Below are 61,942 nucleotides of genomic sequence, written 5' to 3'. Positions count from 1 at the left end.
GATCGATGAAAGTCAGATTTTCGTATTGATATGCTAGTATGATCAAGTGTTCATTTATATCAACATAGTTCTCGTACATATGGGAAATAATAATTTCATGCTGGGCTTGATTTTGATAAGAATTATTTGACAATTCAAGATAAGTTTATAGCATTTGTTTATGTTACTGTTTTCTTTAGGTGACATGTTTATGGCCTAATTAACACCTGTGATGGTCATTAATCTGTTGATCACTTTATCATGGGTTAGTTAGTGTTATCACTACGATTTACACGGGTCAATATTTACTTTGCAATTTCCTTCAATTCAGACTATTTGTAATTTTCGTTTCTAAAGGCTTTAATTTTTAAATTATTTTTTTCTTTTTCAGAAACCTTAAATCCAGGAATTTAAAAACCACGAACATGTAAATATTGCTCAAACCACCAAAATTGATACCCACGAATTAAAGTACTTTCACAGTACATGCTGGACTTGGAAAATAGATTATAAGTACTGACATTATATTTTAATAGCGTGTTAAACTGTTCTTGTGTTTGTCTTTGTATATAAATAACTTTTACTGTTTAGTCCAATTTTTTGTAATTTACTTTTTGAGTGGCTCGGTACTTACATACCCCGCCGTTGTGGTATTGTTCCATGGTTACGTGTGTATTCTTGTCTTTCATTTTTGCTTACGTGCTTTGTCTATATGGCAATTGTTTTTTTCCCTTTTTTTGCATAATTGTGTGTGTTTAGCGATGAAGATTATAACACAATGTTTTACAATTTTTACATATTACGTCTGTGAGTTATGTTCACACATTGTTGTCATTGTAACGGAATGCATGTGACTGTCATGCCAGTGCGAGGTTCACCTAGCTATAAAACCAGGTGTAATCCATCATTTTATACATAAGGATATGCCAGTACATTGTAAAGAATATGATAGTTAATTTTGCATTCCCATAATGTTTTTAAACTTTAATTTTGCCATTCAATTATGGATTTTCCGTTTTGAATTTACTTAGAGTTAGGTACTTTGGTTATTTTACTTTTTTTACCTTAATCCTATCTCTATTTTTGACGTGTTGTTCAATAATTTTTTTTCGTGATTTTGCAAAAGTCTGCATACCACTTATAGAAAAGGAGTAATTCGTTCGACATTTCGCACTGTATCACTTTGTCTACAAAACCTGTTTTTCGTTTCAATCAACAAATCACAATCAATCAACAGTAATATGTGTACGCGGTTTTCATACCATAACATGTAGGCGGCAATCAACTTATATCACTATTGCAGAATGAACTTGTGTTACATACCATAATATGTAGGCGGTAATCAACTTATATCACTATTGCAGCATGAACCTGTGTTACATACCATAACATGTTGGCGGCAATCAACTTATATCACTATTGCAGCATGAACTTGTGTTACATACCATAATATGTAGGCGGCAATCAACTTATATCACTATTGCAGCATGAACTTGTGTTACACACCATAACATGTAGGCGGCAACCAACGTATATCTCTACTGCAGCATGAACTTGTGTTACACACCATAACATGTAGGCGGCAAGCAACGTATATCACTATTGCAGCATGAACTTGTGTTACACACAATAACATGTAGGCGGCAAGTAACTTATATCACTATTGCAGCATGAACCTGTGTAACATTTGTACGTACCAATACATGTAGGCGGCTGGCAACATCTATTACTATTGCGGCAACACGGACCTGTGTCTTTTTCATCTACAGCACACGTTTGTTTACATATTCCACCTCCAGCTTTGCATTGACGTGTATCTGATATGCAATTGATACAAATATAATTTCTATTTTTTTATAATCCTTGATTTAATTATAGAAAATATAGAAAAAAAATTGCTGTTATTCTTAATTGTACACTGGGTCTACATTCCTATAGAATGGTTAACTGTTAGTTATAACACAATGTGACCTTTAACTTATTATGTCTTTTAGTTTTGTTCAATATAATGGATGCATGTGTGACTGTTATCGAAGCAAATAAGCAATAAATCCAAGTTAAATCGATCATGTTTTACTGTTTCAAATCAGGAATATGACAGTTGATATCAATCGTTTGATGTTTTTGATCTTTTCTTTTTAACATTTCCTGAATAACTTTTTTTTAGAAATTTGATCCAGTCAATCTATATTTTTTATTATTTATTTATATGCTAGTTTTATAGCTGTTGTTATGCACAATAAGACCAAACAGAAATTAACTGAATTTAGAAAATACGAAAAGTATATATTATAAAATATACTCGTTTACTGACTATTTAAAATTTAAAAAATCAAGTAGGCCTGACAACTTGTTATCATAGGTTGTTAAAAAACAGATCAAACTAAACAAATTCGTATAAAATTAGATTGAAAAACTAAAACTAAAAATAAAATTGAGAATGGAAATGGGGAATGTGCCAAAGAGACAACAACCCGACCATAGAAAAAACAACAGCAGAAGGTCACCAACAGGTCTTCAATGTAGCGAGAAATTCCCGCACCCGGAGGCGTCCATCAGCTGGCCCCTAAACAAATATATACTAGTTCAGTGATGATGAAGGGATATACTTTTAACCGTTAATGGGTTAAAAAAGCATATAATACAAGCATTCCAGGGTTATATGTTTAATCATCAATGAGTTAAAAAAAAAACATAAAATAAAAGTATTCCAGGGTTTTACGGTTAACCGTTAATGAGTTAAAAGAGCATACATATAAATTTACTTGACTAAGAATGGTAACCCCTAAAAACTTCGCTTCGATGCTTATTAGCAAAACATCTTCAGGATGTAACGAACAATTTAGAAGGACAATTTTGTTGATATCTCATTTTTTGTTACGAAGGAGATGCATACACCTGATAAACAGTGAAAAGGGGGATAACTCTTACAAAGTAAAATTGTTCAGCTTAGCAGGGGGAAATTTAAAGACGTATATACCTTTATATTAATAAGTATTGTAATTTTCATTGCTATAAAAAATGTTATATCAGTATTACAAACTTTATCTTGAATTATGTTCAAACGTGAGGTCACTTTGTGCGTCGATCTCTTCGGCTTACTCGGCAGTGACAATTTCTAATGTGCTGGTTTAGGTAGTTTAATGTATTCATGCTTATTTTGTAGTTAGTCACCCCTTAAGTGTAATCATGTATATTTATTAAATACTATTAGTCATTTTTATAAATTAAGTGTTTGAGAAGTATGATTAATTATCAATGTTAATGTTACTCTTATCTAATGTAGACAACCTTACCCGTATTAGTCTCAACTTTTTTGGAACGTGTGGTCCGCAATGCTCTTGTACTTTGTACTTGTTTTGATTTTGATTTTTTTTATATGAACTTAAAAGTCTTTTGATGACGAAACGCGCGTCTGGCGTATCGAATTATTAACCTGGTACCTTTTGATAGCTAGTATTTGTGGTTTTATGGCTAGCCTTACCTCTCGCTTTTATGATAAATGTTAAACATAACATTTAACATGACATTGACATTACAAGAAAGGACTACGATCCAAATAAATTGGAGAACATATAGGACAGAGCAACACACGAATAATAGCTAACAAAAGGTACCAGGTTTATAATTTAATACTTATTCAAATAAAAAGATTCAATGGTAATATGGTTAACGGTTTAGTAATTTATAAATATACCAACAAATTAATTTGGTAAAAATAGATAACTCCAAAAAATGTCATTGAATCGCTACGATCCGATTAAAAAAAATAATCTGAGTATACAACCAACAATTAAGAAAAAAACATTATATATTTTTTGTTGTTACCTTGGCGTCATTTTTCTAAGTTAGGACTTAAGGGCCTCTGATAAAAAGATTCTAGGGATCAAACGGTTAACGGTTTATGAGTTAAAAAAATATACTGACATATTTATTAAGTAAAGGTAGATAACTACTATAAAATTAGCAAATTAGATAACTCTTAAACAGAAAATTGGTCATCTTACCAGAGTAAAAAAGTACCTACACTGTACGATATAATATATGTAATATTTAAGCGACATAGTGCGTAACAGTTATCACAAGGGCAAAATGAGTGTATACATCACATATTGGCAATGACTTATACTAAATCATCATACAAGCCAAACAGGAAATACTTCAAATATTTCAAAATATCAAAGGGTATAATAAAAACAAATCAAGGCAGTATACAAACAATATATCAATGTGACACGTGAATTGATGATAAAATATTTCAGAAAGTATTTAAGCAATTTACATGGATAGCATAAACTGCCAAATCTATCAGCAGAGTTAGTGTAAATCGATTTACTCTCTGTCTGAATATGCACTTTTTTTTAAAATGACAGTTGTTATACATTGGTTTGGTGTGTTTGAGCTTTTGATTTTGTCATATGAATAGGGAATTTGTGTCTTGAATTTCATCGGACTATAGTATTTTGGTGATTTAACTTTTTTCGACATATTTTTAAACAAACTATAACTAGATAAAAAAAAGTAAACGGGAGAAAACAGGAACAAAGAACAGACCTCTTCATATTACCTCATTTTCTTTTTTGAAATATAATGAAGAACGTCCGTAAAATTTACGACGGGATTATTTCAACTTCACAATTTAGAAATCCTGGTTTAATAGCTGCCGTTTGAGTAGCAATACTCTATCAAGTAAATCATAATTGGCCATTTGAATGACTTCAATTTTGAATTTGATAATATTTGTGAAAGGACCACTATAGACTCTGTTTGCAATAAACACGGACAAGTATTTGTAGAGTTTCTAACTGACAGTAAATTTTGCGTTTTGAATGGTCGTTTTGGTGAAAAATCAAATCAGTACACGTCAATTTCATCAAGAGGCAAATCTGTTGTCGATTATATATGCGTTCCACATGATATCATTGGCAGTTGTAAAGACTTTAAGATTGTACCGTGTGGTGACGTTGTTGGCGCCGAGGGAATTCAAAATCTCATAGACACTCGATGTAAAATTCCTGATCACGCATTTTTAGTTTTTGACTATCATTATAGATACAATTTAAATTCAGAATCGGATAACGGAAACAAAACGAATATAAATAACGATGTGAAGACAGATCAGAACCGAAAACATTTCAAACTGCGTAGTATTCCTGCGGATTTTATGTGTTCCGACATTATTAAACAAACGATAAATGAACTTATTAGAACAATCGATATTTGCAGAGAAGAACAAGGTGAAATAGATAGTATCTATGCAGCTTTTTGTGACACAGTTTTTCGAGAAATGGAAGATAAAGTACCGTTCACTGATTGTTCAAAACGAACACGGAGAAAATTTGATAAACCCTTCTGGAATGACGAACTTTCTCAATTATGAAAGAATATGCGAGACAAAGAAAAGGCGTTTCTTAAAACTAACGGACATGGTGCCCGACGAAAGGCTAGGACAGAATTCTCGACTTCTCAAAAAATATTTGATAATCGTTTACGTTTCTTAGAGAGAAAGTACAAATCGAATTTGGCGCTTGACATTGAAAAAGTCTCTACAGATAATCCACGAAAGTCCTGGGATGAGTTGAAAAAAATTGGGCCCGAAAAGGAAGAAAGATATACCTATGGAGTGTGATATAGGCGGTGGTAATAAGGTACACAATTAGATCAAAGAATTCCATTAAACTACCGTGGTATAAGTCTGCTTTCTGTAGTAGCTAAGTGTTATAGTTCGGTTTTAAACAACAGATTGCAAAACTTTTTAGAAGAAAATGATTCAATTGTTGACGAACAGAACGGATTTCGAAAAGATCGATCATGTTTGGACCATGTCTTTACATTAAACAGTATGATTCAAAATCGGAAGTCTATCTTTGTAACTTTCGTTGATTTGCAGAAAGCATTTGACTTCGTTGATCGCAACTTACTGCAGTACAAACTTAGATTGAATGGAATAGATGGTTACATATACAATGCTATATCCAGTTTATATGTTAACACTAAGTCTTGTGTGCGTGTAAACGGATTCCAAACGAACTGGTTCCCTTGTGTAAATGGTGTCCGACAGGGAGACAACCTTTCGCCGACGCTTTTTTCGATCTTTATAAATGACTTAGCTGTTGAGATTAAAGATTTGAACATGGGTATCCCGGTAGAAAATGAAAAAATCAGTATATTGTTGTACGCCGATGATATTGCTTTAGTGACTGAAAACGAACGCGATATGCAAGTTGTTCTTGATGTACTTAATAAATGGTGTGAGAAATGGAGATTAAACGTAAAAAGTGCAAAATCAAGTGTTATGCACTTCCGAAAAGGTCGAATTCCACGGACCAGTTCAACATTCAAAATTGGAAATGAACAACTACAAATAGTTGAGCAATACAAGTACCTGGGCGTTATTTTTAGCGAGAAACTTAAGTATACTGCTGCAGCGGATGCATTTGACAAAGCCGGTGGTAGAGCACTTGGTGCTGCTATTTCAAAAGTTCATTCATACAAAGAAATTGGATTTAAAACCTTTGAAACTGTGTTTAACTTCTGTATCAGCCCTGTTTTAGATTATTGCTCTGGTGTTTGGGGCTACAATACTTATCATGGCATTGATATGATACAAAACAGAGCAGTACGATATTTCTGTGGTTTACATCGGTTTGCACCCACAATAGCATTAAACAGTGAACTTGGCTGGTTACCACCAACGCAAAGACATTGGTTAAATATGGTACTCCTATGGAACCGTCTCATTCTTATAGACGACGAGAGACTCACGAAAAAAGTTTTCGAGTGGGAGTATAAGAATACTGGATTATGGTGCACACAAGTTATGGACATTTTTAATAAACTTGGTTTAAGTAACCTCTATGAAACAAAACAAATAGTGGACATACAAGAAGCTAAAGAAAAACTTTTATGTTATACTGAAAGTGAATGGAAATACAAATCTGCTTTATCACCGAAACTACGAACATTTGTGACCTTCAAAGAAAATTACGAACTAGAACAGTGTATTACATCAAATCTGTCTAAACAAGAACGATCGGCTCTTTCCCAATTAAGATGTGGGAATCTTCCTATACGCATTGAGACCGGAAGGTTCCGTAACGAAGCGCTACCAGACCGAATATGTGTACTGTGTGAAAAGCAAGAGGTCGAAGATGAAAAACATTTTATGTTAAACTGTCCATGTTATGAAAAACTTAGACAAAGGTTTCTACCTATGGCCGCATTAGACAATTTTAGTGACAACAGCGAAAAAACTTATCCATTTATTGAAATACTATCAAATTCAACTGCAAAATTTGTAAATTCAGCTTTCATTCATAGAAAAAAAAAACTTTACGTCTAATTCTGTATTTTTATTTTGTAAACTTTTACGTTTTCGGATATGATATTATATTGCAAAAGTGACATATAGGTCCAATGGGCCGGGTGTAAATATCAAATTGATATGTATATAATTGTATAAATGTATGTTCTGATACACATGTCACTATAATAAATAATTACTTACTTACTTACTTACATAATAGAAAATACAATCCCTGGAATATCGTCTCAATTAGGAGATATATATTACTCGATTTATTTCACTTGACTGGGCGGAGTTCAACCAGTTCGCTCATAATAAATCAGTCCATCAAAGGATAGGGGTTTTAGGATAAACTCATCAATGAAGTCCAGTCATTGTTTTGTAAATTCCTTTGACGACACTGATACATTGTAGGTGATTAGAAATCAGTAATAATCATAACGGCAATCATCCTTATCACATAAATCTTCAAATAGACTGTCCTTATGCAAATTAAAATGTAAGCTCCGCCCGATAAGTTAAAATAACATTGGTAATACTATGTATGAATGTTGCTACATAGAAACGGAAAGTTAAAAATTGGGAAGCGGAAATCATCTCTTTTTTCGTAAAGTTTTGTTTCAACCGACCCACTTTGGCAATTACTAGATGTAAATCAAGATATGAGACAAGCTTAGCTGTATCTGTAGTATTCTTTGACTCTAGTTCGATAGGATAAATTCGTTCAACATTGTCATCAAATTTTGTGTTATTCAGTCAGAGAACATCATCTTTATAGCGGAACGTAAAGTTAAAGGATATTGCTAACTTCTTATCTTTCTTCCTAAGAAATTCCTGTGTGAAGTCAGCCTCATGACAATAAAGAAAAAGTTGGCAAGAAGAGGGGCACAGTTGGATACTTTTGGTATTAGAAATATTGATACTGACTGATCTTAAAGATAAGGAGGTATATCCGACCGAACTAGTTTATGATGAGAAATATTGCCTAATTTGACGACATCGTGACCTTTGTTGGCAAAGGGAAGGTTTAGAAAATATATTTTCTCTTTTTCATCCTTTCCAATGCGAACTGGTTTGAAAAGTCTTTCACTTGCAATATCCGAAATGATAGCTATAAGTTCGTATTGGTTTGAATTAGGGGTTGTAACAGTGGTTTCCAAACATAAATCAAACAGATAATGAAGTTTTGCAAGGGGTAAGAAATAAAGTTTCATGTGATTGTGATGAATACCTAACGGCTTTTGTATAAATGGCAGCAAGTCAATAACAGAAACACCATGAAAAGTAGGTGATGTATAATGACGATGACCATGACCGCGTATACGTCGAGGAGTAGATAGAATACCTATACAATCAATTTTGTCATTGCAACCATATGGTATCGCAGTTTCCCATTGTCGAATCCAGTAGTCCTCTTTTTGCCTACGGAGAGGCGTTGCAAGTTGAGGGTTGTTACTCATTGCTATATTTTGTTCGATAATACGAACTGTCATAGAAAAATGGAATGATTAGGCTGATTAAAATGCTGGTACAGAATATCGTTTGCATTGAGGTTGATATCTGATCTATGGCCGCACATACATTTGTTTCGACTTCTTTTTGTTGCACCGACGTGAATGTACTAAGGTGAAATCAAGAATTAATCAAATTATTACTATAAGACGGGAGAGCATTAATTAAGGGGAAAAAAGAAGCTTACAATATTGATAGGTCATGGCGCCCCTTTTCGAGATATTGTTTGGATTTTTTCGACATATTGCAGGGAAAAAGCTGACTCGGACTTTAACCTATATTCGCATTTGTATTATTTGGGTCTTTAATTCATAGAGAGAAAATCAGGAATCTGCCTTAATTTCGGGAATGATCTTTTACGAACTATTAATTTTTACATGAAATGAAAAATGGGTGTTACCTTACCGTGTTTAGTAGGGAAAACACCAAGGAGACCATACACAAATTTATAATCCTCACATCTTTAAGTGTTGGATGATCAAAAACAGAATGATGTATATGTTTACGCCTATGTCAGTATTGTTAAACCAAAAGTGTCAATGGTTATTATCACAGTTCGTATTTTATGGTACTTGATTGTAAAGGACGATTGTACATTGATATATTTGAGCTATCTACTTTTCCCCATAAATAAAATCATTCAAAACTAATGCAATTGTAAAACCATGTCATCATATAATACAAATAAATGATACTATGTTGATAATGGAGGGAATACATAATAACATAGCAGAGTGAAACACTATAATTAGAAGAAACGATTACAAAATATGGAACAACATGGAGAACGACACTTTCAAAAATAGCATTGTAAGGCACACTCCTTATCTTAAACCCGATTGTACTATGATATACATGTAGCAGAAAAAAGAGAAGCTAAAGATACCAATAGAACATTCAAACTCATAGATCGAAAATAAACTGACAACGCCAGAGCTAAATAGAAAAAAAACGAGCAGTTCAATAAAAGTACACAAGACACCACATAGACAACTACAGACTAAGCAACACGAACCCTACCTAAGCTGAGGGGTGATATCACGTGCTCTGAAAGAGGAAGCAGATCCAGAACGGTGTTCAATCTTACTTTCCTTCTACCATTTGTCGTCAAAGACATGAACACAATGTAAACACTCGGCTGAACGTCTCATTTGGTGGTTATGTGTGTAAAGTTTTATTTGTATCCATCCATAAAAACAGTTTTTTGTAAATGATCAATTTGTTAATCGACGTAAAATACTGTATTGATTTTACAATGTATGTCAGTAGGCTTAAAACCACCTTGGAGATAACTGGCCACCATACAAAACAGTAAGCCTAACGTCACCTTGAAGATCACCTACAACCATCCATAACGGTAAACTGAAAGTCACCTTGGAGTTAACTGAGCACCATAAAAAGCGGTAAGCTTAAATACACCTTGGAGTTAACTGAGTACCATAAGAAACTGTAAGCTTAAAGACACCTTGGAGTTAATTGACCATCATACAAAACGGTAAGCATAAAGCCAGCTTATAGTTAACTGACCACTATACAAAACGGTAAGCTTAAATACACCTTGGAGTTAACTGGGTACCATAGAAACGGTAAGCTTAAAGACACCTTTGAGTTAACTGACCACCATACAAAACGGTAAGCTTAAAACCACCTTGGACTTAACTAACCCCCATACAAAACAGTTAGCTAAAAGACACCTTGGAGCTAACTGAGCACCATACAAAGGGGTAACTTTTAATACACCTTGGAGTTACTTGAGTACCATAAGAAACGGTAAGCTTAAAGCCACCTTGTAGTTAATTGAGCACCATACAAAACGGTAAGCGTAAAGCCACCTTGGAGTTAACTGCGACCTATACAAAACAGTTAGCTTAAAGCCACCTTGGAGTTAACTGAGCACCATATGAAACCGTAAGCGTAGAGCCACCTTGGAATTACACGAGCCCTATACAAAACAGCTAGTTTGAACTCACCTTGGAGTTAACTGAGCCCTATACAAAACAGTTAGTTTAAAGTCACTTTGGAGTTAACTTAGCACCATATGAAACAGTAAGTTTAGAGCCACCTTCGAGTTAACTGAGCCCTATACAAAACAGTTAGTTTAAAGCCACCTTGGAGTTAACTGAGCACCATATAAAACAGTAAACTCAAAGCCACATTTGAGCTAACTGAGCCCTATACAAAACAGTAAGTTTAAAGTCACATTGGAGTTAACTGACTCCCGAACAAAACGGTAAGTTCAAAGTCACCTTTGAGTTAACTAAACACCATACAAAACGGTATGTTTAATGTAGTCTCTTGGAGTTAACTGAGCATCATACAAATCGGTAAGTTTAATGTAGTCTCTTGGAGTTAACTGAGCCATATACAAAACAGTTAGTGTTAAAGCCACCTTGCATTGGAGTTAACTGAGCCCTACACCAAACAGTTAGTTTGAAGCCACCTTTGAGTTAACTGACCACCATACAAAACGGTAAGCTAAAGCCACCTTAGAGTTAACTGAGACCTATACAAAACATTTAGTTTAAAGCCACATTGGAGTTAACTGTCCACCAAACAAAACGGTAAGCTCAAAGTCACCTTGGAGTTAACTGACCACCATACAAAACGGTAAGCTTAAAGACACCTTGAAGTTAACTGACCACCATACAAAACGGTAGGATAAAGCCACCTTAGAGGTAACTGAGCCCTATACAAAACGATAAGCTTAAAGCCACCATGTAGTTAACTGAGCTCAATTCAAAACAGTTAGTTCAAAGCCACCTTGTAGTTAACTAAGCCCTATACAAAACAGTAAGTTTTATATAGTCTCTTCGGGTTAACTGAGCATAATAGTATTTCGAATAATTCATACATGTACTTTTGCAAACCGCACCATTTTATGTGAAGGGTTTGCGCCTGCAAACATGTTAAAACTCGCCACATTTCTAATCTGTCACCACGTCGGGAGCCTGTAGTAAGATAGAGTCAACAAAATTATTAAATCGACTTGCAAAGATTGGTTCAAATCTCATGAGTCAAAATTTTTCTAACCATCTTTTATGATTTATGAACTACTTCATATAGTATAAACTGTAACACTATGGTAATCGTTTATTGCCGTTTTTTCTGTATTGGTTTAAATAATTTGTTCTTGTGCATGTTGTGTTGTGCGTTTGCAAATTTGCTTCAGGTATGGTGAGGGAAAGGGTGTTGTTGGTGCATTCAAATATGTTTATAATCGCTACATCATATTATGTGTCTGTTCTAAGTCAGGAGCCTGTAGCCCAGTGTTTGTCATTGGTTTATATCTGTTATATTTATTTTCTTTGATTGTTTTGTTATAATTCAAGCCGTTAGTTTTCTCAATTCAATTGTGTTTGTTTTTCATGTTCGGACCTTTTAAATGCTAAACAACCTATCCAGTTCTACCAGTGATTTTTCTTTTTCTTTTTTATTGATCTTTTTGGTGTTCAAACTAGAGTGCATACATACATTTTTACAAGACATAAGTGATTGACATGATATTTATGGCATTGTCATACTATTAATATTTTTTGAATAAGACATAGTAAACATTTACAAGTAAATGATGTGAATACTCAGTATATGATACATTTAAAGGGTACTTTGAAATACATTAATTATATATAATCATATCAAGAATAAATTTAATTAGATAACTTCAATTAATTATGTGAGACTATTCGGTGTAACACTTTATATTGGAAAGCTTGTAGTTTGCTTTCTATAGTACATTTAAAAGCTCATGAATAAATATTGTTCCACTTTTCGTCACTAATTTCTATATTAAAACTTTCTTCCCACCTTTGTTGTGAAAAGGGAGAAACACTTCCCCGATCGATAAAAAGTGAATATAGATCTTTTGGAAATAATTTACTAATAGGCATTTTTTATTTTCATGCTCAAAAACGAACCCAAAGGAGTAACTGTAAGGTGACATGTGTTGTTGTAATAACAAATCTTTCCAGTCACGTGGTAAAGCAAGTTTAATAAAAGTAACATTCAGGTTATATTTTTTGTTAATAGCGTCATGATACAAAAATTCGCCTTTATCATCTACAATATCATCAATGAACCTGATGCATTTCATGTACCAAGATCTGTTAAAAATACTCGTTTTTCAACTTTGTTAACCGATTGAACCGAATAAATTCTTTTCTAACATGAAATGCATTAAAAAAATCAAAATAAAAAAACAAGTGGTATTATCAGCAAACTGTGAATTTTTATTTCAGTATCCCCAATTTTTATACCAGATATCTGATTGTTCTTACGAATACCTATTGCCAGCAGTTCAACGGCCAAAATAAATAAAAAAAGGAGGCAAAGGACACCCTTGTCTAACACCTCTCTCAATTTTGAATGGACTAGAACTAAATCCATTATTAACGACACGATTAAATATAAATGAGTATTAAGTTAAGACCCATTTCCGACACTTGCTACCAAAATTAAAACAAACCAATGCTTTTTGAATAAATTTCATTCTAGCGTATCAAACGCCCTTTCGAAATAGACAAGTAATTTAAATTGATGGGTGCATTTTACATAGACAAATACAATCGTATAATATAATCAATATGAGGATGTTAATGTGATGTATGGCTTTGTGTGCTTCTTCGTTACATTTGTTGTTTTTATAGTTATTAAGATGATAACACAATGTTGACTGCTGTCCACCTATTTTTGACATTTTTACCTATTTGTGTCTGTTTGTTTTGTTCACGCATCGGTGACTATATAATGGAATTTGATGCGACTGTCATTCAAGTGAGAGGTTTAGCTAGCTATAAAACCAGGTTCAATCCACCATTTTCTACATTTGAAAATGCCTGTACCAAGTCAGGAATATGACAGTTCTTGTCCATTCGTTTTTGATGCGTTTTGTTATTTTATTTTGTCATGTAATTATGGACTTTTCGAATTGATTTTCCATTGAGTTCAGTATTTTTGTGATTTTACTTTTTAAGTCCTGGATAATTTTTTAAAGTAGTAAACAAAAAAATATAAGCAATAAGTCGTAGATTTTCACCGAGGTATCTACCAGCACCATATCCCGTCTGGAAGAAATAATTTCATTCTTTCCGCAATAACTTTGGCTACTAATTTGTAATCAAAATTTAAGAGAGAAAGATGACGCCAGTTCGACAAGAGTGTTCTATCTTGATCTTTCTTTGGGATAAGAGTCAGAATACCCCGTCTGTGGTCTATTGAGAGGGTTCCGGTCTCGAAGGAATATTCATAGCTTTTTGAAATATATGTTTTATATCAATCCAGAAAAATTGTAAAACTCAGCGGTAAGCCCATCTGTACCAGGGTTTTTATTGTTTTTAAATGATTTTAAAACTTGAACGCATTCAGATTCTGAAATATCTTCATTGCATATTTCCTTTTCCAGATCTGTAAGCTTAAGAATGAAATTTAAATAAAAAAAGTTAGAAACACCTTAGTATTTATCAGGGTCTTTTTTATGAGTACAAATTTTCGTAGAAATGTCTCTCTTCGTTAAGATTTTTTTCTTGTGACAAAATTTCAATGTCGTTTACAACTAATTTGTTAATACATTTATTTTTATGATTGCGATTTTCTAATGATAAGAAATATTTTGAAGTCTTTCATTGCCTTCGCAGTGTGATCGTATAATAGCCCCACTTGTTTGATTGTTTACTATTTGCTCTAAATCTTCTTTAACAATATCTAATTCAATCAAAAGTGTATATATATCTTTATCTAAATATGTACGAGAGAGATTTTTCTGAATTTCGTCGTGTCGTTTTTTTTTAATTGGACTCTTTCCCGCAATTTTATGTTTTTATATTTGGAATATTTGACGGTTGCGCCCCTTATTTCACTTTTTATGGTATCCCATTTCAAATTTGTATTTCTAAATTGTGATATTTATTATCACATTCTGATAAAGTATTTTTGACCATATCCACATAATCTTTATCTGTCAATAAACCCGAGTTAAATTTCTAGAAACCGGGACCTCTCTCACTAAAGTTTTCGCCGGACAGTGTCAAGTTGATGAGACTATGATCAGATTTTATAGACGGGACAATGGATGTTTTTAAAACACTGCTTGACAACAAATTCGATTTCAACCAAAAATCTAAGCGACATTGTATAAGAGGAGTTCTTTGACGTCAAGTATATAATCTGGAATCAACATTGTGTGTCCTCCAAATATCACATAACTCAAACTCTTCTATAACATTTTATAATTAACTCGTATATTTGACAGGTGTGTTATATTTTGAACCACCCATTCTGTCTAAAGATGGATTTAATATCGTATTAAAATCTCCACCCAAAATAAGATTTATAAAATCTTGATTTTTTCAATTTATCCAACTTGTTCATTTTCAAAATTTTTGGTGGGCGCATAATAATTTACAAAAACAAAATCTTTGTTATCAATTTCAACAGTTAGAATGAAATACCTTCCGTTTTCATCTGCTATTCTAAAAGCATGTATAGTCTGTTGAGCTGTTATACAAAATAGTAATACCTTTCGTTGCCCCGTGCGAAAAATAAATATCTACACCTCATTCCCTTTTCCATATAGCTTATATGATTCAATACTGTGTGTTTCTTGCAAGAAAATGATGTCGCTTTGAAATTTTTTCTCAAGCAAAGAAACATGGATTTGCGCTTAAAATCATTTCCAAAGCCATTTACAATAAGAGAAGTTAAATTGATACAATAATTAGCCATTATCTAGTTTTAGCTTTACAGTGTTATTAATTTCATATGTAATACACTTAAGGTGGTATGGGTGTCTTCCTCCATCTTGGATTGTAAAAAACAGAGAATCAAAGGTCCAGATTTTCCATCAAGTTGGCAAAATTTGATGCAGGAATGCATATGTTTAATGTACATTTTCATTTAAAAGTACCAATTTATAAGAATATAACTTCTAAATATTGATATTTTTGCAAATGTTAATTATTTTTGGTTGTTTTTACTTTTTTTTAAATTGGCATTTTAAGGGGATGTAACTCTAAAAAAGTGCATTTTCTGAAGGATTCTGTATGGAATTTTCCTATTTTGTATTTTAGCCGGAAAACGTACGGCGACTCTATCTTTTCTTTTGATATTCTCAAAGCAGTGTCTGAAATCTATCTTTTCCTGAAGTATTTAACAATTCTATCATTTTGTTTAGTTTCTAATCACAAAATGGTGTTTTTTCCTGTATAATCCATACAAAATGTGTCATTTTGTCCCGCCTAGTAGCTTGAGAAAATGCGCGGTGACCTATTATTTTTATTATATTTTTCAACATGTATCAATAGATACAACGTTTTGGCAAAGAATGGAACATATTCTATCATTTTTATTTTAAACTCCCATATTACATTAACGTACTTGAACATTGTATAATTAGTTATCAAAGGTAACAGGATTAAAATTTAGTACGCCAGACGCGCGTTTCGTCTACACAATTACTCATCAGTGACGTTCATATCAAAATATTTATAAAGCCAAACAAGTACGAAGTTGAACAGCATTTAGGATCTAAAATTCAAAAAAGTGTAAAACAGGAATTTTATAAAAATGAACCCATTATTGATATTCATGTCAACATCGATATGTTGACTACTGGGCTGGTGATACCCTCGGAGACGAAATATTTGTTATTCTCGTGGGATTTTGTCTATTGCTTGGTCCGTTTCTGTGTGTGTTACATTGTAGTGTTGTGCCGTTGTTTTCCTCTTATATTTAATGTGTTTCCCTCAGTTTTAGTTTGTTACCCCGATTTTGTTTTTTGTCCATGGATTTATGAGTTTGAACATCGGTATACTACTGTTGCCTTTATTTATCTACCAGCAGCGGCATCGACCCAGTGGTGTAAATAGTTATCAAAGGTACCAGGTTTATAATTTAGTACGCCAGACGCACGTTTCGTCTACACAATACTCATCGGTGACGCTCATATCAAAATATTTATAAAGTCAAACAAGCACGAAGTTGAAAAGCATATTCTTAAGTGGAAAAATACAGAAAAACATATCAAAAAAACAATATAATACAAAAAGAGAGAATTCTCTCTGTTCGGTCTGCCTGACCGAAACCATATAATTAATGTTAATGTATCTAATATGCATTGTTCATTCTCAATAAAGCACCTGTAACTTTCATTCATTAATAACAATAATACACTATAGGCATACCAATTACGGTTTAAAGTACATGTAACTTTCATTCATACATAACAGCAATTCAATTTACAACCTTTACTATAGATGACCCAATTACGGTTTAAAGTAGACCCGTGCACAGGTATACAGACATTCTTGTCGTAAATTTTGTTTAGTTTTATTTGTCGACGTACAAATATGGGACACAGTTATGCAATGGGAAATCTGTATTTTTAATATAACTGTGATTTGTCTTTTGTGTGAAGGTATTTCATGATTTTAGGACCAACATTTGACGACAAAAAATTCGTCGCCGATTTGGTTTTGTCCATGTATCAACCTCAGATGTTTCCTTATTATATACATGATATATGCTTGTTATTGAAAGTTTAAAAAACCTTAAAGCAAACCTACCAGGATAAATTCGTGTTTCTCGTTAAACACTAGATATCTGTATTTATCAGTTAATGATTTATTAGTTTTATATTCTGATCGATTTGATTTTAATAGATATAATGTATTTCATCCCCGCAAAAACAACATAGCGTAAGAATGAAAAACGTTTCCAGTATTATAAATTATTTACCAGTGTTTTCCTCATAAAGATTTCAAGATGGAAAGTATTTTGTGTAAATAGAAAAAAGGGATATGTCACCGGCCTTCCAAAAAAGTTGTGAGTTATTTGGATGTTTTTTTCTCGTTCGTTTTTTAGAAGAGTTGTCTTTCATCAGATCATTGCATGTCATAGTGAAATTTTCGAAGCTGGTTCACTATTTGAAAAAAAATCGCAAATTAGACGTTTAAAACAAACGTTTAAATTTTCAAGAATAGCAACTATACACACCCACTTTATTGATCTCCCTAATGTATCATTATCAGATCTCATAATAGTGTTGCCGTAAAACACATTGCTTTCAGATACGCCTTCCGTCGGAACGAAAAAGTGTTCGAAATAAACGTTTACCTAACGCTTCAGACAGGAAAGTTTGTGTTTGAACTCTCCCTGTAATTACCAAAACCAGAAAATAAAAACAGTCGGGACACTTAGCGAACTCCATAATATTATAGAATTGGCTAAATACGACTGCTTTATGAAAATCCATTTGAGATTAGATAATATTTCCAGTAATATTTTGCGAGCCCATGATTTTGAATATTATCAAATTTCATAATTATGTATGAAAAAATATAAATTTAATGTGTCCGAAAAACATTATTTCGGGCACAGCTAACAGGTTCCGTAATTTATTAATCTTAAAATGCGATCTTAATAATCATCTATTGATTGTATTCATCCAGTAATTGTTTCCTGCCCCACCTCTTAATTATAAATGCTTACGTCTTAACCGTCTTTTATCTGGAACAGTGTTTTGTACAAGAAAGACAACTTGTGTCGTCTTATAAGCCATATTTTTGTAAAATGTGTTATCGTTCCTTAAACAATGAATAAATCGTCTTGTAGAAAAAAAATGTAGAAAATACGTGTATCATGTGACCTCGTTTACAATACATATAAAAAAGGAGATGTGGTACGATTGCCAATGAGACAACTATCCACAAAAGACCAAAATGACACAGACAATTATAGGTCACCGTACGGCCTTAAACAATGAGCAAAGCCCATACCGCATAGTCAGCTATAATAGGCCCCGATAAGACAAAGTAAACAATTCAAACGAGAAAACTAACGGCCTTATTTATGTAAAAAAAATTAACGAAAATTAAATATGTAACACATAAACAAACGAAAACCCCTGAATTACAGGCTCCTGACTTGAGACAGGCACATACATAAATAATGTTGCGGGGTTAAACATGTTAGCGGGATCCCAACCCTCCCCTAACCTGGCACAGTGGTATAACAGTACAATATAAGAACGAACTATCAAAATCAGTTAGCAAAGGCTTAACTCATCAGATGGATAAACATACAAGTGGGTACGCTTGTTTTATCAGGGGCAATTGTTATGTAAAGAAGTACTTATCCTTCAGAGTTGTTTTAAAATTATAAATGACTATATACACATTAGGTATAGAAACACATTACTTTCGCGTGCTTTTATGTTTTGATTTGACGAAATTTAATTAATGGTTAGATTCACAACCTCGATCAGCCAAGTCATTGCATGGCCTTGTTCTTTGAAATTCAGTTTATGTTGCAGACCGTTTCAATGCTACTTATGCGTGAGTGTATATCGGGTAAGGTGGGTAATCGATCGATTTAGAAAAAGAAAAAAAGAAAAAAAAACAAACTATTCCGTTAGTTTTAATAACTTAAATGAATCCATATATACGAAAAATATAGAAACGTATAATGAAACACTTGCATTGATTACAGTTTGACGAAGATTGTGTACAAATATTCAATACAGCACCAAAAGTTGCGTAAAGCAAACATAAAAGTATTGGAGATATGGTTAGCAGATCAAAGTAAAACACTTTAACATCAAATTGACAGTTGGACACCTGATGATGGCAGATCTGTGAAAATAACTAGATCTATTGAAGACGAATTAAAATATAAATATATCAATATCAATATATATGAATAATTTTCAAATTTGATTATATTCAAATAATGCATCTTAAAATGACCATCCCAAGCTTAACTGCCGACACACTAATGGTGGCGGGTCCTATCATGGAATATGGGATGCGTAGTTGCATGTGTGTTTTATTGTAAGAAAAAGTAAAATCTAAAATGACACCGGCTAACTTATAGATAATTAAGATATAAGATAATGTGGTATGAGTGCCAATAAGACAACTAGCCATGCAAGTCACAATTTGTAAAAAGTAAACCATTGAAGGTCAAAGTATGGCCCTTTTCACATTTATTTGATTTGAGCGTCACTGATGAGTCTTTTGTAGACAAAACGCGCGTCTGGCGTATATATAAAATTTTGATTCTGATATCTATAATGAATTTATCTGCGATACATATTAAAGGGCCCCTAACATGACCAATGTTAAACCTTTTAAAAAAGAAAGGTCTTATCTTTATACAAAACGAGAAACAACAAACTCTTACGAAAAACATTTGACTCTCTTTATATTTGACAATAGGTGTAATTTTTTGTTTGCGTCACGCTTGAGCGCATTTTTCTTACTTTTGATTCGTCACTGTTTTGCTGAAAGACAGACAGAAGCACGGACGGACATAGTTGTACGATTGTGTGTCCCGACTAAGATGAGCATAAAGTAATCTCATCTCGTTTGTTGATTAATTATTTTTGAATATTTAAGATATGAGGAAATTGAAATTATAATAGTTTTAGTCAGCACTTCGGTGTTGACATGAACATCAATTATGTGGTCATTTTTATAAGTTTCCTGTTTACAAAACTTTTAATTTTTCGAAAAACTAAGGATTTTCTTGTTCCGGGAATATATTACCTTAGCCGTAATTGGCACCACCTTTTGGAATTTTGGATCCTCAGTGCTATTCAACTTTGGACTTGTTTCGCTTGATAACTTTTTTGATATAAGCGTCACTAATGAGTCTTATGTAGACGAAGCGCGCGTCTGGCATACTAAATTATAATCCTGGTACTTTTGATAACTATTTACACCACTGGGTCGATGCAACTGCTGGTGGACGTTTCGTCCCCGATGGTATCACCAGCCCAGTAGTCAGCACTTCGGTGTTGACATGAATGTCAATTATGTGGTCACTTTTACAAATTTCCTGTTAACAAAACTTTGAATTTTTCGAAAAACTAAGGATTTTCTTGTTCCAGGAAAAGATTACCTTAGCCGTATTTGGCAAAACTTTTTCGAATTTTGAATTCTCAATGCTCTTTAACTTTGTACTTGTTTGGCTTTATAACTTTTTTAATATAAGCGTCACTGATGAGTCTGATGCAGACGAAACGCGCGTTTGGCGTACTTAATTATAATCCTGGTACTTTTGATAACTAATTATATAGTGTATGCAAAACTTAACGTTATACATAAATTTGAACTATTGTAAAATTATTTCCCCGTTATTACTCTTTCAAGAATAAATGAGACAGATATATAGGTAACAAATAAGTTTTTGATTTAAAAAAAAGTTAAACTCTTCTAACAAAACAGTGAAGAAGGAATACATTGAAAAGTGTGCTCAATCGAACGTCTGAATTGGTTGATATGACAATGGTTAGAATCAATCCGCAAAAACTGTGAAATCATACAGCACAGATATACAACAAAACTGATCAAACGATGTGGGTTGTGATCTTTGTTTACAACTGACATAAACCAATGTTAGACTTGATCCTTTAATACGGTTTCCCTTCGGCTTTTGCGCTAATAAAACATATTCGATTTATTTGTCAGTTTGGACGTATGATCGAAAACTAAATAGATTGATTTACGACTTAAAAACATCAACTATGAGTCTTTTTACTATCATGATTTTACACGTAGGGATGATTGTTCTAAACAAAAGTTTTAACTATTGATTATGAATTACAAAAAACGAAGTATGTTGCAGGTAACATATTTTATTATCAACTCCTTTCTGATAGTATCTCCACTTTGTGCATGTCATGAAGGCAAATCATCTGCAAAATAAACATGAATTGAAATTAAAATGAATATTATTCATAAATGATAATAATAAATAACATTAATTCTTGATAACGATCGATACTCCATAACAAAATAACATTTGCGTAAACAATCATATGTAATACGCCTAATGAGAAGTGAATTAGACGGTGTAGCTTTCAAATTTTTCATTTTGATAACTTTGCACAATTTTTACATACCGTTAGCTAATAATACATTTCAATCATTGTTGTCTTTTTAAATACGTGTTTGTAATTTCGAACGTAGTATGTTATATCGTACTTATAAAGTGTTGCAAAAAGTAGCAAAAATTAGTTCATATTGTCCAAATATCATGTCATTTTTAGCACTGTTTAATAGTAAACACAATCAATTTTAAGAACACTGTGTTCCCCATTGTATATTAAAAGCAAGATAAGTAACTCCATGTAAAGGTATACATGTTGTAGCACAAGACTGCTTTTTCATATTTATTTGAGCTGTTTCTTATATATGCATATAAATTCATCGATACCAGGATTACATTTTGCATTCATACCAGACACAATTGTCGCCAACACAATAGTTATCACTGACGCTCGAATCCAAAGAGGCTTTTTTTTAAACACGAAGGTCAAGAGCTTTGAGGTCCAAAATTTCTAACTTTTGTGCCAAAAAGCTAAGTAATTGAATGCACTACAACTGTATGGTGAATTTCATCATACAGTTATATTCTATTTTACATTGTTTACTACATCTAATTAACCTCAACAACTATTCTGTACACATTGTATTAGAAACAGTTATGTTTGATAGCAACTCTTCAAACATAGTAATATATTATCCTTTGCTTTATTCAGAAACTGATAATCGTTTAACGCTAACATAAATGTTATGGCAGTTTGTATAACATTCTGTAGTAAGATAGATAAATAATATGAAAAAGACTTTGAGTTAACGTAGGAGACTATTTTAGTTAATATCTTGACTTTATATGATTTGGTATAATCTAAACGGCCAGCTTTCCGAAAAAAAAATTAGCAAGAATTGCTGTATTTGTAGAAATCATGTATCATGATAAAAAAAAACCTTCTCAACTTGATATATATATCAATTTTGTTTTAATTTGTAATGAACGAAAATGTCGATCATTTCATAAGCTGTGACTCTCACTACCTGAGTGTAAATTCACATTGCGATAAGACGTGTCACGGTACTTGTCTATCCCAAATTCATGTATTTGGTTTTGATGTTATATTTGTTATTCTCGTGGGATTTTGTCTGATGCTTGGCCCGTTTCTGTGTGTGTTACATTTTAGTGTTGTATCGTTGTTCTCCTCTTATATTTAATACGTTTCTCTCGGTTTTAGTTTGTTACCCCGATTTTGTTTTTTGTCCATGGATTTATGAGTTATGAACAGCGGTATACTACTGTTGCCTATAGTTACTTACAGGTTTTACTGTTATTAAAGTCTAAGTAAACTGCACTATTGTGTAGGGTGAGGGTCATGATTTACTGTAAATTTCACTTACTGTAGTGTTTTGTAAATTGCACTGAACCCAGGAAAGGCACCGGAACTATCAGACTTGAAGACAATTAACATTTTGTTGGAAGTCGAATTAAATTCTAATCCTTCAAAGAGTCGACCATGTAAATATCCCATTGCTGTATCTGTGACAATTTTGCCATCATAAACCTACTCAAAAATATGTTTTTAAATATGTAAAAATGTTTAAATTTCATATCACATCGACACGTCCACCATCACAATGGGTATCACTATATAAATCAAAATATAAATACTTTCTGAATTATCTGAGATCAACCGCTTCATTGTAATGATTGGTATTTGTTATACTACTGCATACCCGAATTAAACATGTATTGACAAAACTACTATTTTGTAATATTTAGTAGTTTCTGAATCTTCGGAATCAAATTCTGAACCAACCGCTTCATTATAATGATTGGTGATGGTTATATGTAAAATGCAGTACAAGGTTTTGTACACTTGTTATCCTTCGACCTTGCTATTTTGCATCACGATTTTAGGCTGAATAAACTATTTTTAACCTTTGAAAATGACATTTTGATAATTCCATCTCTATTTGTATACAAGAAAACACACAAAAAACTACATCCTACACGAGTTAAACATGTATAAAGCTACTATTTTCTAATATTTAGCTTTATCAAAACAAGTATGAATGCAAGAATAATATCAATATAGCATGATATTTATTGTATTCTAATTGTTTAATATATGTGTATACCTTAACTATATCAAAACCGTATTCCAATTCGAAGAAAGTAAAGTTCAACATTACTTTAGATCCTTCCTCAACTATTATGGTGTAAGTACATAGTTGTCCATTACAATACTTTGAAGGATAATGAGGTGATGAAAACCTTCCCTCTGGCCCTTTAAAAGTTCCACCACATGTAACTGTAATGGTAAAAAATGTACATGTTTATTCGAAAAACTATTGTATCAACATAGATGTCTGTTTTCAAAAGATAAAACATTACTTTTCATCTTGTTAAAACCTGTAAAACAAGATGGTAACCTTGCCATTGAACAACATCTTGACAAACGACTGTCGAAACCTACAAAATGAACCTAAATGACATTTTAAACACCATCGACATATAAAATATACACTAATCATGTATTAACTATAGAAAATTTAAAGAATGTGTTATACCCTATAGCGGGTAATCTTTGCAGGTGTAAAATTTCAAAATTCGCAATGAAAAAAGAATACGAAATACTCTGGCAGTTATTATTCTGGTGGATTCAAAACTTTTATGAATATATTTGAATGTACACTAGAGGAATTTATTTTTGGCGATTTTATTGTATCCGCGAAAATAATAAAAAATTTACACACCGCAAAAATAATGCGCTATACGGTATGCTACATGTATTCTTTCCGAACCATGTGAGTATTTGGACCATACGCGAATGGTCATGACCATGATGTGTTTCATAGACAAAAACGAACCAATTTAAAACATCCCGTTTTAACTCTTATTTGTTAATAGTTAATATAAATTACACATTGGAATACAAAAATAATTCCAGGCTTTATTTAAACTATCAGTGTGCTTTTGTGGTTTTTTTTTATAACTGTTGATTTCGTCTTCGTTTTATCAGTATTCAACCAACAGCTGATTCTACATTCACAACATTCCCATAATACATTTGGAACATAATGTGTACTGTTCTATGGTAGGGTTGCTGTCTCATTCCCCATTTCCATTCTCAATTTTATGTTATATTCATGTGGTCAAGTGAAGGGTTTTAATGGTTCTACTTGACTTCGTAGGACTTAAGTTTGATTGTTTTTGATTAATCGAACTATAATCAGTGAGATCAGCGAAAGAGCCTCTGGTATGCGTGATTATTTAATTTCATGTGTTTGTGCCTTCACCAAAGAAGCAATCGGCTTAAATAATTCTGTCCTTATTATTACATCATATCTAATCGTACATTTGAAGTAAGGGATGATATGGAATAATTCTACCCTCGTCCAAATATAGTAGTATTGTAGTTTTTGTGGTCGGGGAAGGGGGTACAGATGGAGCAATGTTATAGGCTTTTTGAAACAGTAAGTCGTTATTATTGAAAGAGCACTATTAATGGAAAGAATCGTCGACCTTTGGCAAGAAAACTGACAGTAATTACCAAAATTACGACCTCAGAGCTGAGAGACCATATTTGTCTCATTCTTCTTCAATTCATCTTTTCACTGATCCATTTGTTATTATTATTAAGGTGGTACCTAACGCTACAGGGAGATAACTCTGTAAAGTCATCTAAACGTTTTAATTACGTTGTGTTGTTAAAGGAATATTAAGCTTCTCAATGATCAAAATTGGTGTTTGTCAAACTGCTATATAGCCAGTGTAATTTTTCTGACAAAACGGTTGGTTCAAAAAGAATTTAATTTTCGTATTTTTGTTAAGGTGGCTCCTGGGTACAAAAATTTCAGAAAAAAATTAAACCTTTATTTTTTCATTACAAATTTTATTTATTACACTATTAGTTGTTACTTTATGATATGGTACTAAAAACAACCCAAATAATTGATTTGGTTTGGCCCCAGATGACTTTAAAAATTGAAAAAGATCCAAATTATCTCCCTTTGATGCAAAAATGCCATTTTTTGGCATTAAGTTTGAAATATCTTTTTTAACTCATCGGTGACCTATATTTTTTATTATTGTTTTCAAATAAGCTTTACATAAACTAAATAATTGTAAAATTTAAGCAATTTCTGTAATTAGGTTATTTTTTTATTTCGATATTTCTTCTTTTTCTCCTATTAGTTCAACAGAAAAAGAGGACATTAACCAAAATGTATGCTTCTTCCAGAGGCAGATTTTAGCTTAAACGAACGGTGACCCAATTTTTTTATTTCATTTTTCTTTTAAGTATACGATAAAGTTCATTTATAAAAAAATATAGCGAAATCCTATATTAGAAAAAAAAAATGATTTATACCCAGCAGCCCCCTTAAAGGCAAATTTTATGAAAATTAAACGAGCCGAATTAATTTTAGTGAAAGTGTTGGGTACCACATAAATTAACGACGTGTTGTTCATTTGATCTCATTTATTCATTGCTCAGCATTTGATTATGACTTTCAATGTTCTTACTTTCCTCTGCAAATATATTACGACATCGTGAAAAAGTGGCGACAATGCCTGATGACATTACATAGAAAGAATATATCTGTTAATAGGTAATTTGAAAAGAAGGTATACGATATCTGCATATCGTCTCAAAGTCAAAACAGAAACTAATTCCATCATAAAACCTCGTTCCAAATGATATATATCCAATCTCGACAATTAAATTTTACTATTCAAAACGCTCGTCGACTCTCGATTTTAATTTTAAAAATCTATCAGTCTTGAGATGATTAATATCGTATCATACTCGATGCAATGGTTACATTTTTATGTATACAATACGTTTAGCGAGATAAATGTCACTGAATTAAATGATGAAACGCGTGGTGTATGCTATGTTTTGATTAATACAAAAACTTACGACAACAGGGCTTGCAACATCTATTACTTCCTGAACAATTTCCAGCGTTGTCCTGATACTCAGTATCCGGATGACACTTGGAAGTACTACTTTTACAGTTGCAATCTACTGAAACTGTAAAATGATAAGTTTTTTTGTTTTTTTAATAAACATGTCTTCGTGTTGTTTTTTTTCTATCTTTTCACTACCCAAAAAAAGGCAACAGCAGAATACCGCTGTTCAAAATTCATAATAAAATTAAGAAAGGAAATGTGTCAAAGCGACAACAACCCGATCATAGAGCAGACAACAGCCGAAGGCCACCAATGGGTCTTCAATGTAACGAGAATTCCCGCACCCGTAGGTGTCCTTCAGCTGGCCCCTCAAAAATATGTATACTAGTACAGTGATAATGGACGTCATACTTAACTCCGAATCATACACAAGAAACTAAAATAGAAAATCATACAAGACTAACAAAGGCCAGAGGCTCCTGACTTGGGACAGGCGCAAAATTGCTGCGGGGTTAAACATGTTTATGAGATCTCAACCCTCCTCCTATACCTCTAGCCAATGTAGAAAAGTAAACGCATAACAATACGCACATTAAAATTCAGTTCAAGAGAAGTCTGAGTCCGATGTCAAAAGATGTAACAAAAGGAAATAAATAAAATGACAATAATACATCAATAACAACATACTACTAGCAGTTAACTGACATGCCAGCTCCAGACCTCAATTAAACTGATTGAAAAATTATGTCTTCATCATGTGAATATCAGGCACAATCCCTCCCGTTAGGGGTTGAGTATCATACTATCATAAAATATATGAGAAGAACATAACCCGTGTAATGCCAACAACTGTTGTTTTTTTTTTTAAATAAATGTGTTTAGTTCCAATGCAAAGACCCTATAAGTGAATCAATATTAAAGCCAAAATATGCAATCTTTAATAGTATCGTAACTATATCCCTTTTTAATGATACTATTTAAAGGTTTTGTTAGTTTCTGAGGTGAATACTGACATTTTTGTGCTTAAAAAAGAATATTTCCATTAAAAATTTGCATGTGAAATACCTGAACATATATGATGTCTGCATATTGAGTTGTATTTATGAATTATTTCCTTATACCGTTGATAAAATTTAGTAAATGTTTTGACCGGTTTGTGATATCGAAAACCCTGGTGTAATAATTTTTCAGTAATACATAAAATGCTCTATCTAAAATGTAATACTTTGTTACATACACGAGCGAATCGTACAAGTTGAGATATATAACCTTCATGAATCGATTAAGAAAAAAACAAACAAATCCGGGTAACTAAGTAAAACTGAGGAAAACATATTAGATATAAGAGGAGAACTACGACACAACAGAAACACAACACTAAAATGTATCACACAGAGAAATGAACTATAACATTGGACATTTAAATAAAACAAATGGTGGGTTGAACCTGGTTTTGCGTATAGCCAAAAATAGCAATCATATATGCTTTTTGTTGATGTTATAATGGTTTTATTTAATCAATCGTTACTTGGATGGAGAGTTGTCTCATTGGCACTCATACCATATTTCCCTACGTCTATCTACATAATCTATAAGCAGTAAAAATCCTGAAATTTTCTGACCATTTCTCATTAAAAAAGGCAAACAGAACTAGTATTTGTGACACACATTTTACTTACCTAGATGTATGGAAGTGACATGTTAATTACATTTACTTGCACATTGCTTGTTTAAAAAAAATAAAAGTGATTTACTTTACTATACAACGGGTGAGATATTTGTTACATACCAATGCATATAGGCGGCTCACAACATCTGTTTGTATTGCAAAAAGGACCTATGCCTGTATCTTGTTCATTAACATCACACACAGGTTTACTCTCTCCGTTTTTAGCTTTACACTGGGCATACTGAAGCGTGTCTTAGAATAAGAAAGACAAGACAATGGTCATAATATATTATAAATGAGTTGCACTAATTCTAGGATATCACGCAAAGCAAAGTATTATTACACATATCTAACATGTAGTCTTTATGAACTTTTTTTTTACATTTAAACCTAAAAATAATGTAAGTATAATTTATACCTTAAAAACACATCTGCGTTTGCTTTTATTTTCTTGTAAAAAAAAATCGAAGTTATTTTAATTTATTTTAGAAAATTACCAATTGAAATTCCTGACCATTATTGTTACTTCATGATAAAATGTTTATAAATTAAACGATGTTTGGACAGACGTGTATTACAAAGAATCCAAGTCATGAAAAATAACTAATATTCCAAAACAAAAGACAGATTTTCATGAAATGAATTAAAACTTGATATCTTTGAAGTTATAGAAATTGCAAAGAAATAGTAGAGCCATTAACGATGTAAAGGTCGTCAATAAACACCAAATTATCTAAATAAAAAAAATTCAATTTCTGTTGATCAATAAACATGATAAAGTACGACCAAAAAATATTATGAACAGTGGATTTTTTCTTTATTAATGGTAACAATGTTAATGAATGAAGGTAAATATACGTTGACCTTAATCCGATTTCTATATTTGACGTGTTGTTGAATAAGTTGTTTTCGTGATTTTGCTAAAGTCTGCATACCACTTATAGAAAAGGAGTAATTCGTTCGACATGTCGCACTGTATCCCTTAGTCTACAAAACTGTTTTTCGTTTCAATCAACAAATCACAATCAATCAACAGTAATATGTGTACGCGGTTTTCATACCATAACATGTAGGCGGCAATCATCTTATATCACTATTGCAGCATGGACCTGTGTAACACACCATAATATGTAGGCGGCAATCAACTTATATCACTATTGCAGCATGAACCTGTGTTACACACCATAATATGTAGGCGACAATCAACTTATATCACTATTGCAGCATGAACCTGTGTTACATACCATAACATGTAGGTGGCAAGCAACGTATATCACTATTGCAGCATGAACCTGTGTAACATTTGTACGTACCAATACATGTAGGCGGCTGGCAACATCTATTACTATTGCGGCAACATGAACCTGTGTCTTCTTCATCTAAAGCACACGTTTGTTTACATATTCCACCTTCAGCTTTGCATTGACGTGTATCTAGATATGCAATTGATACAAATATAATTTCTATTTTTTTATAATCCTTTATTTAATTATAGAAAATATAGAAAAAAAATACTGTTATTCTTAATTGTAAACTGTGTCTACATTCCTATGGAATGGTTAACTGTTAGTTATAACACAATGTCACTTTTAAATTATTATGTCTTTTAGTTTTGTTCAATATAATGGATGCATGTGTGACTGTTATCGAAGCAAATAAGCAATACATCCAAGTTAAATCGATCATGTTTTACTGTTTCAAATCAGGAATATGACAGTTGATATCAATCGTTTGTTGTTTTTGATCTTTTCTTTTTAACATTTCCTGAACAACTTTTTTTTTTTTAAATTTGATCCAGTCAATCTATATTTTTTATTATTTATTTATATGCTAGTTTTATAGCTGTTGATATGCGCAATAAGAACAAACAGAAATTAATTGATTTTAGAAAATACGAAAAGTATATATTAGAAAATATACTCGTTTACTGACTATTTAAAATTTAAAAAATCAAGTAGACCTGACTACTTGTTATCATAGGTTGTTAAAAACAGATCAAACTAAACAAATTCGTATAAAATTAGATTGAAAAAAACGTATCTAAATGCTGTCATTTGTATTAAAAATCAGACTGTAATAAACTCGTAAAAACTAAAACTAAAAAAAGGTAAACTTTATTTTACATACATAATTGTACTTTGATTCTACATTAATGTATAAAACCACATCACAAATTTGAAGAAAACAATAAGACAACAGAAAATTCTTGTCCATTGTATTAAAAAAAATAATATATTTTCAAATAACGATAAAGATGTCTTACTTTTAACTTTAAGAACTGTCACTGCTGCAGCACAAACAATGAAAATGGCAAGTACAAATACAAATTTCATCTTGGTGTTCTGTTCAGAACATGTAAATTGTAAGTAATGTAATTATGAATGTAATTATACTTAGTATTGATCGCGAGTTTGTCCTGTTATAAACGAACACGTTTTACCACGTTGAAAGCTATATTTAGATACATTGTTTCAATCTGTTGCATATGTAGAGAAAAAGTAACCACGAATTGTATTCAGACACTTTTAAAGATTGCTATAGAATTACTAATCGAAGAATTCAAGTAGAGAAAAATATTCAACGTGTGACCGAACACCACATTAATTCACGAATGCGTGTAGCGCATGAGTTAATTATTAGTGTTGTGCGGTCACGAGTTGAATATTTTTTTATATTTGCATTCTTTAATAAGTTATTCTCTTTATTACATTGGGAAATGGATTTTTTTTTTAAATTAATGTAAAATATGTAAGACAATAAATCTTTTTTCGACGCATTTGCAATTTGTTTGATACGCCGTTTTCGACGTCTTAAGAACGCCTATTGTTGTATGGCGTCAGATGGTGAAATAACCATGATTGTTTCACATGTGAAATTATCGGTTTTTATTTTACTGGAAAATCAATGTAATTCATTGGAACAATTTAATAATAAAATTTAATCAAATACAAAAATTGCAATGCACTGGAGGATACATAGATGTGCACTTTTACATAATATGTTCCTTACATCGTAACTTCAATCACCTTCCCTTTCATGAATGTGTCCTACCGAATAAGACTATTAGACCGGATTTGTTATCTTATAAACAACCCGATGGGTGCGACATGAAGAACAGGATCTGCTTACCCTTCCTTCCGGATCACATGCGATCACCCCTGGTTTGTGGTAGGGTTCGTGTTGTTTATTCTTTAGTTTTCTATGTTGTGTCATGTGTACTATTGTTTTTCTGTTTGTCCTTTTCATTTTTGGCCATGGCGTTGTAAGTTTATTCTCGATTTATGAGTTTGACTGTCCCTCCATATTTTTGCGACCCTTTCATACAGCTATACATAAGTGCATTACATAATATATTAAATAATTATCTGATCATTCTTTTCTTCTTAGATTTGTTCCACAAGAAAAATTCATAAATGGACTGTTGTATTGGTCAAATAATCAATAAAACTATAAGTTTTAAACAAGCTAAGGTAATCTATTCTTGGGATAAGAAAATCCTTGGTTGTCGAAAATTTCAAGGTGTTGTAACAGGAAATTTTTAAAAATGACCATATAAGAATTTTTTCAAATATTTGTATAAGTAATGCCTTTGGAAGTAATGTAATTTATTACTTATTGAGCGTCAAAAACTTTATATACCCCTTTGCCTCATATTCTCATTAAGAAAAAAGATCACACACCTAATTAAATGGGTATTTAAAAAGCTAGAATGTGATAACATATGTTAAAAATCTTTTATGTCATTTTTAGTAGCAATAAACAAAAGAACTATGTCAATGGGACATGTTTTGATTTTATAACCGCCTTTCATGTTTTAACTAGATAGCATTTGTGTTCGCTTTGGAGATTCCATATATCATCAAGTTATTGGAATTCAAATAAGGGTCCTACCGTGAACAAGTCATCTGTGTTCGCTTTGGATCATCAAGTAAATGGAATTCAAATTAGGGTCTTACTGTGTAATTGTGGACGTGTTTTTTTTTGTATTGCTATGAGTCTCATTCCTGACGAAAATCAGCAAAGACCCATCGCAAAACATTTGCTAAAAAAATTTAATGATACTTTTGGATATTTTGGTGATATACTGGTTGTCAATAATTACGATTTTAGTATGTATACTACAAAAATTATCCTGTTGAACTTACTTTAAATGAAGCTAATACATACAATGACCTCTGCTCTATCTCGATATTGATATCTATATCATTAACGGAAAGCTTAATACACATATTTATGATAAAAGAGATGATTTTTCTTTTCCTATCGTTAGTTATCCATCTATAGATGGTGACGTTCCCATGTCACAACCTACCGGTATTTATGTATCTTCACTGGTACGATTGGCTCGAGTATGTAACATGAAAATCTTAAGGTTACCATTTTGTTATTGTTTTATGATTAATAAGTTTACAAGCGCATTCAATTTATGGTTTTTGTACTGCATGTACAACAAACTAATATTAATTAAGATATTTGGAATGAGTCAAAACGTTTAAACAACACCCAAACCCTATAGATTACGTGGATTTGTTTTTAAATATGACTTTAATTGTGGGATGCATTTAATCCAGGTGGAATTAAACATTGATATACATGATATTAGCATGCTAATGTATTATGAAATCTTCTGTTAAGTATTGAATCGATTTGTCCGATTATAGAATATGAAGTACATGTAAATAACCTCTATCATGCGTTGAAGATGAGATTGAATAAAAAATAAGTTATAGATAATGCATACTTTAAGGTTTTTCTTGTCGTAGAACACCCCGAGGGGTGTCATGATTGAACAATTGAAAGAGCGACCGTAGGGAGGTCTTTCTTTGAACAATTCTGACACCCCGAGGTGTGTTCTACGACAAGAAAAACCTTAAAATATGCATTATCTGACTTATATACCGCCAAAAAAATATGATTTTTTATAAAGATTTGCAAAAATTTAGTATCCTATTTTACCGACAACACTAAAGTGGGATATTCCTTTCTAATGCGTTCATGTTTTAATACGCCCTACTGCTCATTTAGAATGTGAAACAAAACTCACTAATTAATCTAGATATAAACCTTTTAAAGATTATTATCCATGTATTGTTACCATCCGATAACGATGTATGACAAATAGAAAACACATTGTAAGTTATTTATTGTACCACTTTGTTTATGGAAATGGGGAGGGATCTTTTTTTCTATTTGTAATGTCATTTCTATCGCGGGAAAGTGGTTATTTGTTTAACAATTTTAATTGAATCGAATAAAATTTTTAAAGATTGTCTTTTGAATAGCAACACATTTTATTAACAGATAATCAGGATATAATTATACACCCTCCGAACCCGACCCTTTTGTGAGTTACGTTAATGCTATAGTCAATAGAATATAAGATTATCTTATTAGTTGATCATTTGATAAGGTAAAAGGTATGCATAAATTTAAACTGACACGAAGACGAATATAAATACATGTAGGTCACAATATTCAGTGTGTATCGTCCAGAATATGCATGAAATATTTGTCACTGGACGTTAAGCAAGCAACCAAATATCAAGCAATCTATTCAGTGTGACTCAACAAGATTTTCAAAATCTTACACACGAATATGTTAAATCTGGCTTTATTTTATGAAAGTCTACATCAAAATTCATCTCGCATATATGATAATGTTTCTTAATTGTAGCGATAAATTAACAAAACTTCACGTTATTTGTTTCTCAAATTAAAATGCGGACAATGACGGTTTTTTGTACAACTATCATCGATTGAACTTTAAAAAATAAATTTCCAAATCAGAAACAAAAAACTATAAGACGAATAAAATTTTGAAGTAAATTATAGCTTGCATTTTTATTAAGGAAAATAATGACCTCATGTAGATGTTTTAAATGTTCTGTAACATATATGTGAATAATCATGATGATTATTGACTTTATTATAATGTAGATGTTTTAAATGTTTTCTAACATATTTGTGAATAATCATGATGATTATTGACTTTATTTGTCTGCAAAATTTGTTGAGAAAGTATAATGTCTCATGTTTATATGAAACCTGCATAAAATATGAATATGCTATATTATACAAATGAATATTTAACTTTGAGGATTTTGATATTTGAATGTAAATACGTCCAGTTGTACAACGTTACAAAATTCCAATAATGCAATAACAGTGTAAAGTACTTTATAGGTACCGTGTACTTCTATGATGTTCCTCCTTTACAATTACATGAAAGTATTGTTTCTGCAGATTTTAAAATTGTTTAAGAATTATATTCAAATCCCGGACAATTGATTTATTTGATCATATCATATATTTCTACTTTTTTAGGTATTGTTTTTGGCAGGTTTTATTTGAAATTCTTGAAAAGGAATCTCTTGGTGCAAAAACAAAAATGACAGATATAAACGAAATGAAAAGTTATATTATACCTAGTCCATATATCTTGTAAACCATTGAAAATCATTGTACATCACTTACGACAGTAAGTCGTGGTTGTGGTGTTAAGCAAATATATACAAGATTTAAATTTAAGAACAAAAAGATGTTTCAAATTCAAAAACAAATAATGGACGCACTTTTTTTTCCTTTTATTATTGATGATTACGACATATAAATGTATATAACTGATTAAGTATAATGCAAAATGTATCTATTAATCTGAATTGTAAATAATTAACACATATAACAGGTATGGCTATCAAACGATATTCGCCTCAGCGAGTGCCGTTTATATATATTTTAGGTCTCCACGTGATTTTACCATCTAGTAGTCATGCAATGATCGTGCTCAGAATCAGAATTCTTATCATTTTTTCAGTTCATATGAGTTTTATTTTCTATCTATATTTAAAGAATAAAAATGTATTACACAGCATTGATCTGCTATGTACATGTATTTTTTGCATTTGGAAGTGTAGATATTGATCTTTGCGTGTATGGAAATAAATGACACCGACAAAATAACCAATCAGTGTACGATATCTTAGAGATGAAGTGAAGTCAACACACACAATTATGTTGGAAAGGTTATTAAGTCGACATCTTCAGTACATGCATAGAAAACCATTCAAATACCAAAATTCATCAAAGTTAAATGTTCATTTGTGTACTATAGCATATTCATATTTTATATAAACATGAGATATTGTATTTTCTCAACAAATGTTGCAGAAAAAAAAGTCAATAATTATCATAATTATTCACAAATATGTTACAGATCATGTGAAAAATCTACAAATTACATGTAAATACTTTCTCTGGTCTTTATTTTTTAATTTGCATTGTTTATTTGTATATTAAATCTAAATGTTTCTATTCTTAATGTTTCATTATTTATTTTATTTTTAAATATTGGTAAGTTATCTTATCTTTATCGTAAACTCTAATAATTTCTGTGTTTTTTATATTTTTTGACAACTTTCCCTCAATTCGTTGTATTTGCATTTTTTATTCCTTTATTATTTATCGGTTGTTCTCTTAGCTGTCGGACATTTACTACTTGATTAAAGTACGTCCGGTTGCATACGAAAATATGCGTATTTTTTTGTCTGTTTGATTATTATTAGCAATCATTGTATATACAGTTTTGTAACATGTCATTTACCTCAAAATCAAAAATATTCGTGCATTAATAAATTATGAATAATTGTCTATCCATGGCGTTGATTATACTTGTTTTAACAAATATAAATAACGGTACAATACAACGATCATAAAGCTTTCTTTTTGAAAACATTTATTGAGCAACACGACGAATGCCACATGTGAAGCATGATCTGCTTACCCTTCTGCAGCACCCGATATCGCCCCAAGTTTGGAGTTCATGTTGCTCAATCTTTAGTGTTCATATGAAGGATATGTGCTTTTGTAGATTTCATACCATAAAATGAATAGGAAAAAGGAGGTCCCTGTATACTGTTTTAAACATCAGAAAACTGGGGTGTACACTGAATACAGGTTATACCCACTTTTCTTGACTTATCTTATCTTACCTGTTGAATTCTGTAAAAATTCAATATAGAACAATTATATCAAGAAATAAAATAAAATAATTTGCCTACCTACCTACCCATACCCTGATAACCTCAGTCGGGGAGGGGAAACACAGATATTTTTAATGTTGGCCTTGCATGTTATCTGTTTGCATTATTGCGCCGTTCTGATATATGATTTATCCACTTTTTGAAAAAACGGTAACTTTAGCAGCGGGGCATGTAATAGTTTTTTGTCGGTACTATATATATATCACGACAGAACGTGTACTGTCCATAATCTGCTGCTGAACATCGCATATATCATGTATATATAAACAACATTATATTAGTGATTCTGCAAATTCTAAAAAAGTGTCGTGTGGTTAATAATACATCTGCAAGTTAACATGTATAAAACACGCATACAAACTGACATCTTTGTTAAACGTATTGACTTTTAACAAATATTACTAGAACTCATAATGACTGAAAACCTGTTTTAAGACACTTCAAAATAACCCTTTTACCTTTCTTGAACATACATTGTAACAAATACTAACAATGAACAATAATTATAAGTTGTAACAATGAACCTGCATAGAGCAGATTTAAAAACAAGAGATGTAGTTAATGTGGACTTGGGTATTTTGTAAATGTTTGTTCAATGAAAGAATATTATCCACAAAAAAATGAAAGTCAATTATTAAAGGATCAACATTGAAAATGAATAAGAACTAATGTTTACTTGTCAATGGTAAGCATTTCCATTCGACATTAAAAGAAATTTGAGTGTCATTTTTTTCTCAGAAATTCCCAAATAAACCATTATATAGAATATAACTGTGGCACCCTAGTCCATTTTATTTCATGTACTTTGCTTTTGTTGAATTCATATGTAGCAATTATGTTGTATTGACATTTACACAAATTGATGTTAACAAGATAACATAAAACATGAAGTGTGTTTCTGCTGTTTCTGTATCATCTACTATTGTCATGAACTTGAAGACTCCATTTATACAATCAATGTGTGTTTTTTTTTAAACCAGAAAACATCTCAAGAGATATTTCACACAGGTATCATCATTTTTTTTCTGTGCATATATCATTATTTAAAAAAAAATTAAAATCAGTAAAATAACCATTTTCCCAGATTATCCTACTTTTCAACCCCCTCCCATTCGGACTCCTACTGCACTTCCAAGACTACCGCTACTCCCCCTTTTTGACTCCTGCTTAGCAACTTCTTATTCCCATGTTCCCTAGTTTGATATTGCTATGACGTCTGACGACTGTATTGTTCGAAAAGCATGTTCTCTTGCCCCACTAACCCCTGAAAATATGTTAAGTTCCGTCTTTTCAAATGACGTAATACATCCTGTGACGTCAAGTGTGATTCGCCGTGATTCGACGCGAAAAAGAAGTTCGTTTGTTATTTTCTCTATTATTGTACAAGTTATCTCACAATGGTGAAATCAAAATATCACCCCGCATGTGGCGTTCTACACAATGGCGAAAAAATGAAAAACGACGGAATGACTAAACAACAGCCTACTAAACACAACTTGAAAACAAAACTGATCAGCACAAATCTAACATAAAAGAATACTCCCTTAAACAAAACGATGAAATAGTTCTAAATCTACTACATTCATTGATGATGAAGCTTCTATAAACACGGGATGTTTGGTAAACACAGTTGTTCAGAGTATGAAAGATCAATTTGAACTCAACTGTCATAGTGAAAAGGAAAATGCGTCAAAATCACTTTGGTTTTGGCTTTTTAAAGAAAAAACTCGAATTCGAAATTTATTTTGATATTTTAGAAACCAACGAAATAGTAGAAATCTGCAAGTGTAAGGTTGTTGATACAAACCAAGCAAATGCTATCAATTGCCTACTCTTTCGCTAATATGTTCTTTAAAGATTGTTTTTGCATTGCGTTTTAAATGCACGGGTCTAGTTTAGCTACAGGAAAAATGATGCAAGACCGCTCTGAGTTCATTGCCTATACATGAATGATGCAATAGCACTGTGATTCCCTTGGCTAGAATAATTTTGTATTCAGACATTGGTTAAAGTTTTTAAAGTTTAATCAACTTTAAAAGTTGCAATGCCCTCGATGGGTCGCATTTCCAAATTTTCAGCTTTACTAATATTTTCAAAAAGCAAGTTTCTTGCATTGACGAACTAGTATTGTAGAGTAGTTAGATTTTCTGTTTCAATCTGTTGCATACACGAAGAAAAAAGGTATCCATTTATATTCAGATATTGATTATGTTTGTGAATGTTTAATCAACTTTAATAATTGTAATGCACAATACAATGTTATATTATACATGCATTTGCATTTTTACAAACCAAAAACAAATTATCAAATAAGCTAATTAATCAAATATCTGATCATTGTTGACGTCAAAAAGAGATGCAACAGATACCAGAGGAACAATCAAAATCATAAAATAAAAAATAAACTGACAATGCTATGGCTAAAAATTGAAAAGACAAACAGACAAATAATAGTAGACAAGAAACAACATAGTAAATGTAGAATATTATTTGTAAATTTCAGCGTGAAAGTCTTTCCTCCTTGCATTTATTTATGCTGTAAATTATGGAAAAAGATCTAATCTTCATTTTCAATATTCAAAAAATGTTTGATTATAACATGACAAATCAACAGAAGGAAGATCTTCCGTATCACCTGACAGACAGTATTCCAAAATAGTATCTTTAATGCATTATTTAACATTTTGTATATAAAAGGTTATAAGTGTTTGCAACTAATCTATTGGGTGTTTGGACATACAAATGTAAAACATTTAAAAGGCATTTGCACATAACGTAATAAATGCTAACAGAGATTACCAATTGTTCAAACGCATATGAACTATACCATTATGGTTTATGTTTTTCACTGGAGATACATATGTATAAACTAAAGTCGTTAGACTATAATATTATGACGATTTCATTTAAGTAAGATGTATCAGAACAAATGTTTAGAAAATTTAGCACAACAATCACATTTGAGGCAAGATGCAATTATCAACTGAATTGGAGGTAGAATACACACAACATATGAAAGAAAGTAAAAGTGGTTAATCATAAAATTTGGAGGTATTCACAAATCATATAGTAGTTACAGTTTAATGTATTGCCTATAGCACACAACAAAGTTTGAAAATGACATATCACATTGATTGACAAGACCATTAATTAATTTGACATAACACAAAGATGAACTGTCAGAAATAAAGGCATCTGTACGTAACATAAAGATGAAATGACAGGACAAAATCAAAGCTACGCAGCACATTAAATATTTACACTATAAGACCGTTATGGCGATCCATACATACAGTTAATGAATGCTGAATGCTGTAGGTGTGAAACAATTATTAGCGACATATGTTGTGTAGGTTTGTTCAATTTTTAAAATATATGCAAAATGGGTTTGGCGTGCGACATCTTTCATCTTTTGTTTTACATTTGTATTGTTTTCAGATATATTTCACATCAGTGATTTTTTACCTGCAAAGATGTAATCGAAGAATGCTGTAGGTGTGAAACAATTATTAGTGACATATGTTGTGTAGGTTTGATCAATTTTTAAAATATATGCAAAATGGGTTTGGCGTGCGACATCTTTCATCTTTTGTTTTACATTTGTATTTCTTCAGATATATTTCACATCAGTGAATTTTTACCTGTACATGTTCAAACTTGAAAGACATTAATAAATTGTATATTATTTCGATATCTACAAAATGTGAACACAATTGTACTCAATGTTACGCTTTTTCGGGTCGTTGTTGAAAAAAAGTCTCTACATAATGTGTTTGGTTGATTGATGGTTATTCAAGTCACTTTCAGCACTATTTTTTTTATTTTGTGGCTGTCAACCATTGACATTCGGTTGAGAAACTGATAATCCTAGTCAATTACAATCAGAGACGAGTGCAGATGTCACGTGAGGGATTAAACGTCACAACGTTATGGCCAGTGTTGAAAGGTCAGAGATGCAGTAGTTGCACCACCTAGATCATTTAGCAAACAGTGACTCAACCATTGTTAGATAAAATTAGTTTATACATGTATGTAGGTCAAACCTAGTTCTGACACCTTATACATCAATGCAATGGTACATTATTTCAGTGGAGTCAATTGTAAAAAAAATATGAACATTTTATGGTGCATCGCAGTGTTGGTTTTTTGGTATTTTTGTTGAACTTCAGTATTATATTGTTTCGTTGTTTTCCCTCATAGTTAACGTTTTCCCCTAGTTTTTTTATTTTGTAACCTGGACTTTTTTTCTCAATCAATTTATGACTTTTTTTAACAGCGGTATACTACTGTTGCCTTCACTTGTGTGTATGATACACTGGTATTTCTTTAAACTCACATTCATAAGGATATGGTTTTAGGAAGGTGATGATAACAATAGGTGTAATGAAAGCAAGTGTTTAATTAGTTAAAAATCAAGCTTATTTCAAGTCTAATTTGATGCATAACTCACAAAAAAAAACAATTCCTGTTTACCAATTCATACCTTGATCATCAATTATGAGATGACAAAAAGATGTGTTAGTGACTTAAATTAATGACTTGGGAATTAAAATTTAAAGAATAAAAATTTTCAATAGCAGTGAACATAATTCAGTTATGTTCAGTTGCACCTGAATCATGCAGCTTGGTCAATTAATTCCTAAACAAGAGATTTGCATGTTTTTTCTAGTTCTAGAAAAAACAAGGTTTCACTTGTATGTTTTGTTGTTCCCAGAATACCTTAAGTATTTACAAATTCAACTGATGCAGTTTTAACGTAAAACATACCCTTTTGTAAATGTCATGCCATAAATTGAAAAATAAAAACACATTTAAACTGGTCTTGTTTACACAAGAGGTGAAAGCAGGGAATTCACGTATCCAACATTTTCTGACTTGTGCCCAACCTGTTCGAAGTCGAAGACAAAATAGATTGATTTCAAAGCACGATTCAGATCATTTTTACTCAAAAATTTTATCCTTTAAACAGGAACAGAGGTAAAAGACAAAGCCAATCAAGGTGCACTCAGTGGGTTGAAAGATGCTTCAGATTTTTTTTATTTTCAAATATCACCCTTGCACACAACACAAATCGTGTAGCAAGGTAGTTTGTTTTCCTTGATTCCGAATCATATACTAGACGCTTCAATGCAAAAATGTCTTGATTTAAAACGCTTGTTGATTACAGCATCGGAAAGGTATTACAAAAAACCAACACACGTTTACTACAGCATCGGAAAGATATCACCAAAAACCAACATAGCAAAAAAAAATTTTTTTGGCAAGAATGGCCAATAAAATTTTTCGAGTCGCGGCGATTCTACCGGGTCGGTGGTTGGAGAGGAAACAAACAATATTTTATTTTTGGCCCAAGATAGTCGAAGAGATTTAAAACAGACATTCGCAGCTGTGTGTCATCATACTACATTGCCAGTTACATATGTATAAAAGGCCCTGACATGAGAAAGTGTAAAACATGCAAACGATAAATCTAGGGACTTTATTAATGTACAAACCAACAAATACAAAACACATATATCTTATGCATGTACCTGAAATTTATGAGCGGCTGCCCTGAATTTAGGGAATTTCAAATATAAAATCAAACATTTCTGAGAGTACTGCATGGCAACTATGCAAATACATTGTCCCCTACGTATACTAGTTAAGAATTTATTGTTCTGAAACAAAATTCTGACTTGACCTATAACTTGTCATGGTGTAAACTATATATCAAATATTAAGTTCATATACTCCAGCATGGCGAAGATAAATGTGGAAAAATGATTATTTAATTTTATAAGTCCAAGGACTATTACTCTGCTCACAACCATCAGAATGGAATATATATCAAACTTATTCTTTAACTTGCCATGATTAAATTATATACCAAATATTAAATCAATATTTCCAAGCATGAAGAAAAAAGTGTAGAAAACTGATTTGACTGACTGACGGAAGGACAGACAGACAGACAGGCTGAGTGCAAACCTAAGTCCCCTTCAATTTCCTTGGAAGGGAACTAATTATTCTCTTCTATACAGCAACAACAAAAAAACTAAGTAAGTTCCATGATACTGTTGACTTTGAGGATACACACAGATAATAAAGTAGGGTGGTTGATTTGATATGCTGTACTGGCATGTTTTTGTGGCCATTTCTGTTACAAATGTATTAAACGTACTCAGCTTACAGCTTTGATGACTGAATGTGTTCATCTTATAATGTTCATTGCAAGAGTTGCCTGTACTTGACATATTGTCCTTTGTTGTTGTGATGTACAAGTACCCGACCATGTCCACTAGCATTTTTGTCCATCTGGTGAGTTGGGCCTTTTTCAACTGATTTTTATATTTTGTTCTTATGTTGTACTGGTATACCACTAACTGTCCTAGGTTAGGGGGGATCCCGCTTACAAGTTTAACCCCGCCACATTATGTATGAATGTGCCTGTCCCAAGTCAGGAGTAGTTCAGTGGTTGTCGTTTGTTTATGTGTTACATATTTTTTTTTCTTTTCTTTTTTGTAAGTTTTACTAATTAGGCCGTTAGCTTTCTCTTTGAAATGTTTAACATTGTCATTTCGGGGCCTTTTATGGCCGACCATGCTGAATGGGCTTTGCTCATTGTTGAAGGCTGTGCACTGACCTATTGTTGTTAATTTCTGTGTCATGTTGGTCTCTTGTGAAGAATTGTCTCATTGGGAATCATACCACATCTTCTTTTTATATATATTGTTACGCCATCTATCTTTTTTTATATTGTTAAAGACTGAATGTTGACTTTTTAATGCAGACTTGAGAGTAAAGCTAAAACCAATCAATTTGTGATATTCTTTATGCTGAATTTCTGTTTCATTCATATACATATCACATCAACTGTTTTATGTTTAAACATAACAAATTATAATACGAGATTAAAAAATGAGACAATGTTTAAGTGTGAAATAGATTTTCTATTGTGCAAATTTTGAACATTGACAGCTTTCTATGCACTTCTTATACGTTCTATTATGTTTTTTTCATTTTCAGTCCCTTAATGCATCAATGATCATAAATTATAAGTTAAAACTGATCCCCATCTTAACCCTTCTTTTCTTTTAACTTGCAAAATTCTTATGTATAGTTATACTTCTACATATTTTTCTAGCTATACATGCATCTCATAATCTATAGCCGTATATATGTACATGTACATTAAAAAGCGCATTTTCAATAAAACAATCCAACAGTGTATTTAAACAAAAATTATGATTTAATTACTTAAGATACATGATATAATGTGCATGTGCTTTTTCATATATATTTATATATATATATATATTGGTGTAACAACATGAACAACAAGTTAAAATTAAAAAATAACCAACATTAAACATTAAAATTCAATTACATTTTATAAACACAGTTAAAAATAGATATCTTTAACATAAACATGATAATTGAACTGCATGTATTTACAAAATGTACAATCAGAATAAATATATATCACAGTTGTTGAAACTAAATATCACAGTTGTTGGAATTAACGGTATATCACAGTTGTTGAAAATAAGGTATATCACATGTTGAAACTTTATCACAGATGTTAATTCAATGTATACAGGATGGGTTGATAGCAATCACTCAACTAACTGTCCAGAAACTCGTATCAAAGAATGAGTAACTGAAGATTAAACAAAGGTATGTTAAGAAAGGCATTCTAGTCTGTAAAGAAATGTAGACAGTTCCCATGTATAAAGCTGTATCAGTTCTGAATCTGCCAGTAAAATAGTTGCATGTACATGTACCAACACTTTCTTTAAAATAAATGATTGGAAATAACTAAAACATTAAACAAGTTTTAAAGTGCAAGTGTAGGGAGGAAACATTTTTTTTGTGGTAATTCAAATTAAAAATATTCTATTTTCCCACTGTCCACCACTAATCACAGATCAACTAAGCCAGTTATAGCAATCCATTACTATTTTACTGGCATGAAAGAAAGACATCACTGTTCCATTTCTTCCAGTGTCGAATTTAGTGGTTCACTGAGGTTCCTGTGGTTAAAAATGGAGAAGCAGCGAAGGCAGACATTCTTCGCAAGAGCAGGTTTTGTGCAACACCTGTTGTGTACCCACTGATCACAAGCATCACACTGAAACCAGGATATGTACTTGTCCTTTCGAATAGGCTTGGGAGGTATTGCACAAAATCTCATCAGCATCATTGATGGTATCAGAGAGGGTGTCCTAAAAGTCATTGTCATTTTCAACGTCATTCCCCTCCTCCTCCCTCTCTGAAAACATGTAAGAAATTGTCCTTTGGCTGTCTTGGCTGTCATCGTCCGTCATGTCAATCACCACACGTCTTCGTCTCTGATGCCATCAAGTTTCCTGAGCTTTTCCTCAAACTCCCTTTCCACGTGAGTCTCAAATTTAGCCAAGCGCTCCGCATCGATATGGGACTTGGCCTCCTCAAAAAGCTTGATAATGTCTTTTTTCTTGCAACAAGAATCTAGCTACATTGCCTTTTAAGTAAGACCAAACCATATCGATGGGATTGAGCTCACAATGATAAGGAGGTGTGAGTAAAATATCATGGCCATTAGCTGATGAAAGATCATCTATTATATACCTAGGTTTTTTGTTTTTTTTTTGCTTCACTAAATCAAGCAGCTCGGCCTTTTTCATTTTCTTATCATACTGTACAATGCTCTTCTCCAGTCATGCCGAGATCTCTGACTTGTTGCTGCTAGTGTTTGGTACCCTTGAGTCAGTATCTAAGTGGCTGTGATACGGAGAATTGTCCATTATGATTACAGACCGAGGAGGCAGTTTAGGGAGAAGTGTTTCTCTGAACCACTCTGTAAAGTGCTCCTTATTCATCTCGTCATGATAATCAGAGCTGTTGGTTTCCGACTCAAATGTAAGACGACATCCGGGGATTAGGCCTTGTTGAAAGGAGCCAACATCTAAGATTATCAATCTAGTACCCTTGCCAGAAGGTACTTTCCGATGGGTACCTTTACAGTGGGTCTCAAAGACAGACATGGACGTGCTGGGAACATCCAGCCAGTCACCCTTTACTACATGATTAGTGTTCAGCCAAGTCTCATCTAGATATACAATATGACGACCCTTCTGCCTAAACTTACGTATCTTACGAAGATATGCCATTCTAAAAAAAACGATGTCCTCCCTCTCCGACACAAATCTTCGGCTTGACGTATTCATGTAGAACCTAAAAAAAATAATCATATAAATAGAAACATTCACAATTCCATAACACTTAAGGGTTACACTTAAACATACATGTAACATGGGGCGCAGAGAACATACTTTTAAATCCCAATTACAGATGGGCGTCAATAACATTCTATATTTGTCAGTTTAAGAGGTTACCACATTTTAATAGAGACTTCTGCAGGTTTATGTTTAAATGGAACATATTACAAAAGTGAGTGATGCATTAGATTTTATTTCAATATGTTTAATAACTTGTAGCTATAAATTGTAATTGTGGTTTATTTGTTTTCAGACAATTTTGCTGATGACTACACAGCAATATTTCCAAGATGTATAGATGTCTTTCAGTACTGAAATGTGTATTTAATGCAGGTAAATATTTCATTACTCCAAGTTATATAAGTGTTTCATATTTTGGAATCACTGATTTTTATGTTGTTTTTGTTGTATTTAGACACCTCTAACAAGAAATTTGTTTACATGCACATGTACAAAAATATAGGTTTTTATGCAACACAACCATAGGTTTGAATTAGGCTGTCAGTTTTCACGTTTGAATTGTTTTACAACAATTGTGATTCGGGAGCCTTTTATAGCTGAGTATGGGCTTTGCTCATTGATGAAGACCTATACTTGTTAATTTTCGTGTCATTCTGGTCTTTTGTGGAGAGTTGTCTCATTGGCAATCATACCACATCTTCCTTTTTATATTTGAAAGTTGTTTTTCAATTTAGACTTGTGTGTATATATAATTGATAATTAAGCATGTAAAAAGAGATGATTTAAGATACATGTTCTACAAAATAATAGATTAAGTCCAAACATAATGAATGAAATTAATTACCGAAACCCCAGTAAACGCACTGTTCCGGACACTGTTGAAATGGAAACGTCAATGTCTTTCTTTTTCAGAGCTTGCTGCAGACTTGGCATGGTCACTGACTGGGATTTCTTGTGCAGATCATAGATGTTCCGTCTCACCACACCTTTGTCGAAATCATTCAACTTCCGGTTCTTCTCGACAGTTTTCTGGACAGCAGCCTTATGAACTGCCTTCACCACATCCTGCACAGCATCATCGCTGGCATCTGTATGGACGTATCTTCTAATTGTAGTGGGTTTAATCCCTGAAATTTCAATTGTTTATGTATTTCAGCATATAACATAAAAATGATAGAAAAAACTTGTATATAATTGTATAGAGTGTATTCAAGGTGATTGGGGACATTTATTTATCTTCTTGTTTGCATAATCATAACACATTGTTGTTCGACTTGCATAGCTTGACAACATATTTCAAGTTTTCTTATCCCCACTTAAAAAAATTATACATTTGACCCAATAACATTTTCTGAAATTTATCATTTTAATATACACGTAATTCATTTAAAATTACTATATTCGGTGTATGTCATGTATGTGGAAGGATAGGAACTGAATTTATTTCCAATGGTACACCTGACCCTTGCATCATTTTCATGTTTAATTGTTGATGTGTATTTACAGTGAGCTGTAATACCTGTAAATGTTGCTGTTGATGTCTTGACCTCAACTGGCTCAAGATCCCAATGATTCAGGTCTCAAACAAAGTTTGTCTGCTTTGAAATCATAATTGTTGATTTTTTTTATGCAAATAATTTTATTTCTTAATAAGATTTTTTTTTAAGTTAATTTTACCTGTTGCCTTCACTAATCTTTTAATTGGATTCTGTATTGCCCATGGCTTATTTTTCTCCTTTTCTGTTTAAAAAAACTGGAAAATGTTCCTTAATAGTTCTTTTGTCTGAAAACAAAACAAAAAACATGTACATATGACCAAAGCGGGGTAATCCATAGTAAGGATGGGATGTGATTTTTCTACTTAAGATTCTTGTTAGTTCCAATTTTCAAAATAAAAGTTTACATTATATATCTATGTATATAAATTTTGTTATTGTGTAATGATTTTTCTGTAAATGTTTCCTTTCATTAACCAATTTTTAAGTTTTTTAGCTCACCTGGCCCAAAGGGCCATATGAGCTTTTCTCATCACTTGGCGTCCGGCGTCCGGCGTCGTCCGTCGTCGTCGTCCGTCGACGTCCTGCGTTAACTTTAACAAAAATCTTCTCCTCTGAAACTGCTGGGCCAAATTTAACCAAACTTAGCCACAATCATCATTGGGGTATCTAGTTTAAAAAAATATGTCCGGTGATCCAGCCAACCAACCAAGATGGCCGCCATGTCTAAAAATAGAACATAGGAGTAAAATGCAGTTTTTGGCTTATAACTCAAAAACCAAAGCATTTAGAGCAAATCTGACAGAGATACAATTGTTCATCAGGTCAAGATCTTGCTGCCCTGAAATTTTCAGATGAATCGGACATTCCGTTGTTGGGTTGCTGCCCCTGAAATGGTAATTTTAAGGACATTTTACTGTTTTTGGTTATTATCTTGAATATTATTATAGATAGAGATAAACTGTAAACAGCAATAATGTTCAGCAAAGTAAGATCTACAAATAAGTCAACCAGACCAAAATGGTAAGTTGACCACTTTTAAATTAGGAATTATTGTCCTTTATAGTCAATTTTTAATCATTTTTCGTAAATCTTTAGAAAAATCTTCTCCTCTGAAACTAATGGGCCAAATTTAACCAAACTTGGCCATAATCATCATTGGGGTATCTAGTTAAAAAAAAATGTGTCCGATGATCCGGCAAACCAACCAAGATGGCCGCCATGGGTAAAAATAGAACATAGGGGTAAAATGCAGTTTTTGGCTTATAACTCAAAAACCAAAGTATTTAGAGCAAATCTGACAAGGAGTACAATTGTTCATCAGGTCAAGATCTTTCTGCCCTGAAATTTTCAGATGATTCGGACATTCCGTTGTTGGGCTGCTGCCCCTGAAATGGTAATTTTTAGGAAATTTTGCTGTTTTTGGTTATTATCTTGAATATTATTATAGATAGAGATAAACTGTAAACAGCAATAATGTTCAGCAAAGTAAGATCTACAAATAAGTCAACATGATCAAAATGGTCAGTTGACACCTTTATGAGTTATTGTCCTTTATAGTCAATTTTTAACCATTTTTCGTAAATCTTAGTAATCTTTAACAAAAATCTTCTCCTCTGAAACTGCTGGGCCAAATTTAACCAAACTTAGCCACAATCAGCATTGGGGTATCTAGTTTGAAAAAAAATATGTCCGGTGACCCAGCCAATCAACCAAGATGGCCGCCATGTCTAAAAATAGAACATAGGAGTAAAATGCAGTTTTTGGCTTATAACTCAAAAACCAAAGCATTTAGAGCAAATCTGACATGAAATACAATTGTTCATCAGGTCAAGATCTTTCTGCCCTGAAATTTTCAGATGAATCGGACATTCCGTTGTTGGGTTGCTGCCCCTGAAATGGTAATTTTAAGGACATTTTACTGTTTTTGGTTATTATCTTGAATATTATTATAGATAGAGATGAACTGTAAACAGCAATAATGTTCAGCAAAGTAAGATCTACAAATAAGTCAACAAGACCAAAATGGTAAGTTGACCACTTTTAAATTAGGAATTATTGTCCTTTATAGTCAATTTTTAATCATTTTTCGTAAATCTTTAGAAAAATCTTCTCCTCTGAAACTAATGGGCCAAATTTAACCAAACTTGGCCATAATCATCATTGGGGTATCTAGTTAAAAAAAAATGTGTCCGATGATCCGGCAAACCAACCAAGATGGCCGCCATGGGTAAAAATAGAACATAGGGGTAAAATGCAGTTTTTGGCTTATAACTCAAAAACCAAAGTATTTAGAGCAAATCTGACAAGGAGTACAATTGTTCATCAGGTCAAGATCTTTCTGCCCTGAAATTTTCAGATGATTCGGACATTCCGTTGTTGGGCTGCTGCCCCTGAAATGGTAATTTTTAGGAAATTTTGCTGTTTTTGGTTATTATCTTGAATATTATTATAGATAGAGATAAACTGTAAACAGCAATAATGTTCAGCAAAGTAAGATCTACAAATAAGTCAACATGATCAAAATGGTCAGTTGACACCTTTATGAGTTATTGTCCTTTATAGTCAATTTTTAACCATTTTTCGTAAATCTTAGTAATCTTTAACAAAAATCTTCTCCTCTGAAACTGCTGGGCCAAATTTAACCAAACTTAGCCACAATCATCATTGGGGTATCTAGTTTGAAAAAAAATATGTCCGGTGACCCAGCCAATCAACCAAGATGGCCGCCATGTCTAAAAATAGAACATAGGAGTAAAATGCAGTTTTTGGCTTATAACTCAAAAACCAAAGCATTTAGAGCAAATCTGACATGAAATACAATTGTTCATCAGGTCAAGATCTTTCTGCCCTGAAATTTTCAGATGAATCGGACATTCCGTTGTTGGGTTGCTGCCCCTGAAATGGTAATTTTAAGGACATTTTACTGTTTTTGGTTATTATCTTGAATATTATTATAGATAGAGATGAACTGTAAACAGCAATAATGTTCAGCAAAGTAAGATCTACAAATAAGTCAACAAGACCAAAATGGTAAGTTGACCACTTTTAAATTAGGAATTATTGTCCTTTATAGTCAATTTTTAATCATTTTTCGTAAATCTTTAGAAAAATCTTCTCCTCTGAAACTAATGGGCCAAATTTAACCAAACTTGGCCATAATCATCATTGGGGTATCTAGTTAAAAAAAAATGTGTCCGATGATCCGGCAAACCAACCAAGATGGCCGCCATGGGTAAAAATAGAACATAGGGGTAAAATGCAGTTTTTGGCTTATAACTCAAAAACCAAAGTATTTAGAGCAAATCTGACAAGGAGTACAATTGTTCATCAGGTCAAGATCTTTCTGCCCTGAAATTTTCAGATGATTCGGACATTCCGTTGTTGGGCTGCTGCCCCTGAAATGGTAATTTTTAGGAAATTTTGCTGTTTTTGGTTATTATCTTGAATATTATTATAGATAGAGATAAACTGTAAACAGCAATAATGTTCAGCAAAGTAAGATCTACAAATAAGTCAACATGATCAAAATGGTCAGTTGACACCTTTATGAGTTATTGTCCTTTATAGTCAATTTTTAACCATTTTTCGTAAATCTTAGTAATCTTTAACAAAAATCTTCTCCTCTGAAACTGCTGGGCCAAATTTAACCAAACTTAGCCACAATCATCATTGGGGTATCTAGTTTGAAAAAAAATATGTCCGGTGACCCAGCCAATCAACCAAGATGGCCGCCATGTCTAAAAATAGAACATAGGAGTAAAATGCAGTTTTTGGCTTATAACTCAAAAACCAAAGCATTTAGAGCAAATCTGACATGAAATACAATTGTTCATCAGGTCAAGATCTTTCTGCCCTGAAATTTTCAGATGAATCGGACATTCCGTTGTTGGGTTGCTGCCCCTGAAATGGTAATTTTAAGGACATTTTACTGTTTTTGGTTATTATCTTGAATATTATTATAGATAGAGATGAACTGTAAACAGCAATAATGTTCAGCAAAGTAAGATCTACAAATAAGTCAACAAGACCAAAATGGTAAGTTGACCACTTTTAAATTAGGAATTATTGTCCTTTATAGTCAATTTTTAATCATTTTTCGTAAATCTTTAGAAAAATCTTCTCCTCTGAAACTAATGGGCCAAATTTAACCAAACTTGGCCATAATCATCATTGGGGTATCTAGTTAAAAAAAAATGTGTCCGATGATCCGGCAAACCAACCAAGATGGCCGCCATGGGTAAAAATAGAACATAGGGGTAAAATGCAGTTTTTGGCTTATAACTCAAAAACCAAAGTATTTAGAGCAAATCTGACAAGGAGTACAATTGTTCATCAGGTCAAGATCTTTCTGCCCTGAAATTTTCAGATGATTCGGACATTCCGTTGTTGGGCTGCTGCCCCTGAAATGGTAATTTTTAGGAAATTTTGCTGTTTTTGGTTATTATCTTGAATATTATTATAGATAGAGATAAACTGTAAACAGCAATAATGTTCAGCAAAGTAAGATCTACAAATAAGTCAACATGATCAAAATGGTCAGTTGACACCTTTATGAGTTATTGTCCTTTATAGTCAATTTTTAACCATTTTTCGTAAATCTTAGTAATCTTTAACAAAAATCTTCTCCTCTGAAACTGCTGGGCCAAATTTAACCAAACTTAGCCACAATCATCATTGGGGTATCTAGTTTGAAAAAAAATATGTCCGGTGACCCAGCCAATCAACCAAGATGGCCGCCATGTCTAAAAATAGAACATAGGAGTAAAATGCAGTTTTTGGCTTATAACTCAAAAACCAAAGCATTTAGAGCAAATCTGACATGAAATACAATTGTTCATCAGGTCAAGATCTTTCTGCCCTGAAATTTTCAGATGAATCGGACATTCCGTTGTTGGGTTGCTGCCCCTGAAATGGTAATTTTAAGGACATTTTACTGTTTTTGGTTATTATCTTGAATATTATTATAGATAGAGATGAACTGTAAACAGCAATAATGTTCAGCAAAGTAAGATCTACAAATAAGTCAACAAGACCAAAATGGTAAGTTGACCACTTTTAAATTAGGAATTATTGTCCTTTATAGTCAATTTTTAATCATTTTTCGTAAATCTTTAGAAAAATCTTCTCCTCTGAAACTAATGGGCCAAATTTAACCAAACTTGGCCATAATCATCATTGGGGTATCTAGTTAAAAAAAAATGTGTCCGATGATCCGGCAAACCAACCAAGATGGCCGCCATGGGTAAAAATAGAACATAGGGGTAAAATGCAGTTTTTGGCTTATAACTCAAAAACCAAAGTATTTAGAGCAAATCTGACAAGGAGTACAATTGTTCATCAGGTCAAGATCTTTCTGCCCTGAAATTTTCAGATGATTCGGACATTCCGTTGTTGGGCTGCTGCCCCTGAAATGGTAATTTTTAGGAAATTTTGCTGTTTTTGGTTATTATCTTGAATATTATTATAGATAGAGATAAACTGTAAACAGCAATAATGTTCAGCAAAGTAAGATCTACAAATAAGTCAACATGATCAAAATGGTCAGTTGACACCTTTATGAGTTATTGTCCTTTATAGTCAATTTTTAACCATTTTTCGTAAATCTTAGTAATCTTTAACAAAAATCTTCTCCTCTGAAACTGCTGGGCCAAATTTAACCAAACTTAGCCACAATCATCATTGGGGTATCTAGTTTGAAAAAAAATATGTCCGGTGACCCAGCCAATCAACCAAGATGGCCGCCATGTCTAAAAATAGAACATAGGAGTAAAATGCAGTTTTTGGCTTATAACTCAAAAACCAAAGCATTTAGAGCAAATCTGACATGAAATACAATTGTTCATCAGGTCAAGATCTTTCTGCCCTGAAATTTTCAGATGAATCGGACATTCCGTTGTTGGGTTGCTGCCCCTGAAATGGTAATTTTAAGGACATTTTACTGTTTTTGGTTATTATCTTGAATATTATTATAGATAGAGATGAACTGTAAACAGCAATAATGTTCAGCAAAGTAAGATCTACAAATAAGTCAACAAGACCAAAATGGTAAGTTGACCACTTTAGGAGTTATTGCCCTTTATAGTCAATTTTTAATCATTTTTCGTAAATCTTAGTAATCTTTTAGAAAAATCTTCTCCTCTGAAACTAATGGGCCAAATTTAACCAAACTTGGCCATAATCATCAATGGGGTATCTAGTTAAAAAAAAATGTGTCCGATGATCCGGCAAACTAACCAAGATGGCCGCAATGGCTAAAAATAGAACATGGGGGTAAAATGCAGTTTTTGGCTTATAACTCAAAAACCAAAGTATTTAGAGCAAATCTGACAAGAGGTACAATTGTTCATCAGGTCAAGATCTTTGTGCCCTGAATTTTTCAGATGATTCGGACATTCCGTTGTTTGGTTGCTGCCCCTGAAATGGTATTTTTTAGGAAATTTTGCTGTTTTTGGTTATTATCTTGAATATTATTATAGATAGAGATAAACTGTAAACAGCAATAATGTTCAGCAAAGTAAGATCTACAAATAAGTCAACAAGACCAAAATGGTAAGTTGACCACTTTAGGAGTTATTGCCCTTTATAGTCAATTTTTAATCATTTTTCGTAAATCTTAGTAATCTTTTAGAAAAATCTTCTCCTCTGAAACTAATGGGCCAAATTTAACCAAACTTGGCCATAATCATCATTGAGGTATCTAGTTAAAAAAATGTGTCCGGTAAGTCGGCCAACAAACTAAGATGGTCGCCATGGCTAAAAATAGAACATGGGGGTAAAATGCAGTTTTTGGCTTATAACTCAAAAACCAAAGCATTTAGAGCAAATCTGAGGAGATAAAATTGTTCATCAGGTCAAGATCTTTCTGCCCTGAAATTTTCAGATGAATCGGACATTCCGTTGTTGGGTTGCTGCCCCTGAAATGGTAATTTTAGGGAAATTTTACTGTTTTTGGTTATTATCTTGAATATTATTATAGATAGAGATAAACTGTAAACAGCAATAATGTTCAGCAAAGTAAGATCTACAAATAAGTCAACATGACCAAAATGGTCAGTTGACACCTTTCGGAGTTATTGCCCTTTATAGTCAATTTTTTAACCATTTTTCGTAAATCTTAGTAATCTTTTAGAAAAATCTTCTCCTCTGAAACTACTGGGCCAAATTTAACCAAACTTGGCCATAATCATCATTGGGGTAACTAGTTATAAAAATGTTTCCGGTAACTCAGCCAACAAACTAAGATGGCCGCAATGGCTAAAAATAGAACATGGGGGTAAAATGCAGTTTTTGGCTTATAACTCAAAAACCAAAGCATTAAGAACAAATTTGACAGGAAGTAAAATTGTTGATCAGGTCACGATCTATCTGCCATGGAATTTTCAGATGAATTGGATAATCGGTTGTTAGGTTGCTGCCCCTGAATTGGTAATTTTGAGGAAATTTTGCTGTTTTTTGTTATTATCTTGAATATTATTATAGATAGAGATAAACTGTAAACAGCAATAATGTACAGCAAAGTAAGAACTAAAAAAAGTCAGTAAGACCAGAATAGTCAATTGACCCCCTAAGGAGTTATTGCCCTTCGTAGTCAATTTTCAATAATTTTCTTAAAATTTGAAGATTATCAATAACATTTTCCACAGAAAGTACTGTTATAGAGAGAAATAATTGTAAGCAGCAAAAATGTTTAGTAAAGTAAGATCTACAAACATATCACCATCACCAAAACACAATTTTGTCATGAATCCATCTGTGTCCATTGTTTAATATTCACATAGACCAAGGTGAGCTACACAGGCTCTTTAGAGCCTCTAGTTTTATAACTGCAAGACACTGACATGTTGTATGGCTTTCTTAATCAACAGTTATCATTTATACATTATTGTTGCATAGTAGTACATGTAGTATATAGAAGTTTTTGTTTGAATGTAGCTGTGAAATTGATTTAAGGTACTACATTTGTAGAAAAAAAAGTAACTAATTTGAAAAATTTCTAATTTGTTTTAAGCACTTCTTGATGATATTTATATTTTTCTTTTGTAATTTTGTGAGTTTATTAATAATTGTATTGTTCTGGTAGCTGTTAATACTTTCATTACCATCAGTCATATTCGACAGTCAGGATAATAACTTATATTTCAATTAAAGAAATGGTTGTAGGTGGGAACTTAGAGCTTGAAACTCCCCTAAAACACTTGAATATATATAAAGGAGAATAAATGTTGTTTTGTTTTGTTTTTTCTTGAGAGAAGTATTAAATTTCCGACTTTTGTTGCAGAAGCTCGACACAGGGATAGTTACATGGGGTGGTACTAGTTAATTTCTTAAAAGCTTTATATTTAAGAAGGTAGAATCCCTGGATCTGTCATACTTTGTATATAGATGTCTTATGTTATTGAGTTTTAATATGTCACATGTCCATTGACCTTGACCTCATTTTAATGGTTCAGTGACTGATCGACCACTTGAAAAAATATAGTATTCTTAGTTTCTGTCTTAATATGAGTAACATGATAACTTTGTTTGGTATGTAATTATACCTTATATAACAATGTTAGATTTTGATTGGTTGATAGCCAGTATATTTTTCTCATATTCTTATATTTGTTCTTCATTTCAAACGAATTTGCCTGTTTTTCACCACTGCCGGTGATTTTGCCTCACATAACCATGGTATTTACCATTTTCGATATTCCTCTTTTACCCTCGCGAGCGTCTTCCCACCAAAATTATTAAGAACCTTTTTAACTTTATCACGTTTATTTAAAGACAACATGGTTAAGCACTATTAATGGAGTTAAACAGAATACTTTAACAACAAAAATGTCAGATATAAAGTGGAAAAAAAGACTACACAAATGAATGATTTAATGATGGAATAACAATGACGTTTAACATACATGTAGATGCCATGGCAAGAAGACAGCACTTAGTAACTTGTATATATGTATAATTCACGTATTACTACGATTTCCCTTCTCTGTACAGACAGTTTCAATCAAAATTTATTCAGTGTAATTAAACAGATATAAAATGTTATTGGGGGATATTTGATATCTGTTCAAAAGTACAGGCTTTGGACTTTCATAAATATTTGAAAATTACAGTGATGCAGACTTTTTTCTAAACGCTTTCAGATATGATGCTGATTTTTGTGAGTTTACCATGACGAGTTGCACATCAAGTTTAGGTTTAGTTTGACTCCCCTGATTTTTGCCAAAGTTAAGGGTTAATGACTTCGAAAATTGTTGAATATCACACTTATGCAGACTTTTTTCTTTACGCCTTCAGATTTTGAGCTGATTTTTGATATGTGAGAATATAATGTTTGTGTCTACATGTGTTATTGAAATTGCAGATTTTTTTTCAATTTTTTGAGACGGGGCCATTCGTGTCGTTTTAACAAATCGAGAGATCTAGAGATTTATTTTTATTTGTATCCATCTAATGATTTCAGCCTCTTTTTTCATGATTTAACAGTTTGGTTTATATTGTACTGTTACACCACTGTCCAATATCAGTGGAGGGTTGGGACCATACTTTAGTACAAGTTTAACAGTGCCACATACTGTATGTATGTGCCTGTTATTCAGTGGTTGTTGTTTGTTGCTGTGTAAAGTATTCGTTTTTTTTTCATTGCTTTGTTTCTAAATTGATTAGCATTAAGTTTTCTGGTTTGAATTATTTTACAATTGTCATTTCAGGAACATTTATGTTTGACTAGGGGGTATTGGCTTGGCTCATTGTTGAAGGCAGAACAGTGGCATATAGTTGTTAATTTTATATAGTATAACAGATTACTATAATCATGATAATTTAAATTTAATTGACTTTTTTTAAGGTGACCATGAAGCAAGACATATTAAAATTAGAGGCCAGTTTCAAAAAAATACTATATGAAGTTGAATATTAAAATTAAAAAGGTGTGTTATGTTTATATCTTACAAATGTATTCTGATTACAAATTTGATGATGAAAAAAAATTGTGGTCAAGCAGAGAAAAAAATTCGGAATCCAGAATGAGATCTCCCAATACCTATAGTTTTCAATTCAGAAAAAAAAATGATAAAAATAATTTGATTGTCACTAAAAAGAATGTTTCTGAAAAGAAATTCTAACTAAGACAAAAAACTAACGTTTGAATTGTTTTACACTGTCTTTTTATAGCTGACTATGCGGTATGTGGTTTGCTCATTCTTGAAGCCGTACGGTGACCTATAGTTGTTAATGTCTGTGACATTTTGCTCTCTTGTAGACAGTTGTCACATTGGCAATCATACCACATCTTCTTTTTTATATATCCCTACTCAGTGTAACAAGAAAAAGTAGCCGTTGTGCTTGGTGGCATTGGGATGTTTTTAGCTCTTTAATTGGGTTGTTGTCTCTTTCAGTTTCACACATTCTCTGTATCATTCCCAATTTCATGAAAATTTACTGTTGTGTCATTGATGTTAATGATCTGCGAAGTATGATTTCTCAAGAGGTTGTGGGTTTGTTCTCATTTTGATTTTTACTGCATACTTGAAAAATTGATTTTGCAGCTTATAAATTTGATTACATTTTGTCGAACAGCATTAATTTGGACTAATGATTAGGGTTCAAGACTGGACATTGCATCAGATAAACGTATGTGTATTGACGGGTTTATCTACAACTGACCTAGAAAACATGGGCGCATCCATTAACCTCTCACGTGACCGGTCAGCCATTACAACCTTGAAAAATAAAGCACGTGCATTGATCAAAACATTATCGATTTTCTGTTTACATTTGTGTTTCTTTCATTTAATAATTTATTTTACTATGGATAGCGCCGAAAGTTATAAAAAAAGGTGAAGGCAATTCTTCTGCAGTTAATAGTTATACAAATAATAGTAGAAAACTCCAGATGTGGAAAAAATCAATGTGTGAATTACACAACGAGTTGCACAATGACTGTCATTGTTTGATCCCATACAAATTTCATTTGATTCCTTCTGACGAATTAACAAAACTCGAGTGGATAAAAACAATCAATTAACAGAAAAACTTTGCCAAAACATGTTGATGTATGTTCCGAACATTTTCTTGATGGTGCGCCGTCAAAAAGAAATCCGTTTCCAAAATTAAAACTTGGTTATGACAGTAAAGTTACACCCGGCAGACGCAAGTTAGCACGTCGTGAAACGGCTGTGAAAAAGCTAAAATTAAGTTATGAGAATGATTCTGGTGACGATAATGTGTCGGACTCTACTGGTTTTGAAGCTCTAGACATTTCTGTAAATAATGACAATGAAACGTATCCCGAGGCTACATGTAGTTTTAATGTAGCTTATCCTGAAACTGTAACTGAAGCTACCCAGTATGATGAGACTGACTTTCTTATTCATGACGACCATCCCTATGCTAAAAAATGGTCAGACATGCAGACAACATCAACTCAGACAAAACTTTTATTGACCGAGGAGAAAGGTGTTCAGAGTAAAATAGAAGGGGGGACCATGCCAGCAAATACAAACATTGTGACTGACAGTGATGCCTTATTATATACTGGTGTAACCGAGCTTTTTTTTACTTTAGTGGAATAACTACGTGCAGACAATCAATTCAATTTTCAACTAGATATTGCAGATCAGCTTTTGCTTGTACTGATGAGGTTTAAACTTCATTTGATATTTGATGATTTAGGACGTCGCTTTGGTATTTCAAAAAGTTTGGCATGTAAATTATTTAATTCTTGGATGCCAATTCCTGCTGAACAACTTAAAGGCTTGGTTGTTTGGCTTCCAAGAGAAACAATTCGAGCTTGTATTCCCGAATCATTCGGGAAAATTATCCTCGTACAACTGTGATTGTGCTGAGACATTTATACAGAGACCAACAAATCTTAAGAGTAGGTCAGAGACTTATAGTAACTACAAGTCACATAATACTGCAAAATATCTTGTTGGCATTGCACCTCATGGACATATAATGTTTATATCTCGGGCTTTTGGAGGTAGGGCAAGTGATAAATTCATAGTAGAAAAACGTGGGTTGTGTCAGTATCTTTTGCCAGGAGACGAGGTGATGGCAGATAGGGGTTTCACAATTGATGATTTACTTTTCCCACTCAGAGTCAAACGGAATATTCCAGCCTTTACAAAATGTAAACCACAACTTAGTAATGAAGTAATTAAAGTTTTTAAAATTCTAAGTAGTACTGTTCCAGTGTCCTCCTTGAAAAACTTTGATGACATTCATCTTGTATGTTCAGCCCTTGTACACTTAAGATCAGACTTAATAAGAGAACCTGATGAATTTGCTGAAATTTAAGTTCTTTATTCAGATAGTTTATTTTGACTTGGTCTCATGTGTACAATTCTGTTATTAACCTAACACCTTATAGTTCAATTGATATTTGCCACTGGACATTAAAAAACAATCAATCATCATTATGTGTCATACCAGTCCGATACATGTATACATTTATAAATACAAATGTAGGCATAATATTTACTAAACTAAATAGCTATATATATATAGTGCATGAATGAGTTTCTATTTCAATAAATATACCTATGTTAGTTGTATAATGCAGGACAATTCATCAGTGAATGCAACATGTAGCTTTAAGTAAAATTATTTTTCAAATATGCTTTTCTGGGGGAGGCGGGCTCATTATTGAAGACTGTTTACTTAGGTTACATACATTTGTACATGTATATTTGTTAAAATTGTTGTTTTGCTTTTTTGTTGATACTTATAATTGAAGTTGTCTTATTGGCAATCACACCACACCTGTACATAAGGGGGGCTCATTGTTGAAGACTGGTGACATACATTTGTACATGTATATTAGTTAACATTGTTGTTTTGCTTATTTTGTTGATACTTATTGAAGTTGTCTTATTGGCAACCACACCTGTACATATACATGCACTACAACTGATTACAGTAAAAAAAAATTAAAAATAAAACATAATTTTATTCTTCTTTACATTTGTTTGTCACTGTTTAATGATTCAAATGTACATACATAAATCTGTTCTTATTGACTCCAAAATGTATCCAAAATTATTCCGTTTTATGTTTATATTTGTCAAATTTTAAAAAAGGAAGTGTCACTACTTAAAATGAACATGTGAAAGGTTTAACCTAAGTTAAATTAAACGAAAGAATAGAAATAATTTAATCAGCTTGTGCAATTTTAATTACTTCATAAAATTTCTAAATATTCTACTTAGTACAAGACGATCGTTGTCAATCTCATCGACTATTCTGTTCAGCATTTTATTAGAATAGAACGTCCCTAATCTGCGAACTAGTTGCTGAATATAATCTTCATCAAAAGCTCTATCTATAAGAATGTTATCATCTTGACTTCTCCAAATACAAATTTTAGCTTTATGTAACCCGGTACAAAACATTGTTAATTATATTTGCATAAAGTAGGCTCTCTTTTTTCTTCAATACATAAATCCCCTCACTATTTTTTTCTACATCATATTTTGTATTGGCAATTAGTTCGTCTAAACAATTCCATTTGTTGGCAATAGGAAATGGGCATTTTACTTCCAGTATAGTGTCCCCATTCATTATGCCATCCGGACTAGCTGATAGCCAATTTTCTGTCAACGACACATACATCCCGTGATCAATAACATTATGGCCCTCGGACTGTAAATATTTTTTCGCAATAGGTTCTTGCTCATTACCATATCGTGTAAACTTATTCCCTGTAAACGTAGGGTACAAATGTTCTCTGATAAATGCAGAGAAATCTGTGGTTTCCTTTATTGGAACTTTGTTAGCACTGCTAGCTGTAAGGCGTATTTTTCTGGCATCCTTCCACAACACACTTCCACTCTGTCCTTTGGTGTTCATATGTAACTCTTGGACCTTAGCAGGGGTGAGAGAAATGTACTTATTTACGAAATTAGAACACTTTCCGCATGAGTCTAAGGCTGTATGATCGCCATGATCTTCTTGAATTATATCCTTAGTGAAAGGTTTACATGTAAAACTTTAACTTGCCGTCGTTCTTTTGATGCTGAATAAAGGAAGTAGGTTAGAACTGTTAACTGCTTCCTTAAACTCTCTATCCAATGTATACATTGGTGTATCCCGATTACCTGGTATGTTATTATCTTCGTCACTGTCCATTATATCTTCCCCTGCTTTGGTTCCACATTTCTTGTTGTTCCACGATTCCATTTTGCATTTTCATCCGTGCATGCTACACCTTTCAAATTGTTTCGAACTGCATGTTCAATTTTCCACAAAACAGCCCCAACATGACTACATGTATGGCCTTGACCAGCCATACACGAACACCACTCGTTTACTATTGAACCATCTTCATTACAAAGTACAAATACCTCATCTGTTCTTGATACTGTTTGAGACAATCTTACTTATCCTTTAAACATAATTGTCTTATTATTGTTAATATAAGGCGTTGTAACACCAACGTTTCCACTTTGAAAATAGTTAAAGCTTTGAAGGCTTTTAAAGTTTTTCATTTGTTGACCGTCAACTGCTTTCGACTCCACAAGTACGTTGTAAATATCTCCGTACATCATTTTTGGCCATACACGCATGTCGTCAATCTATGTTTTGACTTTATCAACACCCGGAGGTTTCCATTCTTTTGCTACTGTTGACATTATGTTGATTTTCTTCGTTAAGATCGATTGACAATAAAGGCTTGTTTACAATTTTTTCACGGTTGTAATGGCGGCGCTGTTTACGACGACACCTAGGAGTCGTGTCTCTAACTAAGGGGGATAATCGAAAAAACCTGTCTATAAGGTAGGTTTAAAAATATCAAGTTATGATTGATAGGGGTTGACATAGCTATAGGCATAGGTAATGGAACAGAGATTCCGGACTTGAGTACTGTCCAGTGATAGGGGTCGACATAGCTATAGGCATAGGTAAAGTAACAGAGATTCCGGACTTGAGTACTGTCCAGTGATAGGGGTGGACATAGCTATAGGCATAGGTAAAGGAACAAAGATTATTTATAGGGGTGGACATAGCTATAG

The 61,942-nt window shown here is 32.5% G+C and overlaps 1 long non-coding RNA gene across 1 annotated transcript; it reads right to left on the bottom strand.

Moving 5' to 3' along the window:
* Positions 1-23,010: 23,010 nt before the first annotated feature.
* On the bottom strand, positions 23,011-29,626 carry LOC143058017 (uncharacterized). The gene is made up of 5 exons (XR_012972918.1): positions 29,507-29,626; positions 28,314-28,445; positions 26,532-26,645; positions 23,746-23,918; positions 23,011-23,168 (listed from the first exon to the last, which is right to left on the bottom strand). It is a non-coding gene; the product is annotated as an uncharacterized LOC143058017 (long non-coding RNA).
* Between the last annotated feature and the right edge of the window lie 32,316 nt (positions 29,627-61,942).

The sequence above is a fragment of the Mytilus galloprovincialis genome, chromosome 14 (genome assembly GCF_965363235.1).
Source record: "Mytilus galloprovincialis chromosome 14, xbMytGall1.hap1.1, whole genome shotgun sequence".
Taxonomy (NCBI): domain Eukaryota; kingdom Metazoa; phylum Mollusca; class Bivalvia; order Mytilida; family Mytilidae; genus Mytilus; species Mytilus galloprovincialis.
The sequence above is the reverse complement of the archived record's forward strand: the minus strand, read 5'-3'. Positions and strand labels throughout refer to the sequence as shown.